General features: G+C 40.7%; 1 protein-coding gene across 3 annotated transcripts; it reads right to left on the reverse strand.

Moving 5' to 3' along the window:
* Positions 1-13,877: 13,877 nt before the first annotated feature.
* Positions 13,878-30,932, reverse strand: MED30 (mediator complex subunit 30). Of its 3 annotated transcripts, none has more exons than XM_074807446.1 (6): positions 30,755-30,932; positions 29,772-29,977; positions 28,656-28,814; positions 25,747-25,857; positions 17,552-17,685; positions 13,878-14,126 (listed from the first exon to the last, which is right to left on the reverse strand). In XM_074807446.1, exons 2-5 carry the CDS (start codon positions 29,943-29,945, stop codon positions 17,578-17,580), a joined length of 552 nt encoding a protein of 183 aa, XP_074663547.1. In that variant the 5' UTR covers positions 29,946-29,977; positions 30,755-30,932; the 3' UTR covers positions 13,878-14,126; positions 17,552-17,577. The 3 variants fall into 3 exon arrangements, with proteins under 3 accessions (XP_074663547.1, XP_074663624.1, XP_074663709.1); XM_074807523.1 differs by lacking the exon at positions 30,755-30,932 and adding an exon at positions 30,387-30,670; XM_074807608.1 differs by lacking the exon at positions 17,552-17,685.
* Between the last annotated feature and the right edge of the window lie 41,157 nt (positions 30,933-72,089).

Raw genomic sequence — 72,089 nt, forward strand, 5'->3', positions numbered from 1 at the left:
AGGATCTTGAACTCCACCATTTCATGGTCACTGCAGCCAAAGCTGCCCTTGAACTTCACACTGCCCACCAGCCCCTCCTTGTTGGTGAGAACAAGGTACAGCATAGCACCTCTCCTCATTGGCTCCTTTATCACTTGGAGAAGGAAGTTATCACCAGTGCATTCCAGGAACCTCATGGATTGCTTATGCCCTGCTCTGTTGTCCCTCCAACAGATATCGGGGTGGTTAAAATCCCCCCTAAGAACCAGGGCTAGTGAACATGAGGCTGCTCCTGTCCGCCTATCGAGGGCTTCATCCACTTGGTCTTCCTGGTTGGGTGGTCTGTAGCAGACCCCCACTATAACATCTCCTGTCCCTGCCCTCCCTTTAATCCTGAGCCACAAGCTCTCAGTCAACTCCTCATCCATCCCTAGGCAGAGCTCTATGCACTCCAGTTGGGTCATTGACAGAGACCCCCTGCCTCTTCTCCCCTGCCTGTCCTTCCTAAAGAGCCTGTAGCCTTCCGTTTCAACACTCCAGTCATAGGAGCCATCACATCACATCTCCATGATGACAAAAAAATCATAGTCCTGCAGGCATGTGCATGTCTCTAACTCCTCTTGTTTATTCCCCATGCTACGTGTATTTGTATACAGGCATTTAAGTTGGGCCCCCAATGAAGCTGACTTACTGGCTGGAATTCCTTAGTGCTGCTCTTCAGGTGCTCTCCTGTTGACCTGTAATCCTTCTCCAGTCTCTGAGCATCTATTGTTGGCACTGACATCAAGCTGGTAGGAGTGGGATGGATTGAGGTTCCTGGCTGTACCACTCACTGCTGTCCACATGAGACAACCGCAGCAGATATTAGTGGACTGTACAAGGCTCGGTAGTTTGTTGGTGACATCCTTGCTACAAGCCCCCAGTAAGCAGCACATCTCTAGAGAGTGTGTCAGGTTGGCTGATAGGTGCCTCTGTACATCTTGGAAGAGTCACCTACTACTATCACCCGTCACCTTTTCTTAGTTGCGCTGGTTGTTATACGGGGAGCAGACAGGGCTGCCTTACTCAGCTCCAGTGTCTCTCCTGATGTGACAGGTCTTTCCCCTTCAGTCCGCTGAGTGGTGAAGTGGTTCTGCAGGGGCACCTCAGGCTCTGGAGGAAGTCTCTTCCTCCTGCTGATCCTTGCTATTGAAAGCTTCCATTCTTCTGCATTACTGGCTGCTCTTCCTTCTGTGTGTGGCAGTGAGGGAGTTTTTGGCTGTTTGGCCGTGGGCTGTGGGTCCACTGCAGACTGCACTTGGAACCAGCTATCTAACTCCTTCTCAGCTTCACTGATGCTCCGCAGCCTTCTCACTGCCTCCTGCAGCTCAGCCACCTGCTGCAGGAGCTCCTCCACCTGGGCACACCTTTTGCAGGCAGATCTGCTGCCTGTCCCTGCCCCAGGAGAAAGGTCTGGGCATTTCCTGAAGCCTGAGGTCCACACTGCAGCCTCTCCCTTCAGCAGCTCCGTCTGGGTGGATGCATCCGTCACTGCTGGGGTAAATGGTGCAAATCCCCATCATCTTCATCTACCCCAGCCTTTATTCCTGAGCATGGCATTCATTATAGGATATGGAATATCCCTTTGGCCAGCTTGGGTCAGCTGTGGCTCACAGCTCCACTGGAAAGCTGGGTCTGCTTCACCTAAAACCAGCCAGCTCCGAGTGCTGGAGTTCAGCTAATGGATGCAGGATTTCAGTGATCTACACTCCATGTGCAAAAGAGAAGTACAAACCAATTAATGGTGAAACTACCTATGCTTGAGGGCTGGCTAAAATTATTTTTTTATGGTTTTATACTTCATAGGATAGTTCTTAAATGTTTGAGCTGTTCAGCCTAAAACAGTGACTCGGGGCTATGGCACTGGGGCCAAAGACCTCAGTAAATATTTGTGTTTACAGTCCAGCTTCTATTTACATTCAGCATCTGACATCAAAGTGGTGAGGAGAAGTGGGTGGCCTTTCCCGAGGCTGGTACTAATCATTGTAATTAGGAAGTTTCATAAGAATATACCCAACATTTAAACAGAGCATCCAGTGTTTTGTAGCTTTACTAAGGAATTGTGAGTGTTAATTTAACAAAAAATGCCTGAACTGCCTTTCATCACAAACATCCAGTTTGTTTAGGACTTTGTGGATTTCCATGAGCTCATCAACAAAAAAAGCTGCACTGGATCCATCATGTTCATTATTTCTTCTGATCCACCGATTTTTTCTTAAAGAAAACAGAACATCATTGGAGCCCGTTGCATGCACTGCACCACACCAGTGAGAAAACACAGCTGCATCCTGCCACCTGCCACTCAAACAGGCACCAGTCTGCCTGTTTGAGCAGGCTGTCTCCCTCTTTATTGACATTCAAAGCATTGACAGGAATCAGCCCACCTTGCCTCAGCTGTGCCCACCAGTTCATAAACTTCATTGTTTAGTATCTCTTCTAGTGCCTGCTGCTTATTTTCCATGCTCCTTGCATCCACATATAGACATTTCAGTACATTAATATTCTTCATCTTCTCTTGCCGAGCTACTCCAGCTTCAGTCTTATTTGTAGGCTGGCAATACATGTCAGATTATTTGAGTTAGGTGAAAATTTCTCCCCTTTCCTTCACACTGAATTTTATAGCTATCCAATAAACTTGCTTGGGTTTGAAACGGGGAGTTTGGTACCCTGTTTTGGCAGAGTAACATTAACCACAAATTGCTTGCATCTAAAAATAATACATGATAATTTTGTTCTTTCTCAGAAACTGGCACACTGCATTTTCTAAAGGGAGATGAATTAATATGTGAAAACATTTTTGGAACCGTTGCTTGTCTATAATAAGTCAATATGAAATCAAGATAGAATTTATACTTTATCTCTCCATAAAGGTTTATTGAGCTATGTTTCAAGCATTATTCAGAGCGAACTCTCTGGAGGCCCAAGAAACAAGGACTTGATCTTTCTAGAGTTTTCTATCCATAGGGAGAAAACAGATCTGAATATTCATCACCTGGACAGCAAGCACAGATTGCGACTCTTGCAGAATTTCTTTTTGAAATCAGGGAATCGTGACCATCTTTCATGTTGCTTTCTATTTCTTGAGAAACTTCTGGGCATAGCAACACTTAGCAATTTCCTACAAGGAGTCCTACATGTTAATTAAATCTCCTGAGACTCATCTCTCCCAGTCTGAGACAAGAGCCACACATTTGCTGAATTACATCTTTTCACCATGTGCAACGTCTCTAATGTTCACCCTTGTCAACCATGCGACAAAAATTGTGGTCATGCCCTGATCATTTCTCCTCAAGACTACTAGAGTCTCCTCTTCATTTTCTTCTTTTTCCTTTGCAACCTATTTCAAATGCCTCAGTAAATCATCTGTCTCAACAGCAGCACCTCTGAATTCTTCCATCATTTTCCTTTGGCCTCCTGCATTAAATTTCAGCTACTTGTGCTTCCCTTCAAGGCTTCCCAGAACACTGCTCTAACCTATAGCATCAACTGCAATATTTCCTGCTCCTGTTTCCACTCAGCCAGTACATCACACCTCGGTGATGCCTTTGTCATCTCCTCCATGTTCCAGACCATCCTCAACAACTGAATGCTTCTTTTATGCAATTTAGAAAGGAATGCGCCTCTGCTTTTATACATCCTTTCACAAAGCACACCTTCCTCTGTTGATCAATGTTCCTACAGCCCTCCCTGCTCCAATATGACATTGCCATTCAGACATGGCCAAGCACTGACAAAACTATGCAGGATATCACATGCTGGCTACTGATGAGCTACAGGCTTGTATTTATGATTAACTGGTTAAAAGCCCCTGGAGGCAGCAGCATTCTTCATGCCTTGCACAGTGCCAACCTGCTTCTAGGCATCAAAAACTAGTAAAACTTAAGTCTTATTATCCTTCTTATTTTACAGAATGAGTGGTGTTATATTTTTCAAATCAGAGACCCTTCCCAGGTACAAAAAAGTCAGAGTGAAGATCAGGGTTTCCTGAGAACTCCTCTGTCCTTAACTGGCTGGCTGAGGCTAAGTGCAGGACAGTTTTGTTCTCCTGCCATAAAATGTCTTCTCATATTTTGTCCTAGCTGTCTTCTTCCTCCTTTAGAGAAGCCTAGAAGACAAGTGGCAAAATGTGAATAACGGGAGCTTAGGTTTGTGATTTTATGTGTGCAGTTGGTGGTTTACAGGTATGTTTGTAGTGAGAAGAAGAGTTATAGGACTGTTTCTTATGCACCATTTACAAGTGTGTGAAGAGAGCACAAGGAAGAGGGTGTGTTTTATATTTTTTCTAATGGAGTATTATGTGGCAATTTGCACAGATCTGGTCAGAATGTATTGCAGCCATGTCTAATGCTCAAGCCCATAACTGCAAATTCACTTCCTCACAGAAGCATCATTAGAGGATCAAATGCAATTCTAATGGATGTTCCAAAGACTGCAGGAAAAGCCCCTGATGCTGTTTGAGCTGTAACATAGGTTTAAGGGCCAACTCATCTGAACCATACCTTGACCAGGGAAGCAGTTCACTGTAGCTGGAGACAGTCTGATGGCAAAAATACCCAGTACACCTTGCTTCAGTGGGCCCCCTTACATGACACCGCCTCTCTCTTTATTCTTTGGTTCCTGTAGCTAAGGGGATTACTTGCTTGGTTTTCATTGTGTAATTGTGGTGAGTCCCATGAAAGATACTCTGTCACTCCCCTCCTCAGCTGGACAGGAGAGATTAAATATAATGAAAGGCTCATGGGTCAAGATAAGGACAGGGAGAGATCACTTACCAATTACTGTCATGGGCAAAACAGAGTCAATTTAGGGAAATTAGTTTAATTTATTGCCAGTCAAATCAGACTAAGGTAATGAGAAATGAAACCAAATCTTAAAACACCTTCCCCCCACCCCTCCATTCTTCCTGGGCTCAACTTCACTCCCAATTTTTCTATCTCCTCCCTGCCAGTGGCGCAGGGGGGATGGGGAACAGGGGTTGTGGTCAGTTCACCACATGTTGTCTCTGCTGCTCCTTCCTCCTCAGGGGGAGGACTCCTCACACCCTTTCCCTGCTCCAGCATGGAGTCTCTCCCATGGGAGACAGTTCTCCATAAAATTCTTCAACATGAAGCTGCAGCTCTTCACAAACTGCTCCAGTGTGGGTCCCCCATGGGGTCACAAGTCCTGCCAGCAAACCTGCTCCAGCGTGGGCTCCTCTCTCCATGGGGCCACAGGTCCTGCCAGGAGCCTGCTCCAGCATAGGCTTCCCATGGGGTCACAGCCTCCTTCAGGCACATCCACCTGCTCCAGTGTGGGGTCCTCCAAGGGCTGCAGGTGGGTATCTGCTCCACCGTGGACCTCCACGGGTGCAGGGCACAGCTGCCTCACCATGGTCTGCACCACGGGCTGCAGGGGAATCTCTGCACCTCTTCCCCCTCCTTCACTGACCTTGCTGCTGCAGAGTTGTTTCTTTCACATGTTCTCGCTCCTTTCTTCAGCTGCAGTTCCCCTTGCGCAGTATTTTTCCCCTCTTCTTAAATATGTTATCACAGAGGTGCTACCACTGTCACTCATGGGCTCAGCCTTGGCCACTGGTGGGACTGTCTTGGAGCTCGCTGGCTCTATCGGACAGGGGAAGCTTCCAGCAGCTTCTCACAGAGGCCACCCCTGCAGCCCCCCTGCTACCAAAACCTTGCCATGCAAACCTAATAGAGTAATATTTTTTAGTCTTCCCTTTTCTGGATGCAGCTATTTGATTTGTACTCAGGAGCTGTATCTTCCAACAAATATAAATTATGCACGTACTCTGTCATCTCTCAGTTTTCATGAAATACATGTTTGATTTCTCTCTCTGCAGTGAGGCTTCTATGTATGCAAAAAAAGACTTGCATATAGAGAGCACCTTCCAGATGTAAAGTTGGCTCCTTTCAGGCCTGAGTCATGCTGCTGTATCCCCCTTTGCCTCAAGCTGAGGCTGATGTGTTACTGAAGGTCATAGACCTGAATTTGGGTCTTTCAAGGAAGTGCTTTAATCACCAGTGGGATGGGTGTTGCATCTCTTTGTGCAGTCTCTTGTGCCTCCCTTGCAAATGCCTACTAGTCCCAGCTCCCAAGAGTGAGAGGTGACAAAAGGGTCAGTACGGGAGTTCTGCCAACACTTAGATGCTATCTAGGGATCACAGCAGCTCAGTTACATCAAGGCTTAGCAAGCCTGTGACTTCCTGTAAGCAAAACCTAGGCTTCATTACAATAATACAGACATCTACAGTTTGAGATGGGATTTGAACACAAGATTTGCAACAAGTATTAGTGTCACCTTAGTGGTTGGACACGGCACTCAAAGCTGCAATACAGCTCTTGGAGTACTCAGGTTGCAAGCGCCCAACACTTTAACAACAAAGTAATTGCACACGTAAAAGGCCAGAATTACCAGGTTTCATTAGTCGCTGTGTTATGTGCTGATGCAACACAACATCACAGTTACTGTATTTAACAAATTGGTCCCTTTACAGTTTTTCCAGTGAGATGTAGGTTAATGAAGCAACTTTCTGTCATGGACCCAAGAGGCAAGAACTTCTCTGTAGCTATTAAAAAAGACTCTTGCTTGAAGGATTCATGTTTATAGAATAAAATGAAGATAAGAACATGGTCTCTAGTCAAGGAACTACTCCTATCACAGCTATCCTTTACAAATCATATATATGCTCCCTAAGCTCTGCCCTTCTGGAAATTTTGAGGGAATTTATAGGCCTTAAAAGCCGATGTTTTTAGACATTGTTAGACTCAGAAGAGAGGCAAAATCCAGAAGACTCTTTCAATTAAATGCTCAAAATGTTCTGGTAATAAACTCCCCTGCATTAAACTAGAAGGCAACTAACTGGGGTATTTCTGACACTCCCAGATGCTTTGATGCTACACAAGCAGAGATCATCTCTAAAATGTACAAGATCCAGCCTACAAAGGTCACTTTGTGCATTGTCTCTCTGAAACAATTTTCATAGTAATTCCTTGGAAATTAAGTTCTACTGCATTAGCCATCAGGTTCAGTGGAATCAGGCTTTCATCCATTTCATATCAGCTTTAGGGTTTCTTTTCTGTTTTCCCATTTCTGGCATGATCCAGTCCAGATAGTAGCTGCAATCTGTCATCTGGATGTAGATACTGAATGTATTGGGAGGGGGAAGAAAAAAAAAAAAAGCCTGCCAAGTCTTCCAGCCTTAAACCTTTGGTGCAGTACAAGGTTTACAAGATGATTTAAAATCTGCATGTGTAGGAAATAAGGAAGATGGGCTGACTCTACACAGAAAATGGGTTTGGGACAGACTGAGATGGATGGCTTTGTGACAATGACAGTAAAGTTAATAGCTGATATAGGCAGACAACAGACTCCATTTTAAATTTAAAATTGAAGTGTGTGTTGCTGACAGCATCATACTGACCATTCATTGCTAGACCTAATTTCTCTCTGGTAATGGCTACAAGAAGCTGAATAGATAATGATGTGTACTGCAGAACATTTGGGAAATGGGATTAACTGCTTTGCATCTTTTTTTCTTGTTTTAAAAACAACTATTTAATGATTAGTAGAGGTGGCTATCCTTGAACACTCCTGAAGGGTAAAGATTAGTCACTCCTCTGGGAACATCTCTGTCGCCTCTATTTCCTTTCCTCTTAGGAGACAGAAGGGGTGTAAATTGTGCTTGCAACAGACTGGGAAGGCTGACACTTAAAATATAAGACCTCGACAAAAACCCTGGAGATGATGTATCACCAGTCTCCTGGGCAGTTGCACTCCACATTCACATTTGCACACTGCAGATAACTCCTGCCTTTCAACAGCCTGAACCCAAACTTCAAATGCAAATGGTCTTGGAGCTGGAAATGGAAGGAGACAAGTTTTCCACATACTCAAATAAAAAGCTGACAAACAAAAAAATGTGAAACAAAGGGAAACAAATTCTTCAGTCCTGGGGGAAGCAACTCTTTGCTCTCTATTTCTGTTATTAGTCCCTCCTGTTTACCTACTGCCACCCGCCGCCCCCCCTTCAGAGATACCCATCAGTTTTGTTTGCAAAATGCTTTTATTGGCATACCAGTATAGGGTTGATCACCAGTTACTTGACTTTACTATGTGTCAGTGAAAGGCCTTTAAAAACATTCACAAACCATAATACAAGGGGCTTCTGAAATTATACACACATGCCACATGGAAACAACCAACTTCAGAAATAAATACTTGTGTCTCAAACCTGAAGACAGCCAGTGATGCGTGAGGGTGGATGTTGCTGGCCTTATACTACCAGTTTTGACTCTGTCCCTGTAACAACCTTTTTTGGTAGGTGCTGTGCTGAAGTGTAGCAAAATGGTAGTAGTACATTCCATAATCTGCTTGATAACTCTATTTCAGAGTATCAGTGGTCTGAAATTTCTACCTGCTTTCCTTACTCCTGTCTGTGACATGAGTTTGCACAACTGAAGGATTCACTGTTTCTCTGCTTGCTTTTTTGTTCAGCAGGAAAACCAGCTGCATTGTTTAAGTCACGTTCAAGAGTTCAAATCTGAAAGCTGTATACTCTTAGCATGAATTAATTCCAACTCTACTCTGGCTTTGTAAAGCTAATTTAAATTACAGTGGTCTCTGCAACTTCATAGAGCTGTAAAATAAATAAAAAAAAAAATTGTATTTGGCTTAACTACCGTGAATCTGCTTACTACTTTCAAAATGGTATAGTGGGGCTCATAGTTTTTACAAAATCTAAGCTACCAAATGATTATGATGAGAAATTGGGACTGTGGCAATAGTAATTAAACACACATATAAAAACATTTTCTTCTCTGTGAGAAAATGCAATGCCCACATTCTATTTCCATCCCTTACTTCTGTCTTCTGTGATTGCTGGAGGGCATTTTAGATGTGATTGCTCAGACTATTCAAGACCTTTAAAAAAAGTTCTCTTTTCCTAGAAGGTAATTAAAACCTCCCACACTGAACAGAAATATATGTAACATATGCAAATGCTATAAAAGTAGCATGTGGTTTACATAATGATTTATAATGTTACTTTATATCTGAGGAAAAACACAATCACAGGTTTTACACACTTAGATCACCCCTCTGTGTCTGTGCTGGAACAAACGTGCTCCTTCAGTGCAGACTGTGATACGAGCTCACACTGCAGGGCATGCAAGCACTACAGTTTTTATTATCAGCTGGGGAAGAGTGGATAAATAATAGCATCACGTTTCCCATTAGTAAAAAGCTTCCTAAATTCTACTGACTCAACAGACAGTAATCAGGTATCAGCTACTACTTCAGCTTTGCAGCAAGATTAGAGAGCAGCTCTTCACTAGGAAATGAACCAAAACTAAGGGTGGGAGGCTGGGGATGTGGGGTGGGGAGATGAGAAAGGAGAAACAAGGTACTGCTTCATTTCCTTTTCTGCTCCGATTCCTCTAATAGAGATTGCACATAGGCATGTTAACCTGAAGAGGAATTTCAGCAGCAAATCATCACAAAGAAGCCACGAAAGCCTGTTTAATACTTGCAGGTGGCATCTAGTCCAGGTGCTCTCAGGAGCTTATCATCTGACAAACAGTCATCCTACGAACAGATGGTTTGCAACTGTAAAACCCAAAGGTGGAAAAACCAGTCAGGTCAGTTCAGTCCACCTCTTGCTCTACCAATGCAAGATAGGATTTTTTTTTTTTATTTTTCCCAATGCATTTGTCTGGTCTTTTGGTGCTGTTTAGCGTTAAAATTTCCAAGTAACCCAAGAAATATCTTCTAAACTCCTAGGGAAATTAGTATTTCATACCTTAGCATTAAGAGGTTTCCCCTACCCACCCCTTATTGCTGTTCTTGCCTACCTTCTTTCACTGTTCTGTACTACAGCCACTCCAAATCACTCTCATTACCTCCCTTTTGCATCTACCCAAGTATTTCTACATTTGAGCCTCGTCTTTGCTTTCACAAGTTTTTCTAATGATTATTCATATGGTAGCACATCAGTATTCTTTTCTTTCAATGTGTTAGTAACATGCTGACCCCAAAACTAATGCAGTATTTCATGCAGAATTACTGTATCAGAATTACTGATACAGTAGCAAGAGCTTTTCACGCTTACGCTCCTTACTATGCAATATTTGGTCATGCACCCCAAAACTGCACTGGCTTTTTTTCTCTCACTGCACCTCAATTATCTCTGTAACGCAGGCTTAAATGTGTTTTCCCAAATTGTCTTGCCTTGCCTCTATTTTATGGCCAGTTTGAGTTCACCTAAATTTTGATTGTTGTTGTTGTATTTTTTTATACTTTACCCTTATTGTGTGAAAGTCTTCCCACTTTAACAATGTATTTCAGTAATGGACTGTCTTCATGACCCTCTCCCCCGCCATCTCCAGGACTGTAAATACCACTAAAACCTCTACATGGCTATAAAACAAACTGCATTGCTATCCATTGCTACTCAGACTATCTTTCTTCCTATTTAGGCAAATCTGAATTTATTTTTCAAGCAAGATTTCATGAGAAAGCACACACAGACCTAGGAAAGGATTTTATCATAGATGTGTATGTAATTCATTCCTTTCAGCCACTCATTTTCAACTCTACTCCTGAACATTGCTCTATAGCTTAGTAGTAGGGGCAGTCATCAGCTGAGAAGGGAAAATGAGAGCATGAGGGGCTGAAGAAGGCCTAGCGCATCAGGCCTCCTGTAGGATTTGGGCAGAAAAATTATGGAGTTTATACAACCTCAACAGCGATTCTCAGATATCATCAGCTGCGGGTACATGTGCAGAAGCAGAACCCTAAGCAATGAGGTAGCTTGCAAGTTGAACATGGTGGCATACAACGAGCTGAGATGCTCCCAGACGAAGAGGACTCATGAAAACATGCCTCTGCTTATTTACCTCAAATATGTCTATGGTCTTTAATGGGCCTATTCCAATGAGAAGTGCTATAAACATGTATTCTGCTTCTGACTACATTCACATCAACACACTGTTCCCAGCTTTTAGTAGTGTTATTTGTTGTGTAATGTTGTAACAGATGCCAGAATGTGTCCCTTATGCAATGTGAGTAAGAAAAATCCCTAAAATTTACACAGAAGTTAGATTTAACAAGACAAAAGTTTCACTATATTGCATTTATTTACCTCTTACAATCCAGTTATCCATTACATTTTCTTAAATAAAAACTGGCATTGGTATATATTTTTTGTCACTTTCATTAATATCCTGCAATACATAATCAGCCAGCTTGTTATTTTTATTTAGTAACCTTCCAACTCAGCTAAAAACCTTCTCCTTTAAAGTCCTGATGCTCTACCATATCAGTCTTCATTACTCTTAAATAAGGAAAGTGTGCAAACTACTCACTTTCTTCCCCAAATATTTCTTCTGCACTGATGTATTTGTAAATTCCTTTATCATTCCCCATTTCCTCTGATAGCATGAAGTAATTAAACTAACACATCCTCCGTAAACCTCAGCTGACTCACAGTATTCTTGGATGTCATTGCATCTTTTTTTTGACACTTTTTCTTAACTTCAGATCTTCAAATCTACATCCAGAGCTTATTGTTTTCCACAGCAGTTGTCAGTCATCCTTCAGCCTTGTTGGCTTGTGCAGCCATCTTGTACACCAATGAAATATTGGATCCTATGAGACCAGAATCCCTGTCCTACGCCACCTAAATCCATTCCTTACAGTGATTAATTTAATTCGCATTTGTGTACAAGTTCCAATTTCTCCATCAATAAGAAATACTATAATCAGAGCAGGTTTTTTCTACAGCACAATAAAATGGTCATGGTTTATTAGAGCACTCTGGATGTGGCCTTGCTGCCTCTACGGAAGACAAGTGGAAAGGTGAATTTTTTGCGTCTTTCCTGAACGTGGCATAAATCTGTTCTACACTCTTGTCTTTTTATGTAAGAAAAGCCTTGGGCCTTTGCATGCTGCCTATGAGGCATCTTCTGTGTTGTGACACTGACCCAAACATTCAGGACCTGTTATACTGACTACAAAGGGTTGGATTAATGGTTTCATTTTGACAGTGTGTGTTAACTTGGGGTGCTCCCACAAACATGCCATGAAGTGTTCAGCATCCTAGCTCCACTGCCAGAAGTCCCCTCTGGGCAAAATAGAGCCCTAAGAATCCCAACCCCCTCAAATATTTTTATATTTCAAAAATGGAACCATCCTAGGTTCTGGTATCTGCTCCTGAGACTGTATGTTTATCCAGCTTCTGCCTAATCAGAAATACAGAAATAGTCAATGATATATAAACAAAACATTGAAACATCTGTGTTGGTATTGCTTTGCTGGTATTTGTAAATACTTCATTTGGTGCCATTTCATTAACCAACAGTTAAAAGTTCAGTTAGCGTCAACTAAAATATTAAATTTCAGCACACGCTGATGTCCAGTGATTCCTTTAAATGTATTTCACAGCTAAGGAACTACACTTTTCTTAAAACTGTCATCTTCTTGGCCAAATCCTATGCTTATTCATGGATCTGGGAGCATGAGTTATGTTCACTACCCTTATTTTCATCTCTGGAAGTCAAAGTGTATGGTTTTGGTCCAACACCTTGCAAAGTTCCTGTTTTGACAGTATTTACTGTGATAATATACAATTCTGTCAATTCCTGCACTTTGCAATTTAGCTACTCTGCTATCTATTCTGGTAGTGGTTTAAAGTGTTTTCTCCTCTCTCCCAGATGAAAAATTGTAGTATAAACCTTGGCTACGGCTAGCAGCTGCACAGAGCAAGCTGAATATTGCATCGGCCAGACATCCATTTTCAATATTTTCACTCTTATTCACATTTTAGGTTACTTCTGAACTGTTTATATGCAATAAAAAAAGTCAACAAACTTTAAAGACATGTAGTAAGAATACATAAATAGTATACAGGCAGTAGAGCAAAGTCTAGACTAATCTCCATTTTCCACAATTGTTCCAAAAAATAGAACAAAATACTAAGAAATTTACACTCACAATTAAGATGGTGGTGCTATTTCAAAATCCACTTCAAATACTCCTTCTAGGCTGCATGCACTAGAAAGCTGCCACTACACCTTGCAAATGCAAAAAAATGCATCTGCATTTTAAGGAAACAACAAAATAAAATCTCTACTTGCAGTCTTCATCTCTTCTCAAAAGCTTTGTATTTCTGAAATAGTTACGTCTCACAGTTGCAGAAATCAACCATTATTTCTGACCAACAAGTCTGCCACAGAGGTCAATTTAAATGGGAAACAAACTGTTCTGCTGCCAGCGTTGCCGCTAAGATATCCATTCGTCCATTTGTAGTATGGGAGAAAAGAAAGTGACCTTATATGTACGATATTTTGACATCTACTCACATCTTGGTATTGTCATAGTTACGTATCACTTTCAATACTGGGTAAACTAATTAAAATGAACATTTTTAACTGTTTATTTGCAATTATAAGACTGGGCATCCATTTATCTGTTAAGATTTAAAGCCTTCAAAAGGAGAAATAAAAGACAATTATATTGTACCTAATTTCAGGGAAAAGTCATATACTGTTAAACAGGTGTGATCAGATCTATCACATGCCAGTGATTTTTACCCCAAGCAGTAGACAAATGGGTTGAAATTAGACCTTTCCTGTCTGTAGAGGTGGTTTACACTGCAGAATGGCATGCAAACATATGTTTTTAAAACAGTGTTAACTGTATTATAAAAAAAAAATAATCCAGAAACACTTAATTAAAAAAACACCCATTTGCATAGCAGTCCAAATTATTACTGTAAATTACTTAGGCTGTATTATATTCAGCCTAAGTGAATCACTCATGTAAAACCTGTAGGAAGAATCTTTTATAAAAACAAAGCCAACACCACTTAAGTTATTACAAAACCCCAACATTTTAATCTTCAAGACTTTTCAAACATTACTGCAATACGTTTGTGGGAAAATATGTTACTTCTTAGAAAGATTAAATATATGAAAACAAATTTATATCGTTTCCAATTACAAAGTTTGATTTTTCTTGTTCAGTTCCGCATTGCCAACATGGCATTTATGTCCCAAATAAGATTCCGTAACTGATCCATGATCTGCTTCAGCTGCTGATTCTTCTGTTTCAGTTTCTGTGGGAAGAGTTTATTAGAAGTTTTTTTGTGATCAGTTCAAATAGCACATTCAGAAATTCAACAGAAGTTACAATGATATGAAATACTATATGGATCTTTTTCTCAGTTGTCTGTGAGCAGTATTAGTGGGATAATGCATCCTCTTTAAAGCACACTCTAAAAATACAAGAAAGCCTCAAAAGTTAAGGACCGTTGCTAGAGGGGGAATGCCGTTTCTTTACACAGCAGTCTTTTTATCAAAACTGGAGGCTTGTGGGGATTGGTCCTCTCCTTCCAAAATTCAAAAGATAGCACTAAGTAGGAAGAAAGAATTCAGGAACAGGTAAATTTATGTGAATATATGTTGTATAACTTGGGTGCACAGAAAAATGAGGGATTAACAGTAGAAGTTTGAACAAAGCACAAGGTACAGGTGAAGCCAATCAAGCTTTTCCAGCCCTTCTGCTTATGTAGGTCAACCCTGATGTGCTAAGGGCTCCTGCCTTGAAACAGATATTCTCAAGCATGCTTAATTCTTTAAAATTATGTATTTGTTTTTGCAAACTGCAGAAGCATTTGAAGGAGCAGCAGAACAGCAAACTTGCTTTCATTTGGATACATAACCAGAACTTAAAAACTACGTCTTTACAGAAGAAAGATCAGTGCATTAAGACATCACACAATCTCCCTAACCTCTCATATTTCACAACAATACACATTTTATTGTCTGATTTATTAATTTTCCTGCTCAAATCAAAGCTGTCAAGAACTAAGTTGCAGTGTATTGTTAACAACAACCTGTGTCCTTCATTTCATTCTGATTTGATAAGATGTCAGTCTTTTCACGTTAGACATCAAACTTCTTATTCATTAGGAAAGTCCAGAGTTCCAAGCAAAGTGAAAGCACAGGAAAGACTTGCTACTGTCAAAAGAGGACAAACTATTCCAAATGTTTCAGGTTTGACATAACTTTGTTATTTGCATTACACAAATGGCAATACATTAAAAGGGTGACTCAGATCAGTAATATGACCAAAGTAACTGGAACAGTGATAAAAGGAAGCAACAAAAGAAGCAATATCCTGAAAATCAGTCTCCTGAATTTTGATGTGGACAGAACACCAGTATTTTTAAGTTGCCCAGCTGGTCACCTGGGAAAGAAGTCCAGAGGAAAAAAAGGAGATCTTTTTCACTTCGGACCTGTAAAAAAGGTCTGAAGTAATAATTAGTCTTAGATTACATGGGGAACATAGTACTTTGTGTAAGGGAAATATTCCTGAACACAGACTTTGGTGGACACATTCCCTGGAAGGAGAAACAACACTCAAGTCCAGACTCCTAAGAAGGATGTAAAAACAGATGTAGGTCAGTTCATGCACACTAACTCGGAATTTCTAATCAAGCATTTGACAGACTAAAAAGTATTTTAAAGATAACTACGTGCATTTATCTAATGCTTCTTTATTTTCCATTTGCTAATCCCAGACTTCACGACATACAGCAGAGATCCAAGTCCTAAAGACAAGAGAGAAACTGAGATGCATGTAGTTACCATAGCATCCAAATGACAGAACTGCAAGTGTCTCCCTACAAAAGCTCATAATGTAAGATCTTGATGCTTGAAAAAGCACAAGAGGGATAAGTATGTTCCTACCTGTGCCATTTTGAAACATATTTGTTTGCCATCCTCAACATTAAATCTTCGAGAAATCAATGAATGTTACATCAAACTACTAGTTTAATGCAAGCTGTCACTCACTGATACTGAGGACATGCCATTTCATGCTTTTTCAAAGCCTTCATCGATAGAAATGAAGGCTGAGCAGTCAGTGATGGTTGTTCAAGTTGCAGAAAGAACCATTAACCTCTGATACACAGATAGTGTTCTCTCTCCATCCATGTCTAATTGTACTGTTAAATACTGTTACTAGGTACACTCACACGAACTTTACATAAGTTACGCCCAAAAGACTCATTCTGTAAGACTGTTTTCATTTCTTGTGCAAGTGTTATGAAACTGTAAATTGCTTGATCTTTACTTGGTGCTAGACAGGGGAACCTTCAAATTGGATTTCATTTGTTTTCAAAGCATCTGTAAAGACAAGAAGTACGCAATTATTACTTTATTTATCTGAAGATAATTTTAGATCTTTGTCTTCAGTGAAGAACTATTTTCTTAGCTCTTCTATTCTACTTTTTCTAGAGACAGAAAAAAAAACATCTAAGATGAAGCACCATCTCTGCATTGCCATGCTGAAAAAAGAATAAAGAGAGGGGAAAAATCCACTTCAGAGCGTATGGTCTCCTAATTGAAATGCATAGAGTGATCTTTTGTTACCCGTCTCTGACAGTGGTCCACACCACAAAGTACTACATAATTCATATGTTCTGCACCACTGTCAGTGCCGGCCTCTGTTTAAGACTTTGCTGAGCCAATAAGAACATCTCAACTCAGGTCTAACCAGGTGAAATGGCCTTCTTGGGAAATGGGCAAGTTCTGTAAGCAGCTTCTGTACCAATGACAAATTTTCGTTTGAACAGATTGCTTGCAAGTTGTCTCCCACTCTTTCCTCCTTCTACTGAAATGACTTAGTTGAACTCTGGACTGCTTCTCAGGATTAACAGTTGTATGAAACAAGAAAAGGTACCTAATTCTACATATATGCTACAGCTTCTGACTTTATCTGTTTTAAGATAGCACAGGAAAATTATCTTACATCAGGCAGTTTATAATGAGTTTAAGAGATCTAAATTCACCTTACATCTGACAGGCATGTTTCTGTTAGGCCCTCTCTGTCAGACAAGTGACCTGACCTAAACCAAATCCTAAGGGGTCTTCTTTGGTGATATTAATTTTCAATGTAATTAGCTATCCATTTTGATTGACACTGCAAGTACTATGGCCAGCATGATGGAGTTGGCAAGGACTGACCTTCCAGTAACTAATGAGACTTCAGTAGGCTTAGGTCAGGTAGGACATTTATGAAAACATGTACGGAAGCACAAAACCCACATAAATGAAACAAAGCAGGAGAAACATAACATACATCCAGAAAACAGCTGTCTTTCAAGGAACATGCCATAAAGAACTTGACATGTTTCATACAGATTTGGGTTCAGTAGGACACAGTAATTTCAACTTTGACTGAAATCAGTTTTTGACTTAAACTCATTTCTGGTTCACTTTCATTTCATTTGAAATTGGTGCAATCCACAACTTTCTATCACAGATGTATCAGAACTTTCCTTTGCACACTGTTCCCATCTCTCTCCTCATCTTAAGCTCATCTATCTTTCACATGTTAACATCACTATGAGTCATTATTCTGCACTCAATCCATTTGTTAAATGTCCCTTCTTCAGGCAAAGATAATAGTGTAAACACTGTGGAAGAGTAAGATTATATTCCAACTGATGCCTGTAAAAACATCAACAGTACTTGCCTTTGTTGTACAGACACTTCCTCTGCTTAAGAAAAAAGAAGAAAAAGAGGTGTTTCCATCCTGAAAATCTTATATAAAAGATCATTCTCCCGAATGCTGTGCCAGCTATAATTTTTACTTGCTCTGTTCAAGACCTGCAACAGTACAGGCCAGAATTACATCTAAGTCTAATAAAGCATTAAATATTAATAATAGTATTACCTTTACTTGCATAAACCTCAGCAAAATTAAAACAATTATGTTTACTTTGTTGATTATGGCTCTACTGCAGAGAGAACTTGCATCATCTTCTTCATGAGCATGTTACTCCTCCTGACCGTTAAACTGCTGTAGGAAGTGATTATTGAAAGTCTTATGAAGGTGACAATGGCCTCTGCTTTTCTATGTAAATCAAACACTAGAAATTTCTACAGAAACACAATGTTTGTGATAGGCAAGAAAAAGTAAAGCCTGCTCTGGCAATTTACACTGCTCTTTTTTTTTTTTTTTTTTTTTTTTTTTTTTGAGTCCTTCATAATGAAATCTGAAGTAAGGAGACGAAAAAACCTTATCTTTTTTTTCCTTCAGTTTTAAAGTCATAAGACTTACAATGTTATATGCAAACAGCAGGGGGGAAAAAAAAAAAGATAGAAAAAATGCCTCCACACTTCGCTCTTAAAACTGCCAGGTGATGTTCTAACTTATGGCTACTCAATTCATACCAAGGCCCACTTTACATCATAATAAATTCACATACCCATATAATATCTTTTTAAAATGGATAAAAAGTATTAATCACTAATACACTAACTGCTGTACAATTAAACATAAGCACACTTACTGTTCAATAACTACAGCTTTTCCTGATGTCATTCACAGGCATAATTGTTCTACCCTTACTGGAAATGAGAAACTGGGTTTTCTGTCTCCCTCCTCACCTGATAGCTGAAAGGAAAACTGCTCCTTCTGCATGCATAACTCTTTGTTCCTGAAACGAGCAGAGGCACCAGTGACAGCCTGTGCTCCACTGCATGCTCAATACTTTTCACGTATTGAACCAGACAGCAATTGCATGTATCCACTGCTCTGTTGTTCAAAGAGGAGTGTGTTCATTAAAACAGATGGATGTTTTCTTCAAACCAATTTATCATTCAACGATGAAGTCTAAGGTCTTATTTACTGAGTACCCTTTAAGCTATGTAGCTTGTAATGGAATTATCCATTCCCCAAGGTGCTTCTCCCACCACACTCCTCAGCATTACATCCCCATTCTTAACGTGAAAATCACACAGATGTATGATCCTCAGTTACAGATAGCAAACTAAGTCACAGGAACACTATGGATAAAACTGGAGTGCCCACTAACTTTGTCCAGAGACATCTAAGATTTAAGTCCACCACTCAACTTCGTATTTTAACAGCTTCCCACGTATTCCAAGGACAGCTATCACCACCCATAAGGGAAAGCATGAACAACTACCACAGACATTTTGTGTTAGACAAGGATAAAAATCCAGTTTTCAAGAGCAGCCTTCAGTTACTTACTCATTACTCACATTAAATCCTTCCTTCTCGTTCCCAAATTCTTGCTTATTCAATATCCTCAATGCAAGTTACACAATACATAAACCAGGATTCATATAATCTTATTTATCACAATACTGATTCAATCTAAACAGTGCCTACTCTGCAACAAAAGCAGAACAGCTTTTCTTCCAGAAAAGCAAGGGGTGGGGTGGAGAGGAACCAAATGTGATAATGTAATAAAGGTTGTATAATATGCATTTATACAAAGGCAAAAGGGGACAATTGAGATTGTACAGACAGCTTTAAGCTTGGTGTTTTCTAACTTTTCTCAGCTTTGTAACCATGATATTGTTTTGATATAGGAAGCTACATGAAAAACTCTGCATGCAACACTTTATATGAAACCGAAAAGGAAATATTTCATTGCATGTAATAAAATGCATCTGAGTGCTGAGAGACCTGGCTGATGACATTGCAAGACCACTTTACATAATTTTTTACTGGAGATGGGAAGAGGCTCCTGATGAAAAAGGAAACACCTCAACTCATCTTCAGGAAAAGTAAGGAGGGGGATGCAGAAAACTACAGGAACTACAGGCTGGTCAGCCTCACCCCTGATCCCAGAAAGACTATGCAGCAAATCCTTCTGGAAGTCCTATCCAGACACACGAATGATAAGGTGACTAGAAACAGTCATCCTGGATTTACCAAAGATGTGTTGTGCCTGATCAACATGATAGCCTTCTATTCAGAATTGACTAGCTGTGTGGCCAAGGGGAGGTCAGGGGATTTTCTTTGCTTTCATATTAGTCAGGCTTTTGACACAGTCTCTCATAGTATCCTTGCAGCCAAACTGGAGAGATGTGGATTATAAGGTTGATGGAAAACTGGCTAGACTACTGGATTCTAATTGTTGTGATCATCAGTATTAAGACCAAGCGGCAGCTGGTCACTCTTGATGTTTCTCAAGATTGATACTAAGGTCAATATTCCTAATATCCTTATTAATGCCTTATCCACACTTAATGACCTAATCACTGTATCAAAGTATCAAATTTGTGGACAATACCAAATTGGGGGAAGTGGTCAATACACTCAGTGGTAGGATGTCCAATTCAGAGGGAACTCAGCAGGTGGGAAAGGCAGGCCAACACCTATCTCTGGAACTTTATTTAAAGCAACATCCTACACTTGAAAACAGAACAAACTCACACAACAGCACAGGCAGAGGGCTGACTGAATAGAAAACAAATTTGCAGAAAAGGACCTCAGGTCCTTTTTGAAACTTTCTGACAAGTTGAACATATATCAGCAGTGGATCTTTCTGCAACAATGAAGACTAACCGCACACTGTGCTGTATTAGCAAGAACCTACCAGGTCAAGTGAAATTGTTGTTCTCCTCGATTTGTCTCTGGAGAACAACTGCCCAATTTGGGGCTCAATACAAAACACTAGCATACTGGAGAATGTCTAGTGGAAAGCCACCAACATGATTAAAGCTATACTGGTTCAGTCTCAAGCAGAGAAGGCTAAGGCAGGATTGTGATGCTGTCTTCAGCTACCTTATAAAGATCATAGAAGAGACAAAGCTGGACTCTTCTTGAATGTACACAGCAAAAGGATGAGGGGCAGCAGACACAAATTACAACGAAGAAAATTCCAATGTAACATTAGGAAAACTTTCACAGTGAAAGTCGACACTGAAGAAGGGCCCAGAAAGGACAGAATTTCCATCCTTACAGGTATTCAAAATGCTATTGGATACAAGCCTGAGCAACTGGATCTAACTCTGGTGTTTGGCCCTGCTTTGAGCTGGGAGTTGAATCAGATAATCTCCAGACCTCCCACTGAGCCTAAGTTCCTCTATGATTCTACCATTGCAGACAGCCAGTTTGGGTACCCAAAACAGGGTGGAACTGCCCCCAGCACATATTAATCTTCTAAGAAGGTGTTCAAATAAACAATTCTTCCCCTTTTGTTAAAATATTCCTTGGTGCACATTCATATTTTGGGTAAAAAAAGACTCTACAAATACAAAACAAATTAAAAATACATGCAAACAGCATGAAAGATAGTTTAAAAGGAATGCAGTTTTCCAGTATAGTCAAAAGTAGATTTCAGGTAAAGTTCTCCAAAGAGGAAGACTAATTGTAAACTGCTGTCATTTTAAGGACTACTTCCTTAAACAATACCAGCTACCATGGCTTATTAAAAAAGGACAGAGCTACACTTGCAACAGCTTAACTTAAAAGCCTGTCACGTATATTGTTTTTTCCCCTCTTAGAAAGGTCACTGTTAACCAGTCAGCAAAGATTAATTAAGAATATCAAACATGACTGTTTTCTAAAGGGTCACCTGGAACATCCTAATGATATTTCACATCATTTTCACCCAAATATATTGAGACTACTAACTAAATGATGGTTTTCTTAAGTACTTCATTTGAAACCAGACCTACAGCATCTAAAAAAACAAAGCTCTACTTGCTCCACTGCTAAAAACAAGCAGTAAAGAAAACTGCTGACAAGGCAGCAACACAGATGAAAGTGTTCTCGGTCTGTGATTTGATATTTTCTGTCTTAAGTCCTGTCAAATGTACTACAAGACTATGGACCCAAGGTGAACCTGACATCTTGAAAATATTACAGAAGATGCTATACTTAGAAGGTAAAAAACTTGTAGATAGAACATTAAAGACTCAAAAAAATATGAAGACAAGCAAGGAGATTTTGGTAACAGCTTCCAATTGTTGCAAATAGTAATTATGTTCAGTGAAAACTGGGTCAGGACTTGTATTAGTAGACCAATGCAATTGCTAAACTGATTCTGGAACAGTAAATTATTTATTCCAGAGAAGAGGCAACAACCTCAACAATTTACAATCTCAGAAAGCAAATAGATAAAAGCAATAAGCAACACTTTTGGGAACGGCAGGAGAGAATTGTTTAGTACAAAAGGTAGAGGTAGTCACAGTGCTCAATGAATTGTTTGTTTGGTTGCTTTGTAATAACGGTGCACTCTTCTTAGCGCTGGCAAAGATCCCTTTTGTTTTTAAGCTTAATAGGATTTATTTAAACCTACAGTTGCTAAATATTACTGAATTGCTAGGACAGAAATTCATTACCTTGTACACTGATCTATATTTTAAATTAATGGACAAGTACTTCTTAGCCAAGGTGAACGCATTAAACTTTCTAACCTAAAAGACAGGCCTAGTTTAGCAGAATAAATAAATAAGACCAAAAGATGCTACGAGCAAGATGGTGAGTATAGGAAATACATAATGGTCCGCGCCTTCTCCACTGAGGATGCTCCCTTTTCTGGACAACTGCGGTGGCAAAGCAGAGCTGCTATGTTTCAAGTCAGGGTTCCTGGAAGAAGGGATGTTTTTGTGTGAGAATATATGTGATCCACAAGGTTTATATGATCTACTTGTTTTGGCTGTGCTCCATACTACAAGACAGTTAGTGTCTTTTACATACATCCAGAGCCACTAAAGAGATCAGACTGGCTGGGATATCACAACAAGAAGGGCACAATTAAGAGATCCATGAAAGGTCTAAGAATTCAAATGTCTCAGTAGTGTCAAAGTAGTGGGTTACTGCAATAATGTGGTTTTTGGTACCAGCAACAAGCAAGACTGAAAAAATACTGCCTATTACAGCAAAAAGGACCAGGTGAGAGCAGGATAACGAGCTGAAGGAAGAAAAGATAGTGGGTCAAGAATATAAAAAGCTTCTTCATCTGTCATGTTGGTTTCCCCATCACAGCGTCTTCATCAACATCTTGTATTACTGAAATTTTACTAAAATAAATTAAGCAAAATTGAGTTGAAGATGGACATTATGTACTACAGAGGATTGAAAAGCTGTCACGAGTGCTAGCTAAGAACCGGAGAGGGCTATATGAGCCCAGCAGCCAGTGCCAGAAATTAGACCGATTAACCAGATTACAGTGATTTTTCTTTGCAAAAATAAGAATTTTTTTATTTCTTGTTATAAAAACCCCATAATGTATTAGAATTTGAACTTTGAAACGGGTAGTGGATGTGCTTACACAGCTGGAGAGACAAAAGAAGAAATTCAGTGCACTTTCAAAATTAGAAGTTTAAATTTCTTTTGCAGCAGTTAGTAAATATTTGTCCACAAAAATACTGGAGAAAGTTCCAACTATCTTCTGAAGATTTACTGTGGAAAATCTGAAAACTAGATCTAGACAATGTGCGTTCACAGCCCAGAAAGCCAACTGTCATCCTGGGCTGCATCAAGAGCAGTGTGACCAGCAGGTCAAGGGAGGTGGTTCTCCCCCTCTACTCCACTCTCGTGAGACCCCACCTGAAGTGCTGTGTCCAGCTCTGGGGTCCCCAACACAAGAAGGTCATGGACCTGCCCGAGCAAGTCCAGAGGAGGCCATGAAGATGATCAGAGGGCTGGAGCACCTTCCTTATGAGGACAGGTTGAGAGCGCTGGGGACTCTTTATCAGGGACTATAGTGATAGGACAAGGGGTAATGATTTTAAATGGAAAGAGGGTAGATTTACATTAGCTATAAGGAAGAAATTCTTTACTGTGAGGGTGGTAAGACACTGGCACAGGTTGCCCAGAGAAGCTGTGGATGCCCCCTCCCTGGAAATGTCCCAGACCAGAGCAGGTGACTGCACCCAAAGGAGGTCAGGACTCTGTGGGGAGAAGCAGCCCTGTTGTTGTAACTCAGCACTGGGAGGACTGCAACATGCAGGGGAGACCCACGCTGGGAGGGACTTATGTTGGAGAAAGTTTGTGGAGGACTGTCTCCTGTGAGAGGGGAACCACCCGGGAGCATGGGACGAATGCCAGAACTTCCGCCCCACCCAAGGCGGAAGAAGTGGCAGAGCTGACCACACCCCCCGTTCCCTGCCCCCTGCACCACTGGAGGTGGGGAGGTAGAGATAGCGGGAGCAAAGCTGAGCCTGGGAAGAAGTGGGGGATGGGGGAAGGTGTTTTTAAGATGTGGTAATGCTTCCCACAGTCCTACTCTGTCTGTTAAGTGTTGTTGTTGTTAGTGTCTGTATTAAATTTATGCTATTTTTTTTCTTCCTCTAATGAGTCTGTCTTTTGCCCATGACCATAATGGGTGAGTCATCTCTCTCTGTTCTTATTTCGATTCCTAAGCGCTAAGGGGGAAGTGAGCAGCTGCATGGTGCTCAGTTGCCCTCTGGGCTCAAACCACAACAGCTTTGAGCAACCTGGTCTAGTGGAAGGTGTCCCTGCCCATGGCAGGGGGGTTGGAACTAGATGATCTTTAAGGTCCCTTCCAACCCAAACCATTCTATGATTCTACGATGATTTAAGTACAGGATTTCAGACCAGATTTAAGTGAATGTCTGCATACATTCTTAATTACAAATTTGCTACCATTTGTAATTATTGCTGTAACACCATTAACCTCTTTAAGGTTTAGAACTCATCTTAAACATTTCTGAAATTCTTTTCACAAGATCACACCAAGGAGGTCTAAAAGCATATTAGCATACAAGTACAACAACAAGGGCAAAAACATGTCATAAAACTATCAAAACCACAGCAAATATAGACAGTTAAGCTTATTAACACTTAAAGATTGCAAATAAATGTGCATAAATTCACAGTACAACATTACATACAATATAATATATACAACCCTGCTACATCAGCACTGAACAGAAAGAATACAACAAGACAGCTGACAACTGCTTTTCTCTAAATTCATGTAGTCCCCATTTTGTCCTGTACAATATGCAGACTTTTTTCTACATAAATGCGTTATGAAAAATTCGGTACATCTCTTAATTGTTGAAGACAAATTAAAATATTGGAAATATTTTAAAAGCTGAAAATCCATCAATTATTCTCTCCATAAAGAAATATTTTACTAATGTACTTCCTTTGTTTGGCTATTTTTGTAGATTATGCCTCCTTTTTACCAAGCATTTATGGATATTACAGCTGCAGAAATATTTAATTATTCCCACCTTTGTACTTCACAGATTGAAGAAACAATGTTCAAAATTGTGGTCTTGTAAAACTACATATTTTTAATCTCAATATTATATTAGCATTTACTACAGCGTATTTATTTTTAGATTTGAATCCACCTTTAGTAATTGTACTCAATTGCATACTGCCACTCAAACTGAAATTTTAACAGCATCTTTATCATACATAGCACATTTTTTTCTGAATGTGTCAAGATTCAATAAATGTTACATTTAACAAAAGGAATGGTCTTCCTCAAACTGTCAAAATACAGAAAGTAGACCTGAAAATCTTTACCAACGCACATCACTGTGATAATATTTACACATCTGATGTTCAATACCCATTTTTTTAATGCCTAAGAGAAGTAAGTTCAACAGGCACCTCACCTCAATCTGTACTGCCGATATCTAGTGACTTAAACATAAACATAATACACTGTATTCAGAAGAATATATATCTGTTTAAAAAGAGGCACAAGTTAAAACTGTCAGGAAACCTAAATTCTGCAGTCAGAGGTACAGCTAAAAAAAATAGCTTAAAAGGCAATTCTGAAATAGTTACATGCAAGAAGTATTTATTACCAAGTTTGATGGTAGTCATCACACATGCTGCATTTAGTACAGCAATCTAGAAATTTAAGCTTTGGAATGACAAAGTGACAGTTTTATGCAAATTAATTTCAAATTTGTTACCTTATTTACTTCCATGATTTCCCTTCTCTCTTCACTAGCAAAACGAAGCTGACTTGCAGCACTACGATCATCATGCTTGGAGCCATCTTCTTCAACATATGGAATAAGTTGCTGTGAAGACAAGAAACACTAGCTAAAAAAAATAATTTAAAAAAAGAAAAAAAAAGACGAAAAAAAGAAACTGAAAACAGGAGATACAGGAGATACATAAGGTACTACCATTTTCTCCAGAAGTTCAAACTTCCCAGGAGGAAGTGGAGACAGGCTTACTTCTTCACCTCAAACCCAAAGGCCTTGCAATGACCTCAGTTGGTTCTCGAGGAAAACGATGTGCTTCAAAAAGACACAATCCCACATATTACCATGCCTAGACCTAAGCAATTGCACAACTGCAGGCAGAACCCAGTCTTCATATTTTAAGATGTTTATCACAGGTAATCCTTGTATTCTTCAATGCTGTAGACTGTGATTTTAAAATTTACTATTCCACACTACGAAATACAACACACATGAAGTTATCATTATTATAAAGTATTTCAGTGATATACTAAAAATAATTATGACTGGCTTTACATAGCTATTTGGTTAATACCCTAATTATGACTTGCTATTTTAGTGGGCCCCTGTTTGGCTATTCTTAAAACCAGGCTCACAGTTACCTAATAGGAGTTTTTCCTGTTAGAATTCTCCCACTGTAATCTCCTCAAGGACACAGTGTACTACATCTTTTGTAAGCCTCTACAAAGTCAAAAGTCTTTGATAAAAAGTTTCTAAATGAGAATTAATGTATGTTCCCTTCTTAAAAAATCAGTTAATATAGTAAAAAACAAATACATGCTTCTGTGTCAGAACACTCCCAAGCTACTAACAGCTTATTCAAAAATAATTACAAGCTTTAACATTTTATACATAACATACATCCACAAAGTCTACAATCTATTGTTGATTTTTCTGTCCTGAAATGAGAAAAGCTAATGTTGATAGCAAAATCATATCCTTGTTCACATACACATTACAGACAAATGAAAGACTAGTAATTGATGCAAATGAGCAAGAAAACACTAGTTTAGAAGTCTGGGACCAACTTGCTCATCACATGCATTACTTGTTACTTTGGTTGAGGTATAATATTATGAAGCATTCAGCAGCATCCTTCCGCATTTTGAAGGAAAACTTACTTTGATTTAACCCACTGAAAATTTAATTTCCTTCTATACAAAAATTTTTGTAGGCCATTCTTATTAAGATTATCAAAATGTACAAAAATTACCACACTAAACTCTGCCATGAAAATGTAGTAAAGGTTAACAACTAACTACATTTGCATATCATAAAGCAGAAGTAGTGTGGCTGTTAAATACTCTTGGAAAAAACTCCCCTCTCTGATGGGAGAATAATGTACCACTCAAAGTAGAACATTTCCTTTGAAAATCTCCCATCTTTCAGAAAAGGTAGTAGAAAAAAAAAAAAAAAAAACAAAAACCCAAAGAAAAGCAACCTAACACACAAATTAAGCAGGAAATTGAATGAATTAGAGAACTTCGTAGCCAGATACGCTTCACAATTACCTCATGCCTTGCTATGTTGGTTAACAGAAATTTGGCAAGAATACCGATTACACTGGTAGTAGACATTAATGCAAAAATATAAAAACATTTATGTCAGTAATAATAGACTAAGAAATATTAGTAGGTACTGACTTCTCTTGACTGTTTAAAAAAAGATTTGCTGATATTCTTTAAATATATGGTTAGAATGTCAGTCATTAAATCATGATAGAGACTATTATTGAAAAGATTAAATAAGAATTTAAGGAAACTGATCGAAGAGGAATGGTGTGTCACTCTTGCTCACCCTAACTAATAAAACATGAGGAGGCAGGCATTCTATTAACTTCAGAGCAGCAAAGACTACACAGATAAAAGAAAAAAGAATTCCAACTATCAACACAAAACTCTGCTGTGCATAAAGTATCAGTGACACCTTGCATTAAAAAAAGCTTAAAGGGACTACTCATTTTCTCTGTGGAGATTCTTTTTCATGCTGTGATAGGAAAAAGCTGCGAAAAGTAAAAAAAAAAAAAAAGACCAACCCCACCTCATCTCAACTGCATGTGAAAACAAGACACATCAACAGCTTTTAAAGGGGACACAAGTATTCAGCTATTGCATACAAGTCAACAAACCATGAAAAAAGATTTATCCTCAAAATCCAGAGCTTAGTAATTAAAGAATTCATAGTTCTGGTTAATATAGAACTGTAATAACTCAAATCGTAACATAAACCAGGTTTTAAGAGTATTACTAGGAATTAGAAACAACTTATAAGGAAAAGTTTATTAGGAAAAACTCTGGCCAATCCTCCAACCTGGAAGTCTTACACTGTTACTTTTCCATCACCACTACACATTCAGATTTGGTTCATACTGGCTCAGCAGGTTAAGAGTAGCCAAGTGAGGGAACTGGGGAGGCACAGACTGATGGCCAGAGCAAAGGAGTAATCCTTATTATTTAGAGAGCTAGGCTGGCAGGTGAGAGCTTAAAGCAGACTTTTTCCCACTATAACAAGCTCTTTAAAAAACAACAGCTGTCCCCGACCCTTTTTTTTTTTACCTAGGGGAAACAAACTGGTGAATGTACCAAGAAGCCTGAGGAAAAAGGCTAAAATTTTAAATGAAGCTTGATTTCAAAATTGGATCCCTCCCAACTGGTAAGAAATGATGACGTTAATGTGAAAGTTTCACAATCTTTCAACCAGCTCCAAGTAATAAACAGAATTCAGTCCACTAAACAATTCCAGTCTCACTTAAAACTTGTTTGTTATGAGTCTCTTGCACCTCACAAGAACAGATGATATGCTAAGCAGAGAGTGGTTATTCTGATTTGTAATTTATATATAAAGATACTTACTTCTATGGGAACAGGATCGAGCCCAGCACAGTTTTCATTGCATTTGTCATAGACTAATCTCAGTTTTCTGAAGAGTATTGATAGCTGACGGAGATGTTCCTGCAGCTTTCCCAGTCTGTCTTGATATGTTCCAGTATGATAAGTAACACCATTTGGTAACTTAGAGAACCAAAACCCCAAAATGTTAAAAATACTACGTTAAAGTTTCTGTCACACAAAATAAACAAACTAAACCAGAGGAGGTTTTGTACATTTTAAAATAAGACAACCACACTATTCCCACAGAAATCACTGAAATGTCTATTTTTTTATTAGAAAAATTCTGTATTTTTCTGCTCATCTGATGTGCCAAATCACTGTTGTCAATCAACTTTATGTATTCTACAGCTTGGTCACTTGTCAATCCCTGTGTAACTCTTTCCAGTTAATGTCTTCAAAAAGCTTAAGCATGGCACTGTTGTTACCTAAGTATTACACTTTGAGACTCAACCCCAGGTCACAATTCAGAGACACAATCAAAGCGAGTTGATAGTTAGCAAACTCTAAGTACATATACCTATTCCTAAGATAACTACATAAGGAAACTGCCAGAGTCTTGAAAATACAGAGGGAATGGGAGTGATTATTGCCTTCTGTTCTCAACAGAGAAACACAACTAAAGTTTGTACATTTTCTCATTAAGCAGCCACAAATAAGGATTATGTCCACTTTCATAGCAAAAAGTTCTAGGTGGAAAATACAACAGAACAAGATCTGTAAAAATTCCTCAAAATTACTCCCCAGATGTTAACAAAAACAGAGAAATGTAACTGGCATACAAACAGACTTCACTATTCATAAAGGAAAACACAGATATTAAGTGTATTTGGAGTACATTCATTGTGGGAAAGAATATTTCAGCATTTCTGAATGCTCTCCATCTTCACTTAACGTACAGCAGTAAGCATATATCTTAAGAGTAGTATCCACTTCTCCAATCAATCCCCCTTTTCAAAGCAGTTTGATCAAGTTATGTATTCAAATGTCCTAAGCTACCTCCTGTGACTACATAGACTGGCAGCTGGTGGTAAAAACATGGGAAGTTGAAGACCATTGAAAGAAAATGTTATTTCTCACCTGCATGTTCCTCAGTAACTGGAAGATTTCCATGGTTCGAAATACAATGTCCTGCACAGTCTCTTGGCCAATTCGACAGAGAGAAGCCGTATTTACCTCCCTAGCTGCCTGAGCCTGTGTCCCTGAGAAAGCACCAGGCGGCATGCCTGCCCCAGCGAGAGGGGGAGTTGACATCTCTTGATGTTAACCGGTCCCACTGAGTCAAGCTGCACAACGAAGTTAAGACAGAATGATTAAGCACTTGTTTGAATCTATCATAATAAACTTCTATATGATAGCTATACCATTCCTTTTCCCAATACACGGTGCCACCCAAGATAAAACTGTTCAACGGATAAAAGACGGCACAGTGCAGTACCCTTTGATTTAGACACCACTCCCTTAACCATTACAGCTTTGCTGGGCAGCGGAACTAGACGTGCTCCTCACACACCTCCCCTCAGAGCGGTCACCAGGAGGGCCCCTGCCCCGATCTGTGGCAAGGGGACACGAAAGGGTCTTTGGCCGAGCTCCAACACGTAAAATCGCAGCCCTACTCCTGGGCTCCGGGACCGGCACCTGCCTAACCGTTCCTCCCTCCGCTGCAGGGAAATACCCGAGGCACCGCTTCCTCACCCGGCAGCGCGGGAGGCCAGAGCCCAGGCGGTGCCCCGGGACCCTGCAGGCCCACGCCGCGCTCCCGCCTGGGTCCCCGCCGCGCTCCGGGGCTCCAGGCCCCTCCCGGGCGAGCAGGCCCACCGGTGCCTCCCCAGCCAGCACGGCCGCCCGAGGAGCCGCGCAGAGTTACCGGGACGGGGCGCGACATGCGCTCCGCCCCGAGACCGCAGCGGCGCAGCCTCCGGCAAGCGGGGGCCGAGGAGGGGCCGCCGCGGGCCCTGCAGCCCCTCCCTAGAACACCCAGTTGGTAACGAGGGCACCGCGCTGCCGACATGAGAGGCAGCGAGCCCCCCACCGGCACCCCCCGGGCGCCGGCCGGTACTCACGGGAGACCGGGGCGCCGCGTTGCCCTGGAAACGCGCAGGCGGAAGCACTCAGCGGTACCCGGAAGCGCGGGCGACGCGAGGAGGAAGTGACGTCAGGGCAGCCGGCGAGGCGGGGCGAGGCCTGAGGGAAGGGTGGTGCGAGGGGAGGAGGGATGGGTGTGAGGCGGCGGGAGCAGGGGGCAGGTGGTGTCCATGGGTGCAGGGTGTCGGTCTTGCTGGCTCCCCCGAGGGAACCCGCCTCTCCCTGCAGCCCTCGCAGGCTTGGTGCCGCCCCTCTGTCCGCCGCGCGCGGGCTCTCCGTTGAAGAAGGCCTTGCTCGGGAGCCAGGTCACTTCCCGGCTTGCTGAATCAGGTGAGGGCTTACGGGCAGGTCAGCGTCTAGAGGTGTCAGCCCGGAGCCCTGCATATGGTTTCTTGAGGTTGAAAAGTTGGTCAAAATCTTAACAGGTTCACACAAGTCGCACCACCCCTGTAATGAAGGTGAGGATTTGGACATACCATTTTTGGCAGATCATGCTGTTTTGCAAGGTAGGTGTGTATATGTGGGTATACACATGCACACCTGTAGTAATTTTATAGCTTCATAGGTGTACTACTACTCCTTCTTGCATAGATATATTTTAGCTAGTATAGAATAGCCTTGCACTTTAGCCTTCCTGTATCAGTATTTGCGTGGCTATAAAACACTTCCATGTTGTCCACCCTGAGTGCTTGTCCTACACTAATAAAACAGAGTTTGTGTGGTTTTGATGTACAAAGGCCTCCAGTGTGAGGAAGAAGAAGCACTCAAAAAGAAACCAGGCAGGATCTGTGAGGACTGATAGACATGAATTGTCTATACAGTGCTTATTGTCTGTATAATGAAAAATTTCTTCATATGCAAAAATCAGTACTCTGAGTGTTTCTCTTTTTCCAGTTGATGTCATACCTAGGAGTCTGTATTTGAGTGATTTTGATAATACCTGAAAATGCAGAAGAGGGCATTTATATATCTGCAGCTTAAGAAGTCTTAGGAAGAAGTCTTATAGTTGTGCTATATTAAAACTCATGTTATAAATGATCTTTCGTATGAAACGCATTGCATTTGTAATACTGTAAAAATACATCAGAAGTTTGATGCATGATATACAGCCTTTGTTAAACTAAAAAGAAAGTAGTCAAGGAACATTCAGGGACAGACCCATACAAACTTGCTGTCAGAGGCATTTTGCTGCAGAAAACATTTTTTACCTCCGAAACACATTAATGAGGGGAAACACCATCCCCTTCCCTAAATTGAACCTCTTTGCTGCCTGGCTGAATTCTCTCTAGCATGCTGCTTTAGCCAAGGTACAATGTAAATAATTGCGAAGTATTTTAACAAAGTCTTCGCATAAAAGATACAGAAGTGCTTTCTTAGAAGAAAGTTGTTCATTAAGAGGGGGACATTCTCAGACAGCAAAAGAACATCCCACAGTGTCTGGCTAGACAACGCTTGAGAAGAGCAGCCCCAAGAGAATTTCTAAGGGCTTGTTTGATGGCTTGCATCTCAGCTCACCGTACATTAAGGAAATGATGCAAGAACTGTTGAAAAGTGGAGCACAAAGGATAATGTTTTCCTCTTCTGACTGCATGCCCAAGAGCTCTGTGCACACTGCTTAACTTGCTGCCCCAAATCCGATGGCATGAGAGTAATGAGCAATTCAGACCACCTACTATTCAGGGCTGCCAGACACAGACTCCATATACAGTCATATCCTGAAGTCTATGACTGCCATGTACAGTAGGCAGTTGAAATACAGAGCCAAGTCTGCATGCGAAGGGTACTGAAGAACGTTGCTAGGAGGCCTAATACGTTGCCAATCTGTGGAACCATCTAAATCTGATTCTTGCTCCTAGACAAAGGAATCTCCTCCTTTTAGATAAGGAATGTTTTTTGGTTGGATGAGAAAAACATGAATATATATTTGCTTTTTAAAAGCAATCCGCTAAGCAGCCATTATCTGACTTCAGTTTGGGCCAAGTGCTTTCATCTGGAAGGCGTCCAAGTCAGAGTTCATCTTTCACATCCATTTCAATTTCTGTGGCATCAGTTCAACCAGTGTCTTATGATGCTGCAGCCTTTGTTCTTGAGTTGTAGAGAAGCTATCAAAAAAATAACAAAGAGCATATGTCTACACGTAATATTCTAGTCCAATCAACTGTAACCCAAATTTGAAATTAGGACTCTTTAAAGAGTAAGTACTTCAGTGATTATTATTTTCACAATAATAATGACTTGGGATTTTTTAATATTTTAAGAGGTTCTCACTCATATACCCCGAGCAGCTCCAAAGGTGGTATGGTTATGCTCTATCAGAAAAAAAAATCGTCAGTAGTGAGGCAAGAGGATAATTGTTGCTTTCATTTAAAAAATTTTCTGTAAATCAGTCAATATGCTTGCAAGGCAATATGAATCATTCTATTTAAAAATAAACGGAACTCTTGGATCATCCTCTGTTTTCCTTGACTCAAGAAGAGCGTACTCCCTCCCAAGTCTTCTCACGCTATTCCTTAGCAGCAGTGCTTTGATACTGCTCCGAGGGTGACAGATGGGCTGAGGGGAAATGTGTTAACCAGGAAAGGACTTTCATTCTCAGTCCTGTCCCATTCAGTGTTTATGTGCGGATTCAAGGAGAAATAATGGGACTTTGTGGAACCTTTGCCAACAATAAACAGACAAGGCACGATTTTACTGTTACCAAGCTGTGACAGATAACAGCACAGCACATAACTTTTTTTAGTATGTGGCCAACACAGACAGTTAAGCTGGGTGGAGTTTAATTCAGCCGAGATTACATTTATAGGCCAGAGGAAACAATTAATGCCTGTGATGAGGTGAGATGGACTGTGGGTTCAGGGTTTTCTGTGTGGTGTGGGTTTTTTTGTGGCAGTGTTTTCCCCATCCAGACAGGTATTTTCATGAACTACGAAGGCAGCCATTAGGAGGGAAGCGAGATCACCCATGGTAGTGCTAGATAAGATGGGATAAATTAGATAAGATCAGAGCCCAAAGCATCAGAGCAAAGGGCAATACTCCATGCCTTTGCTCAGTAGAGGGTGGATACAGCTATTTTCTGGACCAAGGGAGAGTTGGGGTTGAGTAGTTATAACCTCACTGCCATTATGGGATTCTGTTGCACAGTCCTTTGGTGCTGCAGGTGGTAGAAGGACAAGAGAGCAAGATGGAAGTTCAGCCTCCCTGCTTGCTTCCTCTCTCCTTCATCTTCTATACATCCATAAGCAAACTTGTTTATACTTGCTGTGTGTAATTGGCCCGTCTGCTGGGGCACAGAGAAGCAGGATAAGTGTCATGCCTACTGGGCTTCATACAGGTAGTAACTAACTTCAGTGGTTTACCGTAGCCCAGCCTCTGAATATTCACCAAGCAGTGATTAAAAATGATCTGTAAAACTCTAGTTTCAGAATGGCCTTATGTGGTGGGGTGGCTGCCGGGTGCCCACCAAGCCACTCCACCAAGCTGCTCCCTCAATCCTCCTCCTCAGCAGGACAGGGGTAGAAAATGAGATGGAAAACTCATGCGTTGAGATAAAGGCAGTTTAATGAAAGAAAGAAAAGGCTGCGTGTGGAAGTACAGTCCTGCCATAGACTGCTGTATCCAAACAGCACAGGAACAGGTGACTTCTTAGAGTATAGATCCTGTTGGGACCTGCAGTGCCTCCATAACTCAGAGTTACATCCATTTCCCATAGTATGAAAACATGGTAAACTTTACAGGCATTAACAGATGATAGGGAAGTCAGGTGAAGTGTGATAGTTCAGTGTACATTTGGGGGGCTTAAAGCATGACAAAGCTTTTTGGTTCTCATTTTGCAGTGGGTCCTACACACCCATCTCTTGATCTTGACAGGTATGTTACATCATCAATTCTCTAATGTTTGCTTCTTGACCTTCAGCTCAGAAATATTGTCCTTGGCCCATTTCATGTTCCTTTAAGCACCAAAGAGCTAGTTTCACGTTCACTGCTTTTTGGCATGAAGATTGTTGAAACATCCTTCCCCACATTTTACATGATGGGCCGTAATGCCCAGCAGTTGGTACTCTCACCATAACTGTGACAGAAGAAAAAGAAAGAAATAACAGAAAGTCCCCAGACTTCTTCCAGGGTATCCCAATGCAGAAGTCTCATTCTTATAATCTTTCTGCTTTTGCAGTCGTTCAGTTGCTTGTCTCCAGAGAGACATCTGGGAGTCCCAACATAATCTCAACATCGTGACTTTACACCCAAGCCCACAAGCAGACGTATCATACCTCCTTTGGTCTCTTGCTACCCAGCGCCTCTCCTGCAGCCTCCTACTGTATTGGTGCTCCAAATGCTGACACTGAAAATTATTCAAATACAACAGTACCAAGTTTTTCTTCTTGCCCCAAAATAGCAGTGGGCAGTCTGTGACTTCTTGTACTGGACATTCAGATATTTCCCCTGGTCCTATTTTTCCTGAGCAAATGATATCTTGTAGGACTAGCTGTTTGGAAGAGGAGGCATTCCAAATTGCAGTTTATATAAACTGTATGTCTTCATCAGCCAGATGTGCATTAATGATGCCTGTGGATGAATTTTCAGCATGCTTGTCTGATAGCTTCTCCTGGGGCTTGCACAAAAATGGCTTGGAAATGGAACATTTGCAAAGAAGCAGATGCTGGCAAAAGAAAGCATTACAATGAGATGTAAAATATGTGCACTGTAATTTATACAGGCAACTAGCTTCTGGAAAACTTGACCTCTGGCCAGTAGAGGACAGAAATGTATCCAAAGAGACCACCGAAGCAGTGACTGGTACCCAGTGGGACAGAGATGGAGGGACTAATTATATTTTTGCAGCTGTTACACCAATGCTGGAAGTATGTTGGTGACAAATGACTTTGTGGTGGACAGCACAGTAGTTAATACTGAAGAAAAGCTAGTCTGCCCTGTGGTTTGACTGCTTATGTGCTATTAGCATTATAAGCAGGAGTGCAAGGGTGGGATTTCCCTTCAGGGGTCATTGCCTTGCATGCAGTTTCCCACTGTTGCTCCACAGTTGGAGGCCCAGTTCTCATTAAGGTGTTGACAGATGATATTCCTGTGACTCACTACATAGTAGGAGAGAGGGAGCGATCCTGTGCTCTTTTCTTTCCGAAAACATGTCCTAGTTGCATAAGGGGATCCATGCTGTGCTCTGTAGTATATGACTTTTTGTCCTAGATCTGGAAAGGCGCCGCAGCCTGGGGTTTCTCTCTTCATTTGCCTCTATTAATGTTTTATTTCTCTCTCTGACTATAAATCCCTAGTAGCAGGTGAACACTTTCTCTTTGACTTTACAGGAACAAGCCCACCTCACTGGCATTTGAGGGGCACTGGCCACCCATCAGCTGCCTGCAAAGAATATCAGTATTCTTGAAGTACTGTAAGCCTCGTTGTTGTTTCTTGTATCTGTGGCAAGAGATGTTTTCTTTCACCTTAACTTCATTCTTATGAGCAAAATTAATTGTGATTTATTCAGTGTCAGTCAATTTAGATTCTCTAGTCTCCTTTCTTATTTACAGGTTCCACAACCCTTCCTGCATGTGAATTGGATATTGCATGTGAACATGGATGGCATGTAAAACAGGTATTAACAAGGTGGTAAGATTAGCCCTTCTGGAGTCCTGGGAGTTTTTTGCATTCTGGTCAGTAGCTCCCCTATGCATGTAACATTCATTGACTCATTCTGTCTCTTTCACTCCCTCATTTGGACATTCATTCACATAATCTATTCATCCCAAGGTGCATTTTGTTTGTCTTGTTTTCTTATTGGTAGCTTTAGAATTATTTAAACAGAAACGGATGTACATTATTTAGTAGTAACAGATAATGTTATGGTAGCAGCAGAAGACTCCAGGCAAGAGTATAACTTCATTCTGCTGTGTGAATACAGAGGAGAACAGTCCTTGCCCTGCATGGTTTACAATTCAGAGATTGTATTTCACAGCAAAGAAGAAGATAGATTAAAAAGGGACCTAATAGTTTCTGGATAAGGAGGCTGGAGTGTCCTAATTTACCATGAAAGTCATCAGCAGTATAGATGGTAATGCAGGAAAAGTTATAAGGGCATGAAAGATATATAGTGTAGATCCTGTCCACAAAAGCCATCATCTCTTGACGCAAGTCAAATGCCACTCGTGTCTCCCCAATGATATAAGACTATGTGAACTAGGGAATGGAATAATAGATAGCAAAAAAGCATAGCTGGAGGCAGATGTTTGAACACAAATCATCCCTCTAGGCTGATGCATTATTGCGGGGTTCCTGGATTGACTCATTGACATTATTTATGCAAAACTTCTGGCCACATTCCCTCTGTGCAATATTACAAGCAATACATTACAGAATGGAGGATGTCCTCTATTTCCCCAGAGTTTTCTGTCCGGTTCCTATATAACCTTCTAGATGTATATCACAATTACTAGAAGCAGTATATTTCTCATTACAACCCGGAATCTATATACAACATCTAGTCATTTTTACTGACCACATTCCCAGCTAGTGTAGGTTTGGATGACAGCAAAATTCATCATCTTGCCTGATCTGTACTAACTGCACATTAGATGTTAGACTTCTATTCTTAAACATTGTATATCCTAATTTTGTTATGGAGAGTTGGAAAGTGTTTTGTAACTTGTAGGGTATGCTGTGTGTGAAACAGATACTCCGTAGACTCTGTATGGCTGCTACTGTACTAATAAATTAAATGTTCATCACACTGTTCTCTGGGTGCAAGGCCAGTTGGTGTGGAACAGCCCATATGCATACTAATTGACTCTTTTAAAAAGGGTAGCAACACACATGCTGCCTACTGGAAATGATTGCTGTCTCATGTTACCTCCCAGACTGTTGGTAGCGGAGTGCTAGCTGACCACGGTAGTCTACTCTTTTTGCAGTGCAGTCTCACCAGTGAGTACATCCATAATAACTGCATTTTTTATTTTGTTCTTATGATCAGTATCTTTAAAATACAAAGTGGGATGGAAGAAAAGAGAGCTATTAAAGAAAAAACTTCATAATCTTGTAATCCATGCCATGTTTAAGAGGATAATGAAATTTAGTGGAGTTGTTTGACTTATTAATTGTTATAGAATCATAGCATAGTTTGGATTGGACCTTAAAGATCACCTAGTTCCAACCCCCCTGCCATGGGCAGGGACACCTTCCACTAGACCAGATTGCTCAAAGCCCCGTCCAACCTGGCCTTGAACACTGCCAGGGAGGGGGCAGCCACAACTTCTCTGGACAACCTGTGCCAGTGCCTCACCACTCTCACAGTAAAGAATTTCTTGCTTATAGTTAATCTAAGCCTACCCTCTTTCAGTTTAAAATTGTTACCCCTCATCCTATCATTACACTCCCTGATAAAGAGTCCCTCCCCAGCTTTCCTGCAGTCCCCTTTAAAGTAGAGGAAGGCCGCTATAAGGTCTCCCCAGAGCCTTCTCTTCTGCAGGCTGAAAAACCCCAAATCTCTCAGACTGTCCTCACAAGGGAGGTGCTCCAGGCCTCTGATCATCTTCATGGGCCTCCTCTGGACCCACCCCAACAGGTCCATGTCCTTCTCATGTTAGGGGCCCCAGAGTTGGACACAGCACTGCAGGTGGGGTGTCACAAGAGCAGAGTAGAGGGGCAGAATCCCCTCCCTTGACCTGCTGGCCATATTTCTCTTGATGCAGCCTAGGATACGGTTGGCTTTCTGGGCTGTGAGCACACGTTGCTGGCTCATAGACAGTTTTCCATCCACTGCTACTCCCAAATCCTTTTCTGCAGGGCTGCTCTCAATCCACTCATCACCCAGCCTGTAGTTGGGCTTGGGATTGCCCCAACCCATGTGCAGGACCTTGCACTTGGCCTGGTTGAACTTCAGGAGGTTTGCATGGGCCCACATCTCCAGCCTGTCAAGGTCCCTCTGGATGGCACATCCCTTCCCTCCAGCGTGTCAATGGACCACACAGCTTGGTGTCATCAGCAAACTTGCTGAGGGTGCACTCAATCCCACTGTCCATGTCACCAGCAAAGATGTTAAACAGCACTGGCCCCAACACCGACCCCTGTGGAACGCCACTGGTCACCCCCCTCCACTTGGACATGGAGCCGTTGACCGCAACTCTTGGAGTGTCACCTCCAGCCAATTCCTTATCCACCGAGTGGTTCATCCGTCAAATCCATGTCTCTCCAATTTAGAGACAAGGATGTTGTGCAGGACAGTGTCAGAGGCTTTGCACAAGTCCAGGTAGATGTCATCAGTTGCTCTTCCCTTATCCACCAGTGCTGTAACCCAGTCATAGAAGGTCACCAAATTTGTCAGGTACGATTTGCCCTTAGTGATGCCATGTTGGCTGTTACCAATCATCTCCATATGTTCCATGTGCCCTAGCATACTTCCCAGGAGTATCCGCTCCATAATCTTTCTGGGAACAGAGATGAGACTGACTGGCCTATAGTTACCCAGGTCCTCTTATGTTTCCCTTTCAAAGATGGGGGTTATGTTTTCCCTTTTCCAGTCATCAGAAACTTCTCTGGACTGCCGTGACTTCTCAAATATGATGGACAGTGGCTTAGCCACTTCATCCACCAGTTCCCTCAGGACCCGCAGATGCATCTCATGAGGTCCAATATATTTGTGCACCTTCAGGATCCTTAGATGGTCTTGAACCTGAACTTCTCCTACAATGGGCAGTTCTTCATTCTCCCAGTCCCCACCTTTGCCTTCTGAGTCTTGGACAGTGTGGCTGGAGCACTTAATATGCTGGAGCTGGAGCACTTAATATAGGGGCTTTTTTAACATGAAATGTGGCATGAGCAAGTGCTGTCTCCATGAGCTGTGTGAAGTGAGTGAGAAGTCTGGTGTTATTTCAGTTTCACAGGTTTGTCAGTATCTGGAACAAGGCTTTTCCTGGAATGAAGATGATAATTAGTGATCTGAGATCTAAGTGTGTTCTGAGGTTACAACTCAAAAAGGCTTATTAGCAGAGTGAGCATACTGTCAGATGCAGTGTGACAGCATGAGGGTCTCTGAATGTGATAATGCTTGGAGAATTCGAAAAGTCCTGCTTTGGATGGGAACAGCATACTTCCCATCATCTGTGAGTAGAGACTAGACCACAGGTAGTAGCAATACTTTTACTGAGAATAATGACAACAAAAGGAAGAAAGGAGTGTCAGCCACACAGAGCTCAAATATCAATCTCTGCTGCTGTACCAGGCTGTTACAGATGAGAAGTACAGTGATGTTCCTTTGAAAAGGGCTGCCATACACTTCCTGTTGGTGGTGCTTTAACAGGGACAGCAGAGGAGCTCTCTCAACCCTAAGAAAACTCTCATGGCTGCTTCTGTCTTTACAGATATGTGAAGAGCAAGGATGCAGGCAGACAAATTTTAAGGGTAGAGAGGCAGAATACTTTAAAATTACGTGGTACCATAGCAAAGGATTCTGAGATAATCCAACTGTTTTAAACCAATGCAATGAATTCTTAAAGAAAAGGAAAACCAGAAAAGCACAAGTCACCGGTCATGTAAAGCTTTACTACCAAGTCCTTCAAGTGGGTCTTCAGCTCCTCTGCAGAACTAGCTGAAATCTTGCTGCATTAGCAGGTGGAATGGTACTGTTTTTATTTGCACTGACGGTGCTGACAAATCACCTTGGCTGCATCACTGAGTACTGTGACTGTTGCAGCAGGGTGTTACCGTGGTGTACCTCCATCCTTGAGCTCAAAGCAATCATTGTGGGCCCCTTCAGCTGCAATTGCCTGCTTCCTGTAATGCGGAAAGATTTGATTTGGATTTTAAAAGACCCCACTTAAAAAAAAAAATTAAAAGGCCATAAATTTAGGTCTTAAAAAAACCCAACTTTATGCGAAGAGTCAATGAAGATGTTTTCATCGTGTATTTTCAATATTCAGAGAGAACTGCACATGTGGTGATAGCAAGCAGAATTGGTTAAAAACCATATCCTCCTCATTCACACCCTCTTCTACCTCATCTCCAGTGACTCAAAAAAAATGATGAAAATTATTTTTGTTTGTTTTTCATTGATTTTTTACATCTGAAATGTGCAGGGGGGGGGAGGTGTCTTTTTGAAAGTGCTCATCTTTTGATATATGATGTGAAATGAAGAGTAGCTACAGATGTTTTCATTTAATTGAATAGAACCTTTTCATTAAATGAAAGTTTTTGATGGAAAATTTCTGACCAGCACTATCTGAATGACATATCACATAGCTTTGTGATAATAATAAGAGAAAAAAACCTGAAGTGAAACAGACCAGAAAGTGGCAGTGTGAAAAGGAGAAGCTAATTAGTTTGATTACTCAAGCAAAAAAACCCCAACAAAGCAAAATAACCAAACCTCTTCAAGCTTAGTATTTATTGTTCAACTAGACATTTAAAAACTCTTCCATTTTAATGCTATAAGGGCATTGTTTGCACACATGACAAGTACTGTAGCTTTGGGGGTAAGTGGGACTCTTAAAAAATGTCATTTCAACCAATACTAAGCCTTTAAAAGATGCCTTTTTAAAAGCATTAGCAAATACCATCCATGTGATTATCAACAAAAGAAAGACTCAGATGTGAAAACAAGTGTGCTCTCTTGATATGATGCTGGTGACAATGATAATCCATGCATCACTGTAAAACAGAAAAGATGAAAGAAATGTACACCTATAAGAGTAGAAGATATTCTGCAAGGAGCAGTACTCTGTTGTAGACTTCTTATACTATTTTTAATTTCTAGAGTTATTATCCTTAGCTCTCATTGCTTGAGCTGAGGATCTTCAGGCCCATATGTCTTTATTTCTCACATGCAGATGCCAAATTGCTGTATAGAAAAAATGCATGTATAAATAATACAGAAAGGATTATATTTTTTTAATTCAGAAAAATCTGTGAAATCCTTTTTTCAGCCTTTATAGAATGAAAGTCTGGGTCTAGAAAGAGTGCTTACAGATAAAATATGTGCCCTGTTGCTACTTCTGCAGCTGAGATTAAATGAATTTTGTTTCATTTAGAAAGATTATAATTTACCAGCATGTGTTCCACACACTATAGGAAGGTCTTGCACTTGGACCAGTAAATACACGTCTTTCAAATATTCCTTTTTGTTCTCTCAGCCTGTGCACACATCTTCCCACCAGAGATGCAACACTGCCATCCCGTCTTTCTTCTTAATCTTAATATTTAATGATAGAAATGTATTTAGGGATGCTGCTTCCATTAGTGCAGAAGTGACAGAGCAAACATACAGTATTAAGAGGGCGTGGGAAGAGGTCCTTCAGCAGCTGATATCTGCTGAGTAATAGCTGCAGGCATGAGGAGAATTAAAAGCTTATCCTCAAGCATGAAAAGAAGAAAACTACAGTGCAAAGGTCAAGTTAGTGTTTCATCATTTGTCATTTAAGTTGAACTGGTTTTTCAAATCCATATCCTCTGATACCATGAAATGTGAAGTTTTCTAAGTGACTTATCTTTTGTCTATATGGCACTATATGACAGCAGTGGCAGCATCCAGTGATTCATTTCTTCGGGGAAGTGGATAACAGGAGGAAAAAAATGTATATTGGGGGTTGATGGAAATTGTCATGGTTCCACTGACATCAAAAAGCCAGCTATCAAGTGGCAGGGCAGATTTACATGAGTTGAGGATCTGTGCCATCCTGTATTTGATTAACTGACAATCCTGACTGAAAACTAATGAGGGCAAAACTTAAAAAAAATTGATCCATACAAATTCAAACATGTGAACTGCAGAATTTAAGTCTTGGTTTGAGAGACTTCAGAATGTGGGACTAATGAACTTGGTCCAGCTCACAGTAAATAAAGGGCCATTTCTAAGATGTGTATCTTTGCTGGGATAACTATTTGAAACCCAGACCGAGAGCACATTCTTCCTGCATTATCTAGCTAACACAAGTATAGTGGGAGAATTGCGGCTTCTTTACAGGACACCTAACCACTGGTGTGCTCCTAATAAAGTATGATAGAGAAAAGTCTTTCTCTAATTTTAATTTATTTTATTTTTAAAATATTTTTTTATGGTTAAAATTCTTCAGAATTAATTAACCCCATAGTTCAACCTTCTGTGACCAATAGAGTTTAAAAGTTGTGATATATCAGCTAAATTAATTAACACCAGCCCAAGTAATGCATTTCAGATGTTAATCACATCAAATCCACAGGCTAAATGGGAAAAAATGACATTAGGGACAGGTCTACAGCTACTGAAATACAGGAAAAGGCTGCATTGAATCATTAATGGCCTAAACATAAGGTCTGAAATAACAATGCTTCTCAGACTCATAATCCCAGAGGGACTGACAATCTTTCATCCTTCCAGAATAAATATACTGAGAAGTCAGTAGTTTGCTATGCATTCGCATTAGTCTTTAGCATTAGAATTTATGTATCAAGATCTTGTGTTTCCTATGAACAGTAAAGATCTTACGGGAAGAACGGGGTTTAGTTGCTGCCATTTTCACCAGTTTTTTATCTATATATCCTTCAGCCCACTTTTGATTTTTCAGTGGTGTGGTAAGTTTACAACAGGAAGGATATGGGAACTCCAAGCACAAAGCAGGAATCCAGGCTAAGGGCAGTGCTGGCGGCTGTTGTGCTGAAAATACTGAAATAATGCTGCATACAAACAGAGGTTAATTAGTCTATTAAACCGCTTCAGAGAACATGTTGATATTTTTGTACTGTGCATATACAAAATTGTTTATATTGACTAATAGGTGTTGCTCTCTTGCCTCACTCCAGTTGTGCATCTGCAGCATGTTTTTGTTTTCTGAGGGAACTACAAACTCAGTTTCTGTCAACATGTGAATGTTTTTGCAGTCCCTTAAAGTGGACATAAATGACAGATGCAAACACATATGCAGTCCCCAGTACCCAGGACTGCACCTGAATCTCCTGGCTCTGCACCTTTCCCCATTGTTTAGGGCCAAACCAGGGTCAGTGGAAGGCAGTAGCAGTCTTACTTTTACACATGGTCTGAGGGAACAGAGTCAGGTTCTTATTGGGATGCTTTTGGCAGATCCTTCTCCTGACCTCAGCTTCCTGTCACGTCCAACAGGGCCACTTATTAGTATCTCTTCTCTTTGTTTGTATCCAGTCTCTCTATGTAATCTACTTAAAAAGGTTCAGTGACCATTTCCATGCTAACGATTCATAACTCTACCTTTAATGAATCCCTCATCTCAGCTGGTTTTATTGGCTCTGATCCAGGGAAGTACTTAAGCATGTGCTCAGCTTTGAGTTTATTGACATTCCAAACTCAGGCCAACATCCCACTTTGGAGAGCTGTCAAAATAATAACTAATTTTGTTATTGAAATTGCTGTGCTTTGTGCTGTAAGGTTGACACAAAAATCAGATTAGTATTGACCCTTCTAAATAAGGGATGTTAGAAAGTCGTTCAGCACATAAGTGATTTCTGAAAAATTGAAGAAACAGACAACATAAATAAATTTAAAATGAGTTATACACAGCTGAATGTCACATCTTAATAATGTATCCAGTATACAAATCTACATTTAGGAGAGTGCATTTATAAAAACATATGAACCGTATAAGCTGATATTGCATATTCTGTATGGCATGTTATATGTGTATGTGTATGTATATCTCTATCTGTGTATCCACATGAAATGTATACATCTACCCAGTCATCTTTGTGTTGTAAACCATCATATCAAAAATGTGGATGAACAAAATAATTCTTTCTGACCCCTCATGGATTTTAACTGCTTGACTAAAATTCTGAGAATTGTCTGAACAAGACTGTTTGCCCATCTGTCTTCACACTAGGAGAACGGTAGCAGCTCGTGTCTTGTCTTGTCTGTTGGTTATTTAGTAAATGTCAGCAGTATAATTGGTCTATAAGAATTGTGCTACTGCTGGTAATGTTCCATGCACTGATATGTATACCACGAGAAGATGCCAATGTATATGGGTGTGTTTATAATGAGGAGAACATTTTCAGAATGAACTTAACTGAAGTGTTCCTTAGCTAAAGAAGAAAAGAAAAGTAGAAAATAACTTCAGACGAAATGTTCCTTAGGCACAGATAGCATCCTTATTTGCCCATATAAGGCAAGACCTAAATTTGAACACAGCCTTCATATGAGCGTGAACGCCAGGAACAGATTGGCTTCCTGGCGAAAAGTGAGTGAATTGCTTCAGCAGCCTCTCCTCATTATGTTGTTCCTGATGCTGTAAACTTTGTTATGGTGATAATTGCTGCTTCTGGATTCATAAGTCTTCTCAACATTGGATCAAGGTAGAGATCAGCTCAGGCCAAACTGCCTGGGCCTCCTGATACTTGCGACATTAACAAGTCACAAGATCTGAACGGGAGTAACCTTCTTCCTTACCATCTGATTTAGGGTGAACCAAAGCTAATGGGGAATTCTAAGCTATGGTGGATAATCCAAGCCATTTTGGATCTGTTCTTAGGAACTAACACTCGACTAATTTAATAATGTGTTATAGGGGTATTTCTGAATTCTGGATATTCACAACCAGATACCGGGTGTGGATGTGAATTTCAAATTTAACCTCAATTTTCATAATCATTTGAATCAAAAAATTCAATTCCAGATGCCTCTGAACATTCAGAGCTTTATGGCTTTCTTCTGCTTAAAATCTTAACGTGTCAAGATGAGGAAGTATGAGGTTGGAAGGCAAAAGTGATCCGAGTGACAACTGAACATAGCAGGCCAAATAATTGCATGTATTTGAATGCTGAATCAATACTGTGATGCTAACAAATTCAGCAAATATGAAATCTTGACTAAATATAGGCCAAAATGAAAGCATATTGAAAATCATTCTCAAGTAATTTTCCTATTGGCTAACAGAAGAAAGGTGGATGATACAGTTGACTGCTGGCAGAGCTCTCCATCTGCCCTTGGACTATGGCTGTGACCTCCTCTGTTTGGCTGATGTTTAACAGGAGCTAGAGTGGTGCTCCAAACTTTCCTGCAGTGGAGGCACATATAGTCCCTCTTTTATCTAACCAGGCACTCTTCAAACACAGAATATGAGTGTTATAACATTTTATACCCTGAACAGAGATGGCTGGTAATAGACATCTGGGATGGAGAGTAGGTAATGATACGATTTTCTTGTAAATATTAGTCACCTGAAAGTTGTGGTGTGGAGACTAACCCTGTTGTCCAAACTTTATCTCATTAGTCAAAGGAGAGTGAAAGACACCTGCAGAGAGTGATGTCCCTAGGACTGCTGGTGATGCTTCTCTCTTGACTGTAGAGACAGCTTAGACTGGACAGCTGAGTCAGGGACGGCAAGCCCATTCCCAGTGACAGTGGGAAACCTGGAGAAGTTTGTGACATAGTTAAAAATTGAAAGCAGGTGTCCAGAATTCTGTCTTCAGTACAATGCTGTTCTTTATTTTTAAAGATGAATGGTGACAAAGAAGGATGGAAGAAAGGAAACTTCCTGCTGAGGCAAAACTAAGGGTCATCAGTGTAGATCTTGAGCTTATTCCTGAGAAATCATATCCATTTCAGAGATTTGAAATTAATCTAAAGGCTGTGTGGAGAGTGAAGAAGTTAAAATGAGTCTGTAAGGCAGACCAGATGTGATTAGTTAGCAGACAAACAGGTTCTAATTGCAGTAGAGAGCTGAATGTGACAAAACAGACCATCCCCCTCATCTTGCAAAGGTGGCCTACTGTGCTGTGTGACAATGACAGATAAGGGAGTGTCATTTAAAATAATATAAATTGAGAAGCAGTCTCTTTGTGGGTCTGACTGATGAAGCCACCCAGAAAGTAAGACCTCCTCCAAAGGGGATTAGTGATTTAAACACAGGACTTGGTGTCCTCCAAAGGACTGCAAAGGTGAAAGGCCATCATACCAAAGGAAAAACGGCACTTAGTCTCTGTTCCCAGGATGAATTGCAGGCAAAGGAAAGGAGAGTGAAGATGTCAAAAAATAAAATGTCAGTAAAAGAGTAAGAAAAAGAAAAGAATTGTAAAACCATTTTAAGTTCATTTGTGATAAAATAGAACCTATTTACAGAAATGTCTACAGCAACCTTCTTTCGCCTGAAAAACCTATACTCCTGCATCAGATGAAGTTAACAGGATTCACATTGGAGTGAGATTTGATTTTTATACAGGAACATTTTCTTTGATATCATTTTATTTGTTTTCTGGCACTGTCTGCCCTGCCATGCGCTTACATTTAATTTTGTTTTCTGTGGAACAGTTATTTTCACTGTTCGTACTGTAGATGTTTCCCTTTACAAAACAGCTGATGGCCCCTATGTGCAGTATGGATACGTGCCTGAGTACTCTGATTCAGTCTGGTGAGGGTCCTTAAATGCAACATTCCCTTTACAGTGTGTCACTGGCAACTCTTTTAAACTCTGCCACTTGTCACTGGAATGGGGACTTCACTTTGAGCTGCCCACGTGGTCTTCACAGCCATTATAAGTCCTTCACTTTTCTTGCACCGTAAAAGGAGAGTGAGTAGGTAACTCTACATTACTCTGACATGGAGGCTAGTATTTTCAGAGAGGTGATCAAGGAGACACTGGAATTCACACTAGAGAATCAACACAAAGAGAAAGCAATATGCCAACAAAGCTGTCTCAATACAACTATCTAGCATAAATGAGTTGAGATGCAGAGACTAGTGACCCTTAATTACCCCACTTACTCTATGGGGACATGAAGATTTCATTTTTATCAGTGTCATCACCTGTACCTTGTCCAGCCTTTCTTTCACTTCCCCTATCTCGTCCCATAAAATGCTTAATCTGTCTCAAGGATATCTTAAGGGGACTAATGATGTGGTTTGATTCCCTTATAATACACCCAGGCTCAAATCTCTTTCAGGAGGTGCCAAGTGCTCCTTTCTAAATGTACCAGCTTTTTGTATGCCAGTGGTCAGACTGTAATGGTCCAGTAATTCTAAAAGCCGAGCCACCTCTGAGAGTTCTGGCCTTAGTCTGACAGGTTTTGAAGTTTGAAACAGGATCTCTGAGTTTAGTTCATCTGGTGCTAAACAAAGGTTACAGTTTGCATTTTTTAACGTGTTTGCGTTATTTAACAGATGGCAAAGGCCCACACAGCCCTTGCATCTCCTGCCCCTTCCCGCTCCCAGCAGTGCACTTTCAGTCTTGGTCAGGTAAGGGATTCAGTTTCCATTCCCATGCTCCCTGTATTGACAGATCATTTCAGATGAAAGAGACAAAGCAAAGGGAACAGGAATTCAAACAAGCAGCTTGGAACGACAAGAGATGCATATTGCCAAATGCCCAATCTATCACCATCAGCATCACTGAATCCAACATCTTTCTGCACTTTTGAATCATCATGGGCTTTATACACCCCCCCACCCCCAGTTTCTAAATCTCTTTGTCGGCCTGGATCATTTTTCTTTCTAGTGGATATTATTTTCTTGGGTTTTTCTTTGCTTCCACACATATTTTTATTCAAGTCAGAAAAGATGTTTTGTCACCTGCAGCTAAGCTGCCAACTGAAACTGGCTGGCGTGTGCACATTAGGCCAGGAATCTGCAAGCTTCACTGGCTGCTAATAAAGTGGCAGATTGATGTTAAGATTGTCTGACTTTTAAGTCCCTATATATAGAGTCAGCCTTGTTAGCCTTATTATTTATTTATATAATACTAAAAGTATATGTGGCACTTTACTAATAAATGAGGAGATGAAGTCCCTACACTGAGCCACTTACAGTCTAGTTTAGATTGCTATGATGTATAAAAGATTAGTGGACACATGCAGGAGTAGGGGCAAATAGCATTGAGGAGGAATTGACTCATGTAAGGCTCTGTGAAAGCAGCAAAGATTTAACACTGATGGCTTTAAGGACATCTTTCATGGTGACTGTGGGTAAAGTCTTTGAACTGCAGCTCCAGAGAGCTGGATTTAACAGCTGAGTCTTCTACAGATCTGCTGTTCAAGCCTTAACAGTGAGTGCATAGTGTGAACTGCTGTTGTGCTTCAAAGTAAGGTCTTAACTATGTGCTTAGTTTTAACTTTTGGCATCTTGACTTCAGTAGACCTGTGCCAGCTTACATCAGCTGAGGATCTGTCCCTAAAAATAGAAACCCACAAACTACCTACCTTAGCTGAGTTTTGAAGAGACATCTGCAAACATTTGTGCTGTTTTCTCTGAAGTCACTAGGGTTTATTTGTAATTTATCTGGCAGTAGAAGGTGGAATACACCTCACATACCATTTCCAGGAGAGATAAGTTGGAGACTAAATCAGTGTTAACATACTTTATTTTTTTCAGCCCTAATGTGCATTTTTTTCTGCTATTGTACAAGACACACAAACAATTTCAATTCTTTATTTTTTTTTCTCTTGACTTGTTGACAAAGCAATGAGCCAGCTCTAATGCTGATCTCTAAGGTATGCAGGCATTCTTTTCAGCAGCCGAAGGATTTGTTTATGACAACCTGTTATTCTTATCCCATTGTTCCACTTTCTGCCTTATCTGTTGATGCTTCTTTCTTCACATTAGACATTTGTTGCTGGTGGGCTGTGTTATCAAGTGCTCTAGGACATCTTAGCTAAGGGATGCATCTCTCTTGAGTAGCATGTCAGAGACATCTTCAAAGAAGTCTTAACAAAGGATGCATTTGAAGGCAAGAGAAGTCTGGCTATTTTAACTATTCTTCCTTTTGATCTCTGAAAGTAGATTGTGAATGTGACTGCTCTGTATTTTCCTGTCAGGTCCCTTGACTCTTTTTCTAAAAGGTTATGTTAGTTACTTTCTAGTCCAAAGGGACTCTTTCCTGTACTAAATGCATTTCTGAAATGTCAGCTGAAACTCCTCCGCCTTCTATTCTTGTTTGTTTTTAATATTCTCAGTTTCATATTGCCTGAATCTTAGAGCCCCATCAATTTTCAGATCTTTCAAACTTTTCAGAGAAGTTTGGTGCTATTGAATGTCTTGTTTGTCCTTATCACTTTGCTGTCTGACAACAAAAGTGATTCACCTTTTGCATTTCAGAACACAACTTACCACTTTTTTACTACTGTTATTGTCTACTCTGCAGTCTCCCCTGCCCTTGTGCAACAAACAGGTTTGAAAATGTTTGCCAAGCTTTAGTTCTCTTACTGATTCTTTAATTTTCACTTCTTTAATTAAAAAGCAACAACAACCCATTGCTTTAACTCTGTCTTGAGGTAAACTGAAATATAACATTGTTTAAGACTCGTAAGCAGAATCAGCTTCCTTTCAGTTTTAGTGGGCTTTATCTATAAATTGGCTGCTGTTGTTGAATTAGCATAGGTAGAGCTGTACAGGAACTGAATTACTGTGGATTTTAATTTTTCTTTTAAAATTGGAATAAAAATGGCAAATTAAGAAAAATTTCCACGAATAAAAATATTTAATTCTGGTCAGCTGACACATCTCTTTTCACTAAAATCAGAAATTTAATGTCAGTTTTGACAATCTTAATTCTCCAGAATGTGAAGATAAAATGCATTTAAAGATCAACATGATTTGAAAAGTAAAACTAATGCATTTATTACTCCAATTGGGAAAAGTTCAATTTTTACATTGTATCCAGGCTTCTTTTTTTTCTTAATTGCACCATCTGGTCTAATAAAATATGTTACATCTCCTTGCAAACTGATTCAGTAAAGGATATGGGTAACTTTTACATATTTAAAAATCCTAACTGGTATGGTGTTTATAAAATTGTTATAGTTTCATCTGTGTGATAATCAGAATGACTAGTGTTAAGAAAGGTGAGAAAGAGAGACGGATTTCTTAAAAGTTGCAGGAGTGTTAGTGAGGGAGGCTGTACCAGAATGTGGGAACTTCAGAATTAAGACTAAAATGGCTGTAGGCACACATGCAAATGTGTTTGCTTCTCTGAAATCTAAATACTAATGTGGATTTCTTGTCAAGTCTTTTTATTAACCATTTTCAAGATGGCTGGTTATAGCATCTGATGGGAAAATCTCTTGATGGCTGTAATCTGCCACTTCACGGTAGTCAAGTGCTTCCCTGGGACTGCTCGATTCCATTTCTTCCCGCTTCAGACATCAGAGACAACATATCAGCAATCTACATGGGTGATGTGGTTAATCCATCCAGAAGGGAACTGAGAGAGATGGGAGGAATTTTAATGAAAGATTTATTATTCATAATAAAAGTAAATATCATTCCTTTTTTTTTTATTATGGCTTTCCAGTCAACTTGGAGCTGATTTCTAGTCTAGTAAGCTATAATAGTGATCAGTTTATGCAGGTGAAATTAGAGAGACACACAAGAAAATCAATGTGTAAAACTAAATCATAGTATGAGGCTTGACATCTTCAATAGGAGACAGTTTTACCTTGTGCTTCCTTGCATACATATGTTCGTAGGGAAAGAAATGATGAAGAGGAACAGAGATTTTTCCACTTTGCCATGAAGAGTTTGACATACTTCCAAAATGACACCAAGAGATGAAAGGTGGACGGATACAGGAGTGATTTCTAGTACTCCCTGTAGCTCCACATAGTGTAACCAGAGCATACAGAGCCTGGAGTGACTATTTTAATCCAGGTAGCCTTGGGTTTAGAACTTGTAAATCAGAGTCTCTACCTGTGTCATGTACTTTGCTGTGGATTATTTAATATCTTGAAGGCATTTTGAAGTACTAGCTTTCCCAATGCCTTAAATTAGGCATCATTTTGCTATTTGCAGCTTCATATTATATAATTTTGTCTCATTCCTATTCAGTCATTTTTAAAGAGAAGACAGTCCCAAACAGAAATACTCAACAGCAGGTTCATTCCTAGCAGCAGCAATTGCATGTACCACAGAGCAGCCGACACAGAGAAGGGGCATCACAGGAACTGGAAGTTTCTGCGTGAGGAAGACTCACACACTGGAAGGTCACTGTGTAAGAGAGAAGACTCTCCACTGAAAGCAAATTTAGGCTCTTATTTAACAAAAGTCACCATCAGGGTGTAAAAGCTAGTGAGGATTTCAATTTGAAAGGCTCTACCAAGTTTGAAGAAGGGGTACACACACACCCCCTTTTAAATGCCAAAAATAGGGGATTTACTATTCTCTCAGTTAATCCTGACTTTCTATCCAATCCAGAAATGTCATGTTCATCTAGTAAAATGAAGATACTTTTACCTCATCGGTCTCAGAAAATTATTTTACTATTTCCATGTTTGTTATTATATGAAATATGTTCACATATGTGGTATGTAGGAATGTTAGAATACATTGTTCATGAAATACGATTCTTTTCTTTTTTAGTTCAAGTGTGAGTTTTATCCTTATGGCCCACAGTGTGGGAAACTGTTACACATACATACAACAAAGTCTGTTTCCAAGCTTCAAGGGCTTGAAGAAACAAACCAAGCCAGCCAGGCAAACACAGGTTTTCAAGTATTAAAAAGAAATGTCTCCAAAGGGAAAGATAGAAATTCTTTACAAGAAGAAGATGCTTCTTTATCCCTGATTTCTCCTTTGAATGTTAAATCTAAGGGTGTGAATGGGATGCAATCCAAAGGGGTGATTGCTGTTAGTATCGATATACCCGAGTTAGCTTTCAATTAGTGTGTTTGGATTTGAAGAGCTACAGTTACCAAGTGTTTATGGAGAATTTTATCTAAATTTATGCAGCCTGTACTAATGGGCAAGATGCTGTTTGAGTACCTGAGCACAGTCTTTATCTCATCTAATAGTAGAAAACAGCACTAGAAGGGACCCTGACAAGTCCTTTAGTCCTTCCTCTGCTGCTCTCCGTCCTAAACTAGTCTCACTTGTTCCTGAAAACTGGTGCGATGAGGTCTCCAGAGCCTCCCTGTGCAATCATTTCCAGTGCTTTACTCTCTTTGTTACAGCATTTTATCCATTGTCTAAGCTAAATATCCCTTATGTCAATTTAAGCCCATTACTTTTTGTCCTATTCACAGTGAATGCAAAGGGCAGTCTATCCCCGCTGTTCTTTGTAAGAATTTCTTACATACCTGAAAACTGCTAGTGTGTCTCTTTTCTCTCTTCTTTAGAGAAGATGAGCCTCTAACAGTAGCACAAAGAGGAATAATGATAGTAATAATAACTATCAAGTCCTATTCACTGATACGTCTTTCCAAGTTACCTGCTTTACACACCTTACGCCCTCGCCATGAGGTAAATACAGAGCAGTAACCGGAATACAAGTCCAGGCTCCTGCCCGGCCGCCTTTCCCGACGCTAAGCGCCGTTTGCCGCCGGGGCGGCCCCTCCGTCCCCCGCAGCCGCTCCGCGCCCTCCCGCGCCGTGGCGGACCGTGATCCGGGAGCGCCACCTGGCGCTCGGCCCCAGGCGCGGGGCGGCGCGGGGCGGCGCGGGGCGGCGGACGGGGCCTGCCGCGCATCGGCGCGCAGCCTAAGGAAAGCGAATTCACTAGAACAGCAGGTAGGAAAAATTCCTTCGCTGTCGAGAAGTGCGCACCCTCTGCGTTTAGTACCTTTCTTTCAGTAGCAGCAGCTGCCGCTTCTTCACGACCCGAGCTCTGAAAGGTTTTTCAGCGCTAAACGTTTTCCGAACTAATTTGAAGTCAGTATGAGACGCAGACATGCAAGCCTTGAAACAAAGAAAATCTCCAGGTGTAATCTCTGCCTCCCACTCTCTGATGTCAAGATCTTGTTTTATACAAAGTTGACTCCACACCAGTTAATCAAGCAAACAGCTGAGGAAAATAAGAATTGTTCTGAATTTTGCCACCTGTCTCAAGTAGAGTAGAAAAATACTGAGAGGTTTGACTTGGCCTGGAAAATTACAGAACATCCATGTTTTCCAGCTTCACCTGGTGGGTCATGGGTAAGTCAGGCTTAATACCTGGTATTCAGGTTCCAGTTACAGTCTCTAAAAGAGAATGAATAACTGTTGCCATTGACAACACTCCAACAGGGGAATAATAAACAAAACTAGAACTGGCCGATAATTTCTATTAGAAAAAGCTGATTTGAGGAAATAAAAGTGCTAATTAGATGTATTTGTTGCTCAATTTTTTAACGAAAAAATATTGAAGCATCATGTTCTGGCAGAGGCAAAATATTTTATATCAAGCTCATCAAAATGCTTGTTTTATATATGGCTGTATATTAGAAAAGGTTAAGAAAAAGGAGAGATGACTACTTCAGCAATATTGAAATAATTGACTGAAAAATCTTATTAGAAATTTTTTTTCTATATTTCTAAAACTTGCATGGCCATACTGGCATTTCCTTGCAGTGAGAGCAAGAAATGTATTCCAAGTTATTTAATATTTTCATCTATCTATGGAAAATCCAAATTCTATATGGCAGAAAACTGGGAAAGTGGGCATGGTAATGACTGAAGTTAACATGGTACTAGGCATAGAACTGCATAAAGCAGAAAGACAGAAGGGAAGACCCCGAGAAATTATAATGCTGGGTCAGAGAGATAAGTAATTGAACTAGCAAAGGAGGGAAGAAGGAACATCACCTTTAAAAGACCATGGACATTACTATCATATCACGTAGTAACTCAGATCTGTTCATGCATTACAGTATATGAAATTTATGTTAGATTTACCCAAGTACTCCTCTTTTTCTTTTTTTTTTTTTTAATGGACTCATCCTGCACAGCAGCAATCATTTGAATTTTTGCTATGTATATGTATTTTTGCTAGGTGTATGGACCAACAGTCTCAGAGGGGAGGTGATCCTTAAATGTTTCATATCCAGCTATTCACGTACATGCACATATCCCCTAGAAACTGCACAGTACCCCTTGCCTTAGCCCTGACTGACCATCTAAAGCATTCCTAACACAGTAAGGTTAGCATACAAAAATTACGGGACAACAGGCTTCTAATCATGAGCAAGAAAATGCCAAATTAGCTGCAACAGGAAAATTACCTGGAACGTCAGCTTAAACTTGATGTGCCAGTTCATTGTGACTGCTGTGCTTGCCATTTACTTTAGCAACTATGAAGAATGAGCAACAGCTGGACATGGCTTCATAGAAGAAACTGATGTTGCTCATCCTGCTGTCAGCAATTAAAGAAGATTCATTAGTAGATACTGCCATAGAAAGTGATTTTTGTTATGAAGTGTGCTGAGATACACCTGTGTGAAGGGCGTTCCATGAAGATAAATGGAACTAGTGGATGTTTGATTGGCTTTGGGTAAAATAGATTTTGTCATGTATTGCAATAACTTGTGACATTTTAGAAGTATCGAAGTAAATTGTCTGAAGATAAAGTTACAAAGTAGCCCATGAGTTTAAGACATGACACATTTGACAAAGGACAATCCATTGCTGTCATCTGGAACAGTACTGTTTACTCAGATTGTCTGACTTGAGGCAGGTGCAGTAGGTAGCAAGCTGGTCTCTCTAGGTCTTCCACCCATATAGAATCAGAATATCTCAAGTTGGAAAGGACCCATAAGTATTATCAAGTCCAACTCCCTGCTCCTCACAGGACTACCTAAAACTAAACCATACGACTAAGACCATCATCCAGATGCTCCTTGAACTCTGACAGGCTTGGTGCCGTGACCACTTCCCTGGGGAGCCTGTTCCAGTGACCAACCACCCTCTCACTGAAGAACCTTTTCCTAATGGCCAATCTGAGCTTCCCCTGATGCAGCTTCATTCCATTTCCTCGTGTCCTATTGCTGGCCACCAGAGAGAGGAGATCAGCACCTCCTGCTTCACTGTCCCCCCTGAGGAAGTTGTAGACTGTGAGGAGGGCAGCCCTCAGCCTTCTCTTCTCCAAGCTGAACAAATCAAATGACCTCAACCTCTCACCGTAAGTCTTGCCCTCGAGGCCCTTCACCATCTTGGTTGTCCTCCTCTGGACACACTCTAATAGCTTGATGTCCTTATATCGAGGTGCCCAAACTTGCACACAGTACTCAAGATGGGGCCACATCAGTGCAGTGAGGGTGGGACAATCACCTCGCTCGACTGGCCAGCTATGCTGTGCTTGATGCACCCCAGGACACAGGTGGCCCTTTTGGCTGCCAGGGCACTCTGTTGACTCCTATTCAATATACCATCAACCCAAACCCCCAGATCTCTTTCCGCAGGGCTGCTCTCCAGCCTCTTGTCCCCCAGTTTGTATGTATAACCAGGATTGCCCTGTCCCAGGTGCATAATACAGCACTTGCTCTTGTTAAATTTCATACTGTTGGTGATTGCCCAGCTCTCTAGACTATCCAGATCTATCTGTAAGGCCTCTTTACCCTTGAGGGAGTCCACAGCTCCTCCTAGTTTAGTATTGTCAGCAAACTTACTTAATGTACATTTGATTCCTGTGTCCAGATGAATCCCATCAGGCCCCATAGATTTATGTGCATCCAGATGGAGCAGCAAGTCTTGAACAAGTTCAGAGTGAGCTGGGAGTTTATCATCCCCCAGTCACGATCTTCCAGCACAGGACTTCAGGGATCCCAGGGCCCATCATTGGTGTTGAAGACGGAGACAAAGAAGGCATTAATATAATGTGGGAAGTTCTTAACACTCAATTCATCTTGAGGTATTTGCTTAAGTGTGCTTTGTCTTACCTATATTAGCTATCTAAAAGATAGGTAGCTACTTTAAGCTACTCATCCAGATTCCCTCTGTAGCAAGAGAGACACTTGAAGAGTCAAATCTGAGCATCTGTGGAGGGTTTCTGCTGAATCCCTCAGGAGAACACCAAGTCCATTAGCTACATGAGATCACTGGAAGCCAGTCCTCCAGTTGCCATTGGCTCCTACAGTTAGGCAATTAGAACTCTTACCTGTGCCTTTATCACATTATTTCTATGACAAATCATCAGACAGCAATTTTTAAATTTTGTATGGAAATGGCTGGGACACCTCACATAAGAACTCTCAGGGATACCCAGCCCAACTGCCCTCTGAATGATAACTACTTCAAACCCCCTCCAACAAGCACCCCTATGTGAACTCCTCATCTCTGGAAATCCCCTGACACTAATGATGCCATCTCAGATCCACCTCTTTATCCAGCCTCCAAGACTTGCCCCTTCCTCAGGGGTTAACCTCCTCCTAAAATGCCAGTTGCACAGTGTATCTCCAAAATTAATCCCTCCTTTCCATTGTAAACCCTATGCTAGCTGCTAATCCTTAGTCATCTCTTACTTTTAAGGTATTTTCTGTGGTATCTTGTTACCAAAGCCTTGTCTCATGCAAAATTGCATTGCCCAAGGACCGTGGGACAAAGGACACTACCTGCTTAATTATCAGCTGGCTTCTCTTCCCCAGTAGCCTCAAATCTCTGCTTCTCCATTTCAATGCCTGTGGTAAAACCAGAAATGGGATGAAAAAACCAAAAAGGTCTTATCACAAGGAGGGAACTGTTTTCAGTTGAACTCTTCATTACACACCTTCACTCCAAGTGCACCCATTCCTAGCCCAGGATACAGGGAATGAAGCACCCTCAGCCCTGTGCATCTTCCTTCCTTGATTCTTACTGCACCATGCCATCCACAGCAATGTCATTAGTTATTCTAGTTCTGAAAATGAACATTAAAGTGCTTTACTTGTATGAGTAATTGCAGCAAGCAGGTTTCTTTCACCTTCCTTCCCGTCTTGCCACCTTCTTGCCCTTGGTATCTCATCCAGTATTTGCTGTTGGCCTTTTGGCAGCTGGCAACCCCTGAGTCCCAGTGGCCAAGAGGATGAAACCTGCAGGACTGGAAGGAAGATGTTGTGCTTTTAATTGATCCCTGAAGTAATGTGCAGGAATCCAGAGGAGGATATTTTGGTGATTACACAGCTTAAATATTTGATACCCTGGGTAGGTTTTGGAGGATTGTTTGGTTTTGTTTGTTTTAAATGGTAAGCAGACAAGTCTGCAAAGTGAAATTTGGCTCTGAGGGGTGACTCTCAGATCTGATCCCATATTCCACATTTTTGTATCTCTGTGGGTTTCCTTACTGAGTTTGCACCCGCTTAAAAGTGTTTTTTCCACCCTCAGTGTTACATCTGAAATCTGAGTATTTGAAATCTGGCGCTTTTCTGCTTCCTCAGCAAAAAAGTTGATGGGATTCAATAATTTATAACTTGGTTTCCATTTGTTGGACATGTAAGTGTGGTTGCAGATGCATCACAGCTAGTTTTGTCCCATACTGCAGGGTTAATAGCAGCCATCCGCTAGAAAGTCTTTTCCTTTCTTAGATATGTCCTTGGGTACACACACAGAGCTGATTTTTGAATAAATGTGCTTGACCAGGTTTTTAATTTTGTGCTTCTTATTTATGTTTTTTTTCTTCTTGCACTCCCATTTTTACTACAATAACTTTGAAAGTATTTTTTCCTGATGTGAGAATGGTCAAGCTGTGTGTTTCTAATGACCTTAATATTAAAGAAAAGATGCTACTGAGTCTATGACATAAAGATGTCAAATAATATTAAATGTAGTCATACTGGTAACATTTTATTGTCTGCGTTATTCAGCTGGAACAGAAATTTACTTGCTGTTTTGTAATTAATCAAAATACTCTGAACAAGGTCTCAGATCTTTTAAAAGCCCTAACAGCTCACATGTGAGTCCAAGAATTAAAAGAGCAACAAAATGTGATTGTGATAAGTCTTAGGCAATGTGGTCCACAGTAAGAGTGAGAGTAAGCACTCCTGGAAACATTTAGGATTAAATAATAGTTATTCTGAAATGACAGATTACATGTATCCCATGCATGTAGTATTTCATGTTGCTTAAAATAAATTATTCTTTAAAAAAGTGAAAAATAATTTCTAAATTAGTTAATATTTTCCATTTCATCTTCCCTGTATACCACACACCTTCCTGCTCTCTTGGAGAGTCTGAGAACACAGTTTGCCGAATGCCGTGAAGATTAAGCCAAGGCAGCAGCAAAACTATATGGACAACAGTCTGAGGAGTTAGTGTCCCTGAAATATTAGTAATGAATTGAAAATAGTCATAATGACAGAACCAACATTTATGAAATCTGAAAATTCTTTACATCGCTTTTGCTGAAACAGAAATTTTAATTTCTTATTGAAAGAAGGAGAGAGGAATAAATTTGGGGCCTGAATGCCTTTTATCCCATTTGATTCAGAAACTGGAATAAAAATCTAAATATTCATTTTACTAAATAAACAATATTAATAATTTATAATTATTCTATTATTGCCATTTATAATTTAATTTAATGTTAATTTATATTACTTTATACTTTCATGCAAATATTGTCTGAAATAAAAGACATTTTAGGAAATATATATTTATTAGATGCAAATAGAAATTTCTGTGTGACACTGTATTACATGTAAAACTATATAAAAATCTACTAATTGCAGGTATATATGTATATATTTTTTCATTTTTGCAACAAACCTCTTGAGCAAACAAACAAAAAGAGAGTGTTTTAGCACCAACACGGACTCAAAAGTTTTTTGAATGAAACAGTAAGCCCTGGGGTGGAGGTGAACCTTTGCTAGGCGAAGCTTTACTGCTTCACCTCATCTTCTGCTCTTGCTTGTGTTTACAGACGCAGTGCTGTGAGTTGGGGCATCCAAAAGATTTCAGTTGCTATGGTAATGGAGTTGAGGCAGGCAGAGCATTCGCTGTTGCTCAGGGCTCATGCTTTCCTGTTGTGGAGCCAGGAGGACGAGCCGGTGGTGGGACACCAGTCTGAGCATTATGGCATGGAAAGCTGCCCCTGTCTGCCTACCCCGAGGCAGCATGCAGGGGTGCAGAGCTGCTCTCCCTCCCCAGTGACAGCCCCGGATGCTCGTGGGGGTCCAGGCAGAATCATGGGGGTCCCATGGCCTTCAAAAGCTTGTCATGGGTATTTGACATGGTAGCTGGAGGCTTTAAGTCCACACAGAGCCAATTCATTTGCCATCCACTGAAGGCTCCAGGCTTGTTGTCCACCACAACATTGCCTGAAGAGTTAAACTCCATAATAGTGGTATAGAAATAGTAATTCCAATTAAGGTAATCGCTAGGGAGCAATTGAAGGAGAAATAAAAACGTGGTGTTCTCATTTCCATAAGCAAATGAAAGTAATTTAGATGACTTGTATCTAGATGAAGGAGAATGCCTATGTAAAAACTAATTACCCTCCATGCTAATTACGACAAAGAGGATAAAGGACAAACCTTTTGAAAAATATCCAAGGATATTAAATGGAGTTTTATTAATAGATGAAATAAGCTGAAAATGAGAGTTGTGATATATCGTGTTTGGGCCTAGATTAAATAAGAACTCTCTCTGGCTTCCGCTTCACAGCAGCCCCATAAAATCAATTTATTATATGAAGCCAGATGGGTCTTTTATTGAACCTGGACCTTATTCATTAAATAAAAGTAATTATCATCAGACTTAAAAGAAACAATACCTCCTGCTTCATGAATCAGTCAGTATCCCATACATCTAAGTGATAATGGGAAAGAAAAATGTATTTTTAAATCAATAGATGTACAGTTCATCAAATGTAAGAGCAGGGCTTGTAATATATTTTCTGGTGTAATTTGTTCCTAAGCACAGAGTTCATTTAAATCATAATATCTGCTTTGGCTGTTGAATTTGGATCAACCAATGGCAGCGGCCACACAGAGCATGATGCTCTTGACCTTTTCCCTGGACTTCCCATTTCAAACAGGGGTGGAAGAACTGGGTCTGAGATGAGGAATGTGAAAAACAAGCAGCAGCACCAAACACAGCTCACCTTTGTTTACACCACTCTATTTGACATGAGCTTTGTTCTAACTCCTGTGCTGGCAGTGCTTTATCCCAGAGACCAGCCTCCCCTGAATTTTCAAATCCTCTTTATACCTCTATAACGTTGTTCCAGGCAGGACCTGGCATGAAATAAAAAGAGATGCAGAAGTAGGGATCTAGTTTATCTCAGGTGCAGTTATTCAAGAAAATGAGACCTCAGATAAGACATGAGTAGATGCCAAGGCTCAATAGCAAAAGGGTTGTAGAATGAATGTGTAGACATCTCACACTACCTAACGTGAGCTAGTATTTTGATAGCAAATGAGAAATGGCCATGCATGGTAGGGCTTTTGCTTCCTACAACTATTAATGGTGAAGTATGGAGGAAATCAGCAGAAGACACAGGGAAGAGCGACCCAGCCCAAGGGACTGACTAGGAAAATGATGTTTCAACAGGATTGGAAATGCGATTAAAGCCAGACTGAAGTCAGACAAGGAAGAACTTTCCAGCAGGGTTTTGTTGGTCCAGCAGGGTTTTGTTGGTGCCATTTGCACAGATCTCATGCACAGATTTTAATATATGTCACCAAATGGAGTCAATAGACCTAGATTTCAGTATTTTTTAATGTTCAGTATTTTAAATATTATTATATTGAATTATGTCATTGTCACCACTGCTTATTTGAATCAATCACTTTCTTTAAAGTAGTCAATTCAAATCAGTACTGGCAATAGTGTAATTCAGTACATTAATACTTAAAAACTGGAATATTCTTGAAATCCAATTCATTGTCTTCAGCTGCTGTTTCTAGTACAGTGCCTTTCTCCTGCTTCCCTGGAGAAGTTTGTATTTGGATTATATCTGTTTAGTCACATCTTGCTGTGTATTTTATAACACGCAGAGAATAAAAACTTCCCTCAGTTAAATCACAACACACTCGAGATCAGCCTCTAGTTTAAACGCTGACCTGGAAAGGGTACTTCTCTTTTCAATTTTGTTTCTTTAGGTATTTTTCCCTCTGTCTTTCAGCATGATAATAATGATGATTTGTGTTGCTGCTATCTCACTGCGTTAGCTACTCTGTGAGCACTGAACAAGAAGGTTTCTCTGCAGGATGTTTCTACTGCTTGTTTATGGCCTTTATTCCTGGGACACCACCAGTGGGATTCCTGCTTAGCAGAAGAGCTGAAGTGCTTATCTGGCTGAGGTATAAGTCAATTTTTCCTAAAACTTTAAAGCGCTCGGTGGGGTCAGACCCTTAACACTGGGAGTTAGCCCCGTACCACAGTGAATTCTTTAAAGGCTGATGGAGTAGATGGGTTTAACCATTCACTGGAGAAGTCCCTGGTGTCTTCAGAAGAGGGAAATCTCAGGGACTCCGTTCCTTGTGGCTTCTGGAACAGATGCACTTTTGTGCTGGTAAACCTTTCCTGGATTCCACTATCAGATGAAAACCAGCAAGGTCTTTCTCTGGCACTTGTGTTTCTTCCCCAACATGGGCTGGCTTAGGGCTGATGTATGATGATAGCAGCTCTCATGGAGCCATGTGAGCGTGCTGGTAATTTGGATTCTGCCACCCCCATGCTCCTCTTCTTTCTCCCATGTTTTCCTGAGCTCTTTCCAGCATTAGGGCACTGCTTATGACGGATGACTGTATCTGGTTTCTTGGGCAGCAGAAATAGCTAAAAGGCTCAGAGTTCTCCTTCAGGCCACCAGAGACTTCATCTGGATCAACAGGTCCTAGATGGTAGGTGATTATTTGAGACATACCTTGCCTTCAGAGTTGAAGCCAACATTCAGTATTAAGGTATAGAAGTCCTGTACAATTATTGAACATTAATTGAAATGGACATATGCAGAGCAGGGAGAAATGCAGAGCAAGCCAGCAGGAACCAGTAATACAGGGATGTTCCTGAAACCTGCCCTTCGGAGCTGTGTGAGTAGGCACACTGGTGTCCAGGTCCCAGAATTCATTCCTGGCAGCAATCACAGGCTTCTCTTTTTTCAAAAGCAGAACAGAGCTCACTTTCAAAGTGCAGTTGCTGAGGGGTTTTGTTCTCAGAGCATGCCCCCACGAAGATGCGCAATGGGCTGACATGGCTTCCTGAGCCTTCTCCTCACGCCATACAGGTTATGTTAAACCAACATTACATTAAAAATTCAAACAAAAATTAGAATTACCTCCACCCATTCTATTAAGAAAACAAATCTACAACCATACTTTATTTGCAGGCTGATCCTGGTGTTGTGTGTTAGGTATTTGCCAAACACAGCTGTTGGCTGTGGATGTTGAGGGAACTTGGACCTTGCAGGTCTGAACTTCAAGGTTCAAGCAGTGCTTCAGCGGGAGCAGGAAGTTTGCAGACACAGAGCTGAAAGCAGGACCAGACCCTTCTGGTGAATTTTCAGGCTTTAAGTGAGTAGCAGCTGTTGATCATGCATTTTGGGGTTGTGTTTTTGGCTGAGGCGGCTGACATTTGAGTGAGTATACTGCATTGCATTTGATGGATGGATGGATTTGATGGATGCACAAGATCAACTATGAGCATATTGGCTCATGGTCCACTTGCCTTCAGACCATGCAGCTATCATCTTGCACATAGCCTGAACGCGGGCTCTCTAGATATGGTTGACAACGTCCCACCAGATGTACTTGGCACACAAACACCGTATAGGACAGCCCTTAGCTGAGAGCTAAGCTTTACTATTTGCCATTAAAGCAGTGGGGAGTCTGGTGTTGAAGGCAACCTTGAGACAGCCTTCACATTGCAGTGCAAATATATATCCTAAATCCTGATTTGCATCCCACCTCAGGGCTTTCACCCTGCCATGCTCACTTCTCCCGGTCTGTTTTCTCCTGCGCATTCTCTCTCCTGGTGGAGCAGTGGGTAGTTCCCTACCCAGAGAGGAAGAAAAGACTCTGGCTTTTAAATACAAAAGCTGAGCATAGCAGGGGTGCTTAAAGCTTGCAGGGCAGTATGTAGCTGAGATAATGGGGCTGTCTTCTGTCTTGCAAAATACCTGCAACTTGCATCAAAAAGCAGGGATGTTGAAAGGTATTCTAAGTGTGTCTTGGGGGTCAGTTAACCACATGAGGTGGGTTGCTGTGTGACAGGGTGAGTGAAGGGATTCGTTATGTAAATCCCCTTACTCTCATGTGCTTAGGGATGTTTAACTGCAGTGTTCCAGCAATGCATTTTGTAAAAGGTTTGTATTAATCGCAGGATCAACATTCATTATTAGTCAAATTATTTTGTGGGCAATAAACATAAAGATTGTTCTTTTCCAGTCTCAGAGAATATGAAAATTGTCACTGTCTTGCACTGGGGTTTTTTTAATGGTTTATCTTAGGTACTGATTCAGGTCTCCTGTATTATCCCGCTTCTTCCAAAATGTTTTATTTCAGAGAGATTATTATGAAATATAATTGTGTCATAAAATCTGCAGTCCACCAAAGCTATGATCCACAAGAAAGCTATTTCCTGTTTCCAACATATTCTTAATTCTAGTTGTCATATGAGACATCAATCTTAGCCATGTCATCCTTTAATCAGAGGTTTGATAGCTGATTAGGAATGTTTGGGATATGGAAGGGAAAAATATCCATCCTGGTAGAGCTTTTCAGAAGGGCAGGAAAGCCTCTAGATGGCAGAAGTGCACTACAGAAAACTTCAAACCTTAATTAAGCAACAAGCTGCAGAAGGGTTGTGTGCCAGCTGTGGGGAAAAGGTGCGCTGATTATTGACTCGTCCACTGACCTCTTCCTCCTCCTCCAACTTTAATTGTTGCAGCAGATGATCTGTGCTTTACAGCCACACAGACCTGATGCCAAACTGGGTCTGAACAAGTTTGCTCATGGGTGTAGTTTATGTCTTTCTGCAAAATGACACTGCGGCTATTTTTTTTAAAGGTGAAGTGAAAGGCTTCTGGCAGCTGGCAGTATCTGAAGTTTGGGATGGCTTCTGTTAGCAGTTAATGCCACCTCTGAAACTTCACAAGATGCTGCATCCCTTATGAGGTTTTGTGTCTATCCCTTGGGAGGTGATCAGCAGTCTGCAGTCCTTTCAAAAATAAAAACCTCATTCTCAGTGTAGGTGGGCAGTACACATTTTAAGGTCTTTTTGACCTTAGAAATAGTGCAGAAAAGTTTTAAGTACCCTTATCTGTCTGATAGAGCTGTCAACAACTCCTGTTGTAATCAGTTACACAAGAAAAATCCAGTGAATTTGGCACCGAAGCACAGAGAAGAAAATCCTTCTGTAAATCTGAGGTTTAAGCAGTATTAATGGCTGACACATCGCTAACTTCTGTGCCTGTGAATACTGTTACAGCTTGGTCAGGATCCCTCTGCACAGTCACCCTGAGAGAAAACCCAACTGCTTAGGCTTGCATGGTGCCAGAGAAATTGAATATAGGAAAATTAGTCCAATTTCTAGCTCTGCAGTCTTAACACCTCAGTCTGGGTAGGAAATTATTTGAGATTTCACAGTTTTCTATTTCAAAGGAAGGCCTTTTGCTGTTGGCTTTTGGTTGCTGATTAAAAGCAATTAGATGGTACTCAAAATACTTGGATAGGTCTTCAGTCCGCCATATGGCAGATGTGTCCTAACCTCGAGGCAGCTGCAGGAATAAAACACAGTCTTTCTTGAGACTTCTCTTAGTATTAAATCCATAAACCAAGGGATTGTACCTTTTTCTCTCATACCTAGTGGGAGCACATGTCCAACAAGACCCACAGCTGTATGGGAGTGTGGGACACATGAAAATGGAAGATCCTGGTGTTAGTCCCTGGCCCAAAGCAGGAACCTCTGTCCGGGAAAATGTCTGTCCAGTTTTGATTTGGCACTGACATATACACTCCTGCCTCAGGCCCTGAAGTGAGTGCCCCCGACTGACAGCCATCGCATACCCCTCCAGACATTTGTGATAGCCTTGAGTCATCTGGACTTCAGTTTATCTGCAACAGGGTGGCAAGAAAACAAGCATAGGAATATCTTTGTTGTTTTCAGACCATATGCTTTTGACAATACTTACAAATGATAGGCTTTTTATGACAGCTTTTGCCCATCAGGTCTTCCTTCCTTCCATGGACCCTAGGCATGGGCCAGAAATGAGGCAACAGTCAATAATATTGATTGTAGATCACAGCCTTGGTGGTGTCTCAGTGGAAATCTTGTAGTGAACTATCAAGTGCTGTTTAGTTGCGTAAAAAGCAGCATAAGTTGTCCCAGGAAATTCTGGAGTTGTACTTTTTGTTGTAGCAAAAACTGAGTTAGTAATTTCAAAGAGACACGCCAGCTGCAATGCAGGTGATTCTTGAGCAGTCTCATGCAGTCAGTGGGACTGAAGCCAGTGGGACCTCCTGTACACCATCTTCATAACCACACTGGTAAACTCCTATGGGTTTGTCTGTATTTTTCCAGGCATGCTGACCAATTGTTTACTTGGCCTTCTCTTTTTAAGGTGCCATTTGTACTTCAAGAAGCAGATTTCACATTTTAAGCAAAGGACCTCAGTACTTGACTTGGAGATTCCCAAAAGTATTGTAACAGTGCAGTAAAGACAGATATACCCAGCCTAGCTGGTTGGGCAGCAGTGAAGATGTGGCAGCACAATTTTCAGGGTAGTCTAGTGACTCAAGTAGCTACTCAAGCCCTGCCATGGGCCTGTCTAGCATGTCCAGCAGTCTGGGAGACCACAACTTCCCTGCTGTTATTAGCATTACTGTCTCAATAGAAGCTACTGTCACTATTTCTGCCCACTTTTGCAGCATTTGTAGCATTTGTCCTTGTTCTCAAGATACCAGTGCTAATGACAGAAGACAGAATTGTTTACCTATTGTGTCTCATATTTTTTCATCCACACTAAGCACTAAATCTATGCATCATCATGAGGTTTGAGGGCTGCTAGCCAATTCTCCAAGTAAGAAATAGAATCAAGATATTTGCTGTATTTTATCCAAAAAATGATCCTTATGTATTTTTAAACTGATCCAGACTTTAGGCCTGATTTGGCTAGAACTTGGATAATCACAAGGTATCTACACAGTTTCAGATAGACTTGTCTTCATGGTTGTGTATCCATGATATTTTCTCCAGCCTTGCATTCCAGGAAGAACTGCATTTCTGGGAAAAGCGAGATTTTTTTCAGGCACTCTGTGTGGGGCACAAATATTTTAGTTCCTTCAGTAGATTCTCCATATTATACTCAGAGTCTCATAAAGCTAAAGGTAGACCCAGGAGTTTCTACTTTGTGTTGTACTTCTGCTGGGGAAAGTTTTGCATTGCAGACAGCTTGGCTGATGTTTAATAAAATGCCTAGTGCTCTGTAGTGATAAAAATGAAATCCTCAATCCCATTCACATTTAGAGGACGCTTGAATAGCTGTTACTTGAGGCTTGAATTAATCTGAGAGTTTGTGAAAAGAACACATACTGTATTTTTGGCAGCATTTGATAGTTTAGAGTACTCTTCCCTCTGAGAGACTGTCAAAGCACATAACAACCTCAGTGAGCAAAACCCTTGAGGGGCTGGAGGGAGTGTTACCTTCCGTTCACGGACTGTGAAATTGAGCCACGGTGCTCACAGCAAGAACAAAGCTGGGAGTGGAGACACAGGTGGGATGGCCCCTTCGGTCTGCTCCTCTGCTCTGAGGGCACCCCTGCCACCTGATGCCTTTCAAAGGTTGTTTGGATCTATGGGTTCTGGTTGGGTATTCAGCCTCTGTTACTCCTCAAACTCACTCCTGTTAGGATTACAGTCTTCTAATTTCACTTAAATATGTTCATTGTCTTGTTCTTACACCGTCTTTGATAACTTAAGCAATTCTTCCCTGGTTAAGGCTCCCAAAGTGTATGTATCCAGGCAAAACTTGCGTCTCTAAGATTTCATTTTCTGGATTTGAACAAACCTCCATCATTGTAATTTCTGCAGAACCAGCCTTCCCCAGCCTTCCTCTGAACCAGCACATCCCAGAGTGTTAGGGGTTGGAGAGAGGGAGTCTGAGGCTGGAGATAGCTGCAAATATCTTTGGAAGCTGCAGTCAGGTTCTGTGTTTTCTGGTGGGTGTCCTGAGGCTCCTGTGGAGCCACGCAGAATGGTAGGTTTGCTGGTTTAATGGCCTCTATAGAAACCTAGTACAAGAACAAAATCAGTCTGAATAAAGATGTATTGTACTTCCAGAATTTCATTTCAGAGTCCAGAGACCAGTCTGAGTTTCCTATTATCTTACTGAGATCCTGCTGAGGGTATCAGCAGATTGTTCCTGTGAACATGACCTGCAGTGCTGCTGCCTGTTATAGAAGCAGAAGGACGACAGCTTTCCTGGAGTTAGAGCAATGCTCTGGTACTAAGCCCTAAAAGTACATGCACATGCATAGATAGAGGCATCTCCTCACCTAGGCAAATGGATCATAAAGTAAACAATTTATTTACACATGGAGGGATTAATATTTTCTACACTTTAAAAATTAAACCCTTCATTAATTTTCAGGTAAGTAAACACATCTCAGGAGCGATATCACTCCACTGGTGTTATATTAGTAGAGAGATATTTAGACAGAGAGAGAGAGAGAGATTGCTTACACTGTAAAAGCTACATTACCTTCTTTAAGGTAATCTAAATATTTAACAATTACAATAAAGTTATCTTAGCTTTGGTCTTCTTGTGCATATAGTTTATAATCTATTATTTCCTATAAAATTCTGTAGTATATACAGATGATACCATTCTAAAGCCTATTGTCATGTACTGGTTTTCTGTAGTCCTAGTCTTTATCACCATGCAGAAGAAATGATGCTTAATTAATAGAAAAATATACAATGCAATACTTTGTCTTCCTTCATTATCTAGTAAGTGATTTCATTCACTACAGAATGTTACAATATTTTTGTTACATTTTCTTTTTTTCCCCTCGGATCTATAGTACGTGAATACTTTATAATAAAGTTCATTAGTTTTTGGACACTTCTGTAGGGTGAGGAGATACTATATTTCTCATTTTCAAATGGGGAATCAAGTCAGAGAGTTTAACACCAAACATATCAATGACTCTACATGCCAACCTGAGAGACAGAACAATGTTTTGTTTTACTGTTTTTACTGTTTTGCTGTTTTACTGTTTTACTTTATTTTAGCATGTTTTACTGAGTAGAGCTAGTCACATGCCAACAGCTCTGTTGCAGAGAGCCTCTTAACATTTTTAATTCATTTCTGATCTACACTGAGTTGAAAGTTCTTTTAATTTTACTGCAAAACTGGAGCAGTAAAATATTTCTTGGTCAGATCACAAGCTTGGTATGTTGGAGACTCTGGGTACATACACATTAATGTTTCAGTTTTGGTCAGAGATAAGTTGAAGTGACTCTTTATCATTCTCATTGAATGAATCCCTTTTGGGTGAAAGTTAGCTAAAGGATGTGCTTTGGAGGACACCTGATGTTTTCCAACCTGCTGACAGACATTCAGTCCAGCAAATCAGGCTAGCGCTAACCCTGAAAACACCTATATTTTGGGCTTTGATCCCTCAACACTATCTGTGCTGCTCTACAGCTTCATCCCCACCGTGCTGCATCCCTTGCCAGTGTAGACATAGCCTCAGGCTGATGTCCCCACTCAACTGCCTGCTTCAAAGCAAAACTTCTCATGTGTGTATGATTACCTCAAAGCTGGCAGAGTGGGGATTTGACCCTCCTGCCACTGTGCTATGCTTGTGCCGTTACCAACAGGTTCTATTTTTCCTCAAAATAAAGATCATTAAAGCCACCTGTGCAATATTTTGACATGGATAAAGTGTCATCATGCCAAAATATTTTGAGCATCTCTAATTAATGTACACTGATTAGAGTTATCAGTGATTTTCAGCTGATGCATGATGTACACAAATCAGTGCCCTGGCGCTGGAAGCCCAGCCAGCCAGAAAATGGAGGATACGCCATTAGTGGCTCTAAAAGGACTGGTCCTCTGTGCAGTTTGCTTAGTGGGTGACCAGAGCACTGTGGCTGGGTGAGCTGCTGATCTGGTTTCTCAGGACAACACCCTGCTGCTGTAGCTATGAGTCCATCCTCTTGTATTCAGTACACTTCATTGGCAGGTGTTGGGAGGTATTGACACAATAAATAACAGTTTCTGCCATTGCACAACGTTGATCCATGCCCAGAATGCATCCGCCTGTATACTCAGTAACTGTGCTCAGCAGTCTGTATCCTTAGGTTGGAGATTGACTGCATCCAAATCTTCTTGGCAATTATATTCAAAATTCAAACAACCTCCTTCCTGACCATGTGGAAATTATGATTTCTCCAAGTCTTATACTCCTTGATCAAATTTGGGTAGATATTCCCTAAAACAGGAAAGAGCACCAGCCTGGATTACCATCTTCAGACAGTTCTCTCCCTCTCCCTAGTTTTCCCTGGTCTTCCCTCGTAGGTATGAATGTCCAGAGGTTTTCAAAAGGAAAATTAACAGAATTCCTATTTATGGACAAAAGAGCATGTCTTTCTTCGACTTAATGTTCAAAAGTGGTGTCACTGTTTCAGCTCATATTTTCTTCTCCCATTGTTCAACCTCACTATGAAAAAAATTACATTCAGACCAAGGGGTTCTTAAAAATAATGACAGTTGAACAACATTGCAAGAGTCTTCCAGAAAAAAAAAAAAATTCAACCTTGGGAAACACAGGGAGACTCTATCCAGAAGATTGGAACACTTTTCCTAAGTATACAGGAACATGTACTTCGTGGAGCTGATGTAGCTGAGTGCATTGGGAAGGTCCACAGTGAGTGGAAAGTGGTAGACTCTTAGAGAAGATAAAGATGCTCTTCAGAGCAGAAGCCTGACTGAGGAACTCCAAATTAGGCTCTGGAGGGATTTTTTTTTTCTCATGCTCCTCTTTCTTTAAGGAATTCAATTGATGCACCTAAGTTAGGAGAGGAGAAGAGGCAGCTGCAGAGGGGATTCAGACATACTGTGAGGTTTTTTTCCCTTGTGGATTAAAGTGTTGAAAATTACTTGGATGGTTTTATGTTGCTGGCTTCAGTCCTGCTAAGAGTTTGCAAACTCTCTATGATCTCACAGTGAGTTTTGTAATATCCTAGGACAGTGGTATATTGAAAAAAGTATTTTTAATAATGTTCCACTCTTATGATTTTTTCCTTTTCTATCAGTTATAATTGGAATAAGCAGAGGAATTAAAGTGCACTTGTGCCTCAATCTTTATGGTGGAACATGGAGAAAATCCTATTTAAAGGGCACTTTTTATTTGAAATCACATTGTGGCCTTTAATAGACTGAATCTCCTAAGGAGAAAGTTATCTCTGGTACAACTTGTGAAACCCAGGAGCAGTAAATCACATGGACTGACTGATACTCATCCAAGGATTTGAAAACAAACAAAGCATTAAACACAAGCAGCATTGACAAGGATATATTACAGTCTTTACAGCGAGGAGGCCTGAAAACTTAAAACTTATTAGCATGATGCTTATCTTCAAAATGAAGCTGGAGGCCATCTGAGGCTTTACAGATCAGTGAACTTTATTATGATAGCAGGGAATCTGATTGAGGGTTCAATTAGGGATAGAATAGCACAATGCTCAGATAAGTATAGCTTCTCAGGATCAAAGCAGCACCGCTTCTCTAAGAAAAAAAATGTGCTTCTCTACCTTGTTAGAGCTCTTTTGAGTGTTAATACAGGGGACCGGGTGGAAGCAGCATACTTGGATTTTCAAAAGACTTTTTGATAAGAGCCCTCATAAGGGACTATTAAAGTATAATTGAGAACCGTCAGGTAATGCACATTAGTAAAAATAGGCTAAACTTCTGATAGGCTGATGGCTCAGATTTTTCAAGGTCTCTCTGAGGAGAGAGACATAAAAGTCATCATGCAGAGCTCTGAGCAGAGGAGTGCAGCAGTAGTTGAAAAGTAAAGAGGGGGCTGGAGTTGTGATTAAGAAAATTGTACAAGAACACTGGGCTACACTTGGAAAACTGACACTGAATTCAGGTGGGTCAGACTGCTCTGTGCCCTCTTTCCTAATACACATATCTGTGAGACAAATAGATACAAGATCAAAAAAATGTTTTCCCTGTTTTTTCCCTCCTGCCAGCTTCCCGAGGATGCGAATTTATGGGTCAAGAGGAGGATGTGCACAGGGAAATGGGAGTAAGAACCAGGGAGCAGCTTCTGGGCTTGCTCCCAGCAGGGATGCTGGCCACGCTGAATTTAGAGCAGCTCTAAGCAGAATTATACCTCAGCAAATTGTAGGTTAGCGATAGGCAATATGATTCCTAGGAGTCTGTAGGCAGAAATGCTTTAAGATGTGCTTGCTGAGTAGGCAGAGTAGTTTTGGGCATATTTGTGTCTCATGGTGGTCAATTCCACATTTTCAGGAGTATTATGTTTGTTGACTGGTTCTTTTTAACAAGCTGTGTTTTGTGCAGCTTAAGCACAGATTTCCATCAGTGCTTTTTTAACACTGTGGGAATCATGGCTTGTATTTAGTGTGGATTGACCATATTAAAAAATCATAATAATAACATATTGTTTATATATGACATTATTAAGTAATTCTGTAGAGGCCTGATGTAATAAGCAAGAAATCCAGGTGGGGAGGTTGAGAAAATTCAAA

This window comes from Strix aluco, chromosome 1, assembly GCF_031877795.1.
Source record: "Strix aluco isolate bStrAlu1 chromosome 1, bStrAlu1.hap1, whole genome shotgun sequence".
NCBI classification, from domain to species: domain Eukaryota; kingdom Metazoa; phylum Chordata; class Aves; order Strigiformes; family Strigidae; genus Strix; species Strix aluco.

Excerpts from the sequence above, each read along its gene's own strand:
- MED30 (XM_074807446.1), bottom strand. The coding sequence starts at position 29,945 with ATGTCAACTCCCCCTCTCGCTGGGGCAGGCATGCCGCCTGGTGCTTTC. Across the intron at positions 28,815-29,771 it reads AGTTACTGAGGAACATGCAG|TTACCAAATGGTGTTACTTA; the intron begins GTGAGAAATAAC and ends TGGTTCTCTAAG. Across the intron at positions 17,686-25,746 it reads AAATCATGGAAGTAAATAAG|GTCTTGAACAGAGCAAGTAA; the intron begins GTAACAAATTTG and ends GTACTGTTGCAG.